The sequence below is a fragment of the Miniopterus natalensis genome, chromosome 2, assembly GCF_054644295.1.
Source record: "Miniopterus natalensis isolate mMinNat1 chromosome 2, mMinNat1.hap1, whole genome shotgun sequence".
NCBI classification, from domain to species: Eukaryota; Metazoa; Chordata; class Mammalia; order Chiroptera; family Miniopteridae; genus Miniopterus; species Miniopterus natalensis.
Window position 1 is genome coordinate 137,031,393 of NC_142082.1, and position 69,205 is coordinate 137,100,597.

General features: G+C 47.8%; 5 protein-coding genes across 6 annotated transcripts in view; 4 read left to right on the top strand and 1 right to left on the bottom strand.

Annotated features, from left to right (window-relative positions):
- The first annotated feature begins 4,449 nt into the window (after window positions 1–4,449).
- MYO1A (myosin IA) lies at window positions 4,450–23,847 on the top strand. The gene is made up of 27 exons (XM_016224421.2): window positions 4,450–4,717; window positions 4,821–4,936; window positions 5,181–5,275; window positions 5,481–5,585; window positions 5,802–5,848; window positions 5,979–6,042; window positions 6,244–6,342; window positions 8,247–8,350; window positions 8,477–8,624; window positions 9,106–9,224; window positions 9,304–9,390; window positions 10,699–10,764; window positions 10,921–11,025; window positions 13,095–13,157; window positions 13,338–13,538; window positions 13,709–13,935; window positions 14,293–14,493; window positions 14,669–14,765; window positions 15,243–15,392; window positions 15,491–15,559; window positions 15,994–16,068; window positions 19,363–19,497; window positions 22,054–22,160; window positions 22,550–22,682; window positions 22,798–22,950; window positions 23,122–23,249; window positions 23,548–23,847. The coding sequence occupies exons 1-27, from the start codon at window positions 4,604–4,606 to the stop codon at window positions 23,669–23,671; spliced, it is 3,132 nt and encodes a 1,043-aa protein (XP_016079907.2). The 5' UTR covers window positions 4,450–4,603; the 3' UTR covers window positions 23,672–23,847.
- A 5,752-nt stretch (window positions 23,848–29,599) lies between these two features.
- On the top strand, window positions 29,600–36,408 carry TAC3 (tachykinin precursor 3). 2 transcript variants are annotated; one of them, XM_016224427.2, is made up of 7 exons: window positions 29,600–29,774; window positions 30,330–30,441; window positions 33,155–33,251; window positions 33,449–33,478; window positions 33,593–33,646; window positions 34,036–34,110; window positions 36,188–36,408. In XM_016224427.2, exons 2-6 carry the CDS (start codon window positions 30,334–30,336, stop codon window positions 34,107–34,109), a joined length of 363 nt encoding a protein of 120 aa, XP_016079913.1. In that variant the 5' UTR covers window positions 29,600–29,774; window positions 30,330–30,333; the 3' UTR covers window position 34,110; window positions 36,188–36,408. The 2 variants fall into 2 exon arrangements, with proteins under 2 accessions (XP_016079913.1, XP_016079914.1); XM_016224428.2 differs by having other exon boundaries at window positions 33,158–33,251.
- Window positions 36,409–42,187: 5,779 nt separating this feature from the next.
- On the top strand, window positions 42,188–49,739 carry ZBTB39 (zinc finger and BTB domain containing 39). Its single transcript, XM_087814603.1, has 2 exons — window positions 42,188–42,224; window positions 43,693–49,739. The coding sequence occupies exon 2, from the start codon at window positions 43,737–43,739 to the stop codon at window positions 45,870–45,872; it is 2,136 nt and encodes a 711-aa protein (XP_087670729.1). The 5' UTR covers window positions 42,188–42,224; window positions 43,693–43,736; the 3' UTR covers window positions 45,873–49,739.
- A 1,278-nt stretch (window positions 49,740–51,017) lies between these two features.
- Window positions 51,018–53,299, bottom strand: ACKR5 (atypical chemokine receptor 5). The gene is made up of 2 exons (XM_016224544.2): window positions 52,027–53,299; window positions 51,018–51,256 (listed from the first exon to the last, which is right to left on the bottom strand). The coding sequence occupies exon 1, from the start codon at window positions 53,260–53,262 to the stop codon at window positions 52,063–52,065; it is 1,200 nt and encodes a 399-aa protein (XP_016080030.2). The 5' UTR covers window positions 53,263–53,299; the 3' UTR covers window positions 51,018–51,256; window positions 52,027–52,062.
- A 10,798-nt stretch (window positions 53,300–64,097) lies between these two features.
- The window catches only part of RDH16 (retinol dehydrogenase 16), a 7,927-nt gene continuing 2,819 nt past the window's right edge, over window positions 64,098–69,205 (top strand). The window contains exon 1 of the mRNA XM_087813887.1: window positions 64,098–64,410. Coding sequence (XP_087670013.1) covers window positions 64,098–64,410 — 313 coding nt within the window. The remainder of the gene's footprint in view (window positions 64,411–69,205) is intronic.

A 69,205-nucleotide genomic window follows, 5' to 3' on the forward strand; every position in this document is an offset into this window, starting at 1 on the left:
CATTTCTGATAAGCTCCCAGGTGATTCAGATGCTGCTGGTCTGTGGACCTCACTTTGAATAGCAAGAATGTAAAGCACTTACCTTGTTGCCTGGCACATAGTAAGAAGTTGATCAATGTTACTAATTGACACCGGATAATTTGTGAGTCAAGACGACCCTCTACCAGCAAATATCTTCACCATATCTGAAAACTGTGTTTTTATTGGGTAACATCTTTTAAAAAGTGAATATTTCTGGAGGACTAATAAATGTGAATTGGTTTAATCAGATTGCTGGCTTCCAAACTGTCAGAAATTAGCATTAAAGGATTTAGAAGTTTCTTTTTTTGCCAGCTTTACTGAAGTGTAGTTTAAAAAAAGAATTATTGATTTTTAGAGAGAGAGGAAGGGAGAGGGGGGGAGAGAGAAACATCAGTGTGAGAGCTGAACATCAGCTGCTTCCTCCACACCCCCTGCTGGGGATCAAGCCTGCAACCCAGGCATGTGCCCTGACTGGGAATTGAACCAGCAACCTTTTGGTACACAGGGTGATGCCCAACCAACTAAGCCACACTGGCCAGGGCTAGAGTATAATTTATATACAATAAAATTCACCATTTAAATTTTGCTGAGTTTTGACTAATGGGAAACAGTTGTGTAACCATTTTCACAATAATGATGTAGAGCATTTCCATCACCCCCAATAATTCCCTCATGCCCCTACACAGTCTGGAAAAGAAATTAAAAAATAAAAATATATTTGTCATTCCACTTATTTAAGCATTCATTGCTTGCTTCTTGCACATGCCCTGACTGGGGATTGAACCTACAACCCTGGTGTATTGGGATGACGCTCCAACCAACCACACTGCCTGGCCAGGGATAGACTAGAAATTTTAATGGGGAGGAAGAGGAAAGTGATTTTGGAATTAGAGTGGAGGAAGACCAATAAGTTCTAGTTGACTCAGTTTTGTCTGAGAAACGAGATCACAACCCCCCATGTGTCGTCCTCACCTCAAGAATGCTTTGATCTTAAAATCCTAGCTGATAGAGGTGTTTTATACCTTGTTAATTTAGAGTGACTCACTTGTCCCAGTTTGCCTAGAACTTTCCTAGTTTTAGCACTCAAATTTCCATGTCCAGAGAAATCTCAGGTCCCAGAGAAACCAGGATGGTTGGTCACCCTAACTTGTGATGTTTATGCCATTGTTTCTAAGCCTGAGGTTGCCATCACATTGTAAAGTCATTTCTCATGTGAGTACATAGGCACTCAATAAATGAGTGAATGGGTGGACACACCAGATAAACCCCAGTAGTAGGTGGCTGCAGATTCCTGGCCAGAACAGGAGACCTGGGTTCTGATTCCACCTCTGCCAAGTGTGATCCTGAGAAACTGGTTTCTTACTCTAGGTCTGTTCATCTGTGTCCACTGTAACACAGGAGACCTGTATCATTTCTGTCTCTGACACTGGTACTATACTACCTATATACGGGGTTATGTGCTGATGTCACTTCCACTCAGCTTTTTCTCTCTCTTCCTTGCCCTTCATATGTATGGTAATCAATAAATTATAAAAGGGCAGGTTGATAATGGACTGCTGATGGACCAGGCTTATGCAGAGTGCTTCTGTGAAGCAATAGTGTTTGGACCTTGAACCAAGCAGCTGTGTTTGCAAGTTGAAGAATCAAGTCTCTGTCTTCAGTTAAGTGTAATTCCCTGATTTGTTCTTTGGGAGGAAGAATGGTGGGCAGAGGGAGCCTGCTGTTTAGACATTTTTCTAGGTGGGTTGTGGGGGTACCCTGGAAAATAAGAATTTATAAGCTGCTTATCGATATTTCTGAAGGCAGATATTTCCTGCTGAGCTAGTGCCCAGGAAACATTATCTCAAGGTCTTATTCAGTATCCTAGCACAAGGATTAAAATGAGAAATACCAGGACTTGGGCTGGAACCTATGGCTGACTTAGGATCAGGAAGCTGCCTTCTGTTCCTGATTCTGCCACACATTGTCTGAGGAACTATGGGCATATTTGTAACCTCTCTGAGCCTCAGTGTTTGCCTCTCTCTTTTTTTTTTAATATGTCTTTATTGATTTCAGAGAGAGGAAGGAAGAGGGAGAGAGAGATAGAAACATCAATGACGAGAGAGTCATTATTGATTGGCTGTCTCCTGCATACCCCCGACAGGATTGAGCCCACAACTGGGGATCGAGCCCGCAACCTGGGGCATGTGCCCTGACCAGGAATCGAACCATGATCTGGATCCTAGGTTGATGCTCAACTGCTGAGCCATGCCCGGTTGAGCTAATTTTCTTTTTAATGGAGTATCTGCATTGCCTACCTCACAGGGTGGTGTGATTCAATGTGATAATACAGGTGGGAGTTCAATGAAACTGATGTCTACACAAATGTCAGGTGTTAGATTACTAACTTTGGTTTTTAGATCTGTGTGATGGGGTCTGATTCATGGGGGGAAGGAAGTGGAGAGGAATTTGGGTGTTTTGTCTGCTTAGTTCCTTAAGTAATGTAATTGATACCCCCTGACTCTCAATAAGACAGGAAGGGTAGGTTTGAGGGAGGTACTGATCCTTTGTTAGGAAGATGCTTAAGCCCCCCTTCTTCCTTGACAAATTCTTGACTTTTTGGAAAAGTTTGTCCTTGGCTATAAATTCCACTCCTGCTCTCATTTCCAAATTTTTGGGACAGCTAAGGCCAACCAGATACCCTTTCCTACCTAGGGGCCCTTTTTTGTGACTGTCTCCTTTCTGGGCTTCAGGCCTGTGAAGGGTTAAGCGAACCACACCCTCAGCAGGAACAGCCTCGGACTTTGTGCTGAGCAGCCATCTCTGGCTTCTGGTTTGACTGACACAAGGAGCCCTGGCTAGAGGAAGCAGCACAGAGGAAGGTCAGAAGAGTGAACACTGGCAAGAGGAGGGCAGCTTCTTTCCTGGCCTCTCTGACACCATGGACAGCTCCTATTAACAAAGGCACCTCTCCACCTTTGTGCCGGGCATCCTATGCCCCTTCCTGTTGAACTGGGATTTCACCCACCATTCTCCAGGAGACAGTGAAGTTACACCCTAGTTCCAGTGTTGGGTGAGTCTAGCCTTAACCTGTCACTGCTCCTCTTTTTACATCTTGGGGAACTCATCTGGGAGCTGCTTCCTTTTCCCCTTCCCTACCTCCAGCCATATTTCCACTTCCCTCAAATCCAAATTCAAAGAAGATGCCTTCTCCCAGCCCTGCTTCTGCTTCACACCCTTCCTTGCCAAGTTACTTAACCATGTAACTTTTTTTTTAAACCTGGAAAATGTGGGATAAAAATAGTATGTAGTTCATGGGGATATTGTAAGCATCGAAGGAATATATGTAAAGTGTTTAGAGCCCTACCTGGTCCATGGTAGCCGCTAGAGGCTGTTGTTACCGGTATTCCTATTGCTCCCTTTGTCGTGTCCTTCCAGGAAATGACAGTGCTTTCTTTTCCTGGAGCTTGGGGAAAGCAGAGTGAAGGGAGAAGGCAAACTGTGTCCCCTTCTTGCACCACTTTCCATTCCTGCTTCCTTCCCATCCCCCATGCAGGTTCAGCTGTGCAGGAGAGGAGGAGGTTATGGCTCTTTTATTCCTGTAGGGAGTGGCATTGACTATTGTACTAATAATTCTATCCGGTACCTGGCCCCTCCACCTGCTCAGTCCCACAGGAAAAACTGAGGAGGGCTGGGCTTCCTCCTTAGGGAGCACCTGCTATGTGCCTACTACATGGGGCCAAGGCTCCCTGTTTCTCCAACTCTGCTCCTCCTTGCTCATTTCCATCTGCTACTAAAAATCTGGGTGTGTCCCTCAGGGGCAAAGTCTAGGCCAGGTTATAGGAATTTTTATAAAAGCTGGAAATAGAAAAATAGGGACAGAAGTGTACACATATGCACAGGTCCTGAGCTTTGGGGAAACAAAGCTCACCTTGATTTTTGGGGGGCATTCCAATCTTTTATGGAGGAACTCCTGCCGCTGTCCTCAAACTCATAACCTTGTCTTGTCTCTATTTAAAAAATGAATCTCACTGTAGCAATGAGAGGAGAGGAGAGACCTTTGGAAGAACCTTTGAAATGGGCTTGGGTGGGTTGGGTGACTGAAATCAGGGCTGTGGGAGGTAAGGAGTTGAGAAGGAGAACTGGGGACAATGGTCAGGGAGTCTAGACCCTGGCCAGGGCCTTAGTGCAGGAGGGAGAGAACTTGTGATGCCTGGCTGTGGCACAAAGCTTTGCTTATCTTGTCCTCCCCAACCCTCTCTCTTTCGAGTACAATTGTGCTTCCCCAGCTGCTGTCTGTGGTGCCTTTCTTACCCTGCTATCTGTGGTCCCGTCCCATACCTGCCCTGTCCCCACCAACCCTGACCTGGGGAGCAGAGGATTCCCCCACCTCCTGCCTAGTTTTATGAGGCCACCCACAGTTATCATGGGCTAGTCCAGAGGCCTTTCCTAAGTCGGGGAGTCTCTCTAGGGCCGCGACTTGGGGGGAAGAAGGCTCTCTTAGGCCCTTCTGCTTTATTCCTCTCAAAACACTGGTTTCACAAGCTGAGCAGACATTAACAAACCACCCCCCTTACTCCCAGGATCAGTAGCCCCTCTGGACATGACCCTCCTGGAAGGTTCCGTAGGGGTGGAGGACCTTGTGCTCCTGGAACCCCTGGAGGAAGCGTCTTTGCTCAAGAACCTCCAGCTGCGCTATGAGAACAAAGAGGTTTATGTGAGTGCATATGGGTGTCCCTGACTGGGTGTGTGGCTAGAGAGTTCACAGGCTCCCACTCCCTCAACCCCCTCATTTCCTTCACCTTCTTCCCTGGCTCCAGACCTACATTGGGAGTGTGTTGGTTTCCGTGAATCCCTACCAACAGCTCCCTATCTACGGCCCAGAGGTCATTGCCAAATACCAGGACTGTACCTTCTATGAGCTGAAGCCCCATATGTGAGTAGAGGGACCAAGGGAAGGTGACAGATGTTCCTGCTGATGTTCCTAATTTCCTCTATCCTTTCTCCCGAAGGAGGTTCTCTAGCTGCCCTTTCCTCCCCTGGTCTTCTATAGGCCCCTTCCTAGGCCTGTCACTTGCCTCAGAATTAGAGGGTGAATGACTTTGGAGGCTGGGGATCAAGAGAAAGATGGTGTTTTGGACTGGCCCCACATTAGCCATTGCCCGCTTTCTTCCCCCAAGCTATGCGTTGGCAAACGTGGCGTACCAGTCCCTGAGGTTCCGGGACCGGGACCAGTGCATCCTCATCACAGGCGAGAGTGGAGCCGGGAAGACTGGTGAGGCACCTGGGGGGGTGGTGAAGCTGGGGACTCACCACTGGAACTACTCGCTGTCTCTTTCCAAGCCAGGCCTAGTCCCGCCCCTCCCCCCCCCCCCCCAAATATCCCTCTTGGTTTTTCTGACTCAAGGGTCTAAAGTGCTGGAATGAGGGAAGTTAAGGAGGGTGGTGTGGGGATCCACATGAGGGTTTCTCTTGCACAGAGGCCAGTAAGCTGGTGATGTCTTATGTGGCAGCTGTCTGTGGGCAAGGGGAGCAGGTGGACTCTGTGAAGGAGCAGCTGCTTCAGTCAAACCCAGTGCTGGAGGGTGAGAATGCCAGGCCCTGCCCTCTGTGCCCCCCACCCTGTCACCCCAGATTCATTTAGCCCTAGACCCTCTTCCCCATTGTTCCACAACCACTGTTCTCATTCAGCCTGAAAAATCTGAGATTGGTCCAATGGCTGGAAGGCTCCCTCCTTTCCCTTCTCTACAGTCCCTCTTCTCCCCTCAGCCACCTCACTGCCCCTCTCCTCATCTCTGCAGCTTTTGGCAATGCCAAGACCATTCGTAACAACAACTCCTCTCGCTTTGTGAGTGAACATCTCCCCGGTCTGGGAGGAGAGGGTGTGGGGGCTTGAGAGGGAGGAATGTGTCACAGACCCTTCCTGGACAGGCTGGTGCCAAGAGGAGCAAGCAAAGTCTCTCTCTCTTTCTCTGAAGGGGAAATACATGGATATTGAGTTTGACTTCAAGGGATCCCCCCTCGGTGGCGTCATCACAAACTGTACGTGTCTCCCATTCCACTTACCGCCTTCTTCCACCTGCCCCACAGTGTCCCTTTCTGCTAATCTGCTACTGTAGGTAGGAGGAATATTAAACTACCAGACTTCCCAACCACTAGGAACATCAGGGATGAGGGCAGAATTAGAAGGAAGCCGAGGCATCTCCCAGACCCTCAAGACATTATTTTCTAATTCTCTGCCAGATCTGCTTGAGAAATCCCGGGTGGTGAAGCAGCTCAAAGGAGAAAGGAACTTCCACATCTTCTATCAGCTACTGGCTGGAGCAGATGCGCAGCTGCTAAGTATGCACCTGCCCCTCCCTGCATTCCTCATCTGATCTCAACCACCACTGTTGGGAACAAATCCTGTGACCTGTGTTCTCTTCTTTTTCTGGGGTTCTATTGCTAGGAATAAGCTCTCTTGCCTCTTTACTGCTTGTATCCCTCTGTCCTGCCTGAGTTCCTTTTTCCCATGCTAGCTTAAAAAAATGGAACACTCATTTCCATCTACCATCCTTTCCTATCTTCAACTAAAGGGATGTTATTGATAGTTTAGGAAATTAAGCAGGATGTTGCAAGTGTTCAAGAACTTTCGCTGAGCTTTAGTTGAGGTGGTTCTGGGTCTACATCTACCTCACCCAGGATCCTGTCCTTGATTTCCTCTTCTTAGATAGTTCTGCGTAGGTTTCATTCATTCATCAAACGTCTCTTGAACACTTACTGTGATCGAACACTGTGCTAACCTCTAGGGATATAGTGTTGAGTAAGACATGAATCTTGTCCCTGAAGAACTTACAGTCTCCTAGGGATGGCAGATGTGTGAACAGATACACTGCAATACACTCCAGTAGGCCTGTGCAGATGGCCATAGGAGCAGAAGGCATGGGGCATGCTGCCTTGTCCTAGGGAAGAGCCCATCCCAGCTTGAATGCTGTACTGGCCTGAGGTGGCTCTGGGAGGGCATCACCACAGGGTCTGGTGAGACTGAAGGCCCTGCCAGAGTTTGCCTCCCAGTTCCCCTGCTAGCTGTGAGCACTGTGGGTATCTGGCCCCTGAGAACCTGTCCCTTTGGTTACTGATTAGTCTATGCTGGACTTGTGCCTATTTTCTTTCTCCCTCTGGGAGATCTCTATGGTTCAGGTGCCCCCACAGGTCTCATCCTCCCTCCTGGCTTAATAGTCTTGGTTGTGTTAAATTTGTCTGAATCATAGGCACTAGTGTTTTGTTCTGGCTGATTCTGTCACTCATTGGTTTAAATTGAGTCCAGGCGGGGCCTCCCTAGTGTCATTATCCCAGGGCCTTTCTGACTCATTCTCTGTTCAGATGTTCCTTTTTAGCAAGCTTTGGTTTCAAAATTGTGTCTTGGGAGAAGCTGCCATTAAATTCTAGTTTGAGAGATATCACTGAATCTCAGATCATTTGAATAATAGATAATTGATATCTCTAAAGCGCCACGGTTAACCCACTCCTTCCCATCTCAGTTAAATAGCTTTGACCATTCCCTTGATTCATTTATTAAACAGAAAAAAGTTCCTGCATGCCAGCCAGGTTTGGAGAATATGAGGTGACAAACACAGTCCCACACACAAGTTGTTCATTTGTGAGAGAGAGAAAAAACAAAACCCCGTGCATAATAGGGGCCGGGATAGAGATTCGCCACAGGGGAGCACAAGAGAGCCATTGGACTCAGCCTCTTAACACCAGAGAAAACCTTCCAGAAGAGGGATCGGGGTTGGGGAACATAGTACCTGCCACTCTCAGTGCTTAGTGAACAAATAAGAACAAATAATGGATGCACCAGCAAGGGTGAGAGGTTAGGGCTGGGGAGGGTGGGAGATATGTGCTCACCCTTTTTTCCTTACCTTCATCCTGCCAGAGCCACAGAGGCCAGAGAGTGTGGAGAGTTTGTTTGCTTTTATTGTTCAGAACCCTGACAGTGGGGAGAAGAGTAAAATGAAGCTTTTCTTTCATAAAAGTTAGGAGAAAACCCCAATAATTACAAATACCTAAACCCTGAATACCACTTAAAAATTTAGTCTATTATAGGAATTAATGATCCCAAAACAAAGGAGGCAAGGGAAGAAACTGAAAAATAGCTTCTTTGAATAAATGAGCAAACAACCTAGGGCTAGGGCTGTGAGGGTCAAGGCTGGAGGGCTCTAGAGAGCCCGTGTACTAATTCTCTTCCCTCACACTGGCCCTTTCAGAGGCCCTGAAGCTCGAGCGGGATATAAGTGGCTATGCCTATCTGAGCCGGGAAGTATCCAGAGTGGATGGCATGGATGACGCCTCCAACTTCAAGGCTGTGCAGGTGGGTGCCCAGGGTGGGGTAGGCTTGGGCTCTGAGGCTATCCCCTGAGCCTGGACTCTGGCTTTGAGAAGGGAGGCATTGGACTGGCACCACAGTTCAGCTTCTGATATCTGCTTTCTCCCTAAGAGTGCAATGACTGTGATTGGGTTCTCGGAGGAGGAAATCCGATGGGTGCTAGAGGTGACGGCGTTGGTGCTGAAGCTGGGGAATGTGGAGCTGTCAGATGAGTTCCAGGCCAATGGAACACCAGCAAGTGGCATCCGTGATGGGAGAGGTCTGCACCCTCTGCTGAAGTCCCCACCCAGCTTCCTGAATCTCCTGTTGTCCTTTCACCATCTCTAGCCTAATTAACTTCACTCTGATTTAGTCCCACTCAGCCCGCTCCTGAGTTCTTCCCCAAACACACTCATTGAGAACTCCCAGTAAGGCATATTGGAATGAGGTTTTGAAGCTTGATAGATGTCAGTTCTAAGACCTTCCTGAGTCTCAGCTGATTTTCGCAAAATGGAGACAATTACACCTATTTTAGGAGATTCTCATATTAATGTGGATAATGCATGAAAAGTTTCCAGATCTCCCTTTCCTCCCCCCAGCCCCCAGACCTTCTTCATGGCCATATTCTGAACTGGCTGCAAGGACTTCGCCAGCAAGGGCCAGGGACACCGGTCTCCTAGCAATTTCACTTACCAACCCTTCCTCCCTTCCCTGGGAGAAAGCCCTTTCCCAGGCCATGTTGTATTTTCTCATCACCCCAGGTGTTCAGGAGATTGAGAAAATGGTGGGTTTGAATGCAAAAGAACTAGAGAGAGCTTTGTGTTCAAGGACCATGGAAACTGCTAAAGAAAAGGTGGTCACTGCACTGAATGTCATTCAGGTGAGGGACCCTACGGAAGGGGCTGATTCTGAGTCTTTTCTGTGGCTGCCACACTAACCAGCTCGACCCTGCCCCGTAGGCTCAGTATGCTCGGGATGCTCTGGCTAAGAACATCTATAGCCGTCTCTTCAACTGGATAGTGAACCGAATCAATGAGAGTATCAAGGTGAGAGATCGCCCTCCTCCCCTGCCTGCCTCACTTCTCTTGCTCTGGTAGTCAGCCCCATACTTTGGGTTCTGAGATGAACAGAGTAAGGGCAATGAGGAGTAGTCTAGTTTCTTCTAACAGTGTGTGGTTGTGGAAACATCAGTTTTTTGGTTTGACTATCTGGATAGGCTACCTACCAGCTGTGAGGACTTTCAATTTTACAAAGATCCTGAGCCTCAGTTTCCTGATTTAGAAAATGGGACATTAATACCTACCTGCTTCTCAGGTTTAATGAGAGTCAGATAAAATTATGTACATGGCTACCATATAACCAACAATTTCATTCCTAGGTATATATCCAAGCAAATTGAAAACAGATATACATGAATGTTCAGAGAGGCATTATTCTTAATAGCCAAAAAGTGGAAACAACCCAGATGTCCATCAACTGCTGAGTGGCTAAATAAAATGTGGTATATTCATACAATGGGATATTAACTTGGCCATAAAAAGGAATAAAATAAACATGGATGAACCTTGCAAACATGTTGAGTGAAGGAAGCCAGACACAAAAGGCCACATTTTGAATGACTCCATTTATTTGAAATGTTCAGAATCGGCATGGGATGTTACCAGGGGCTGGGGGTGGGAGGGAGAGGGGAGTGGCAGCGACTGCTAATAGGAACAGGTATAAGCTTGCTTTTGTGGGGATGATGAAAATGTTCTGGAATTAGGGAGTGTTGACAGTTGTACACCTTCTGAATATACTTTAAAAACCCACTGAATTGTATACCTTTAAAGTGTAAATTTAATCAAATGTGAATTAGATCAAAATAGAGCTATTATTTAAAAATTATGTACATGAAAATACCATCAATTTAGAAACTATTACTGCAGGGCAGTGGGGTAAAATGGGATTTGAATCTAGGATTGGTAAATGCTTAGCCATTTTGAAATTTGATTTTTTCATTTGCAAAATGGGAATAATCATACCTTGGGTTATGATATGATTAATGAAGTAAGAACATAGAATTTTTGGTAAAATGCTCAACAAATTAAGAGATGGTTATTTTCCTGAGAGGATTTCAGTGTCTTTCTACCTTGTACCATGGGAGCGCCACCCTGGACCTTATTTGCATCTTCCTTTACCTCCTTCCCCCCCTTTGCTGGTCCTGTAGCCTATAGAAGAGGAAGGAGAGTAAAATCACAGTTACTTTCCAGCTTGGTCAGGCTCACCCGAGTTCTGTTTGCCCCTTGCTCCAATCAGCTCCATCACATCCACTGCAGAAGGGCCTGTCCTCATATTTATCTGTTCCTCCTCTTCAGGTGGGCACTGGGGAGAAGAAGGTGGTAATGGGGGTCCTGGATATCTATGGCTTTGAAATACTGGAGGTAAGACAACTTTGCCCAACTGCAGTATCCTGCTTCCCTAGGGTTAAGGAGGGATGGGCTCTACCCGGAATGTGAGAGAGGGGAGGTAGGGCCGAAAGGAAGGAAGCATCTTGGGCTGAGCTGGTCTTTCTCTTTAACCTGTTTACTTTCCATTAGGATAATAGCTTTGAGCAATTTGTGATCAACTACTGCAATGAGAAGCTACAGCAGGTGTTCATAGAGCTAACACTGAAAGAGGAGCAGGAGGAATATAAGAGAGAGGTAAACTAAGCCTTCTCCCCACTTTCCCTCAATTAAATGACTTCTAGGCACATGCCAGATCTTTCTTCATCCTTGATCACAGTTCCTCACCCTCCCACTCCAGGCCAGGCAAGGAAGGGGGCGGATTGATAGAATGGTGTGTGTGGTAGGGGAGACATGACAAGAGTGAAGTGACAGCTGTGCTTGGCCTATGGCATTCTGTGAGCCAGATTTAGAAGGGACGTTTCTCCTGGGCTTCGCACTCTACCACATCCCTTCCTGTGCTTTTCTCTCACTCCTCAGAATCCTGTGTCTCCTCCAGCCCTGGCTGATGTTGCCTTTCCCTCTTGTGGCACCCTGATCCTAGACTTTCTCACCGGAAGTGCCCCATGGCTCAGAATTTCCACACTCCTTACCCTGTTCAGCGAAAACCCCTGTTCTCTGTGGCGAAGTGTTAGAACAGCTCTCTGATTGAGCTAATTCCCTCCAAAGTGTGAATGGCTGAGTCTCACTCATCAAAATCCCCCCAGGGATGCTCCCTGTGAGCTCTCAGGAGTCTATTATGGCAGAACTTGAGGCACTGTGGTAACAATGTATGGAGAAGTTTTTTAAAGTATTTTGTATGTTTTTATTTTAAAATTTTATTTATTTATTTTTAGAGAGAGGAAGGGAGAGGGGAAAAGAGAGAGAGAGATTTGGTTGTTTCACTTATTTATGCTTTCACTGGTTGATTCTGGTATGTGCCCTGACTGGGGATCAAACCTGCAACCTTGGTGTATGGGGATGATGCTGTAACCTACTGAGCTACCAGGGCTTATTTAAAAATTTTAAATGATTAAATAGATAATACACTCCCATGCTTCAAAATTCAAAAAGCTTAAAAAGCTGTATAAAAAAGGCCTCTCTCCTACACATCCCCACCTTCCTCGACCTCCTTCCCATCTTTAGGCACCTGAAGTGGTCCTCTTTCCAGGGGTCTTTGATGTGTAATCAAATAAGTCTATAAATATATTTTCCCACAACATTTATTCATGTAGCAATGAATATACTCTCTTCTACACCTTGCTTTCATAAGTCAACAAGAGATCTTTCTGTATCAGTATATAAATATGCTTTTTTACAGCTACATAGGATTATAATAATGTCATAATTCATTTAATCAGTCAAGGAAGGCATTTTTGGAATGAAGTAGGAGGGCAACTTAATTCCACTCTGCATTCCCTGAAGACCTGTGAGGGAGGAGGGAGAGAGAGGCTTGTGTTCCCCAGTCATACCTGGGAATGGCCTAAATTGCAACCTCTGGCCCTTGGATGTGATCAGGAGCTATCCTGTCTGCAGGCCTGATGCCCAGCAAATCCCTAAAGCAGAGAAAGATTGTCTTTGGGTTTTCTGTACTATACTTGCTTTAAAAAAAAAACAAAAGTATATAGTCCCAAAGTATCATGTGGATCAGTGGTCTAGCTGTGGTCCTGGATTAGCATCCCCTGTGAACATGTTAGAATCCACATTCCCAGGCCCTGTCCCAGACCTGTTGAATCAGAAACTTGGAGAACAGGAGCAGAAATCTGTGCTTTAATAACCTGTTCAGGTAGCTGCGATGCACACTGAAGACTGAGAATCACTGGTGTAGGCCTTTGAAGATGTATCAAATTAGCTTTGTTATTTGATGATAAACTTACGTATGTGCTTTTGTTCTGTAGTTTGTTGCCAGAGTGGTGTGGCCCTTTGCTCTTCCATATACTCAAGGATCCTTCCGCGCCCCCAGAGTGGGGAAGAATTCTTCACCCAATCTTCACCCAGGAGCTTACACTTCCCTTTCTACCCCACAGCACCTACAGGGCTCTCTACATTGACTCCCCCTCACTGCTGCTCTGTGTCTTCCCATGTGCCTCTCTGCCCACACCACAAATTCTCCATCAACCTTGGAGGAATGGGGATGTAAATAGAAACCACACCAAGACCCCTCTGAACTATAGGGCTTTCTGCTGGTTCTTTGTGGAATGGGTGAAAGGGAGCCTGGGTCTGGTGGCGGTCTTTGGAGACTTGTCTTGGACCTGCTCCCTGTAATTTTTTACGTCTCCCTTTGCCAGGGCATACCGTGGAAAAAGGTGGACTACTTTGATAATGGTATTATCTGTAACCTCATCGAGCATGTGAGTTACCCTTCTTTTATCTTCTGGACCTCCCCTGAATATCCTTCCCCTGTCTTCTCATCCCCCTCCCCTCACCCCACTTGGTAAGGATGGTAAAAAGGGCAAAGGATGAGTGGGCAGAGGATGTGGACATCTTGGAGGACCAGGTCTAGGTTGGGCTGATATTGTTCCCCTGGCCAGAATCAGCAAGGTATCCTGGCAATGCTGGATGAGGAGTGCCTGCGGCCTGGGGTGGTCAGCGATTCCACCTTCCTAGCGAAGCTGAACCAGCTCTTCTCCAAGCATAGTCACTATGAGAGCAAAGTCACCCAGAACGCCCAGCGCCGGTATGACCACACCATGGGTCTCAGCTGCTTCCGCATCTGCCACTATGCGGGCAAGGTGATATGGACGGGCTGTAGGGTCAAGACTAGGGCCTGAGCACACGCTGAAGGCAATGGGAAAGGAATTGGGGGGAGATGAGGACTTGGAATACTTCACAATGAGACTGGGAGGGCCAAGTGCTGGGACAAGGTCATGGGCTATCCAGACCAATAGTTGTTCTTCTACAGGTGACATATAACGTGAACAGCTTCATTGATAAGAATAACGATCTACTGTTCCGGGACCTGTCCCAGGCCATGTGGAAGGCCAAGCACCCCCTCCTTCACTCCTTGTTCCCTGAGGGTGATCCGAAGCAGGCATCTCTCAAACGCCCCCCGACTGCTGGGGCCCAGTTTAAGAGTTCTGTGGCCATACTCATGAAGAACCTATATTCCAAGAACCCCAACTACATCAGGTGACATACTGGGCACACAGGGGAACATGCTCCGTGCGTGATAGCATGTGCATGGTTCATGCACTGTAGAATATGTCTGTGGGGTGGGGGGGGTCTCTGGAATAAGGATATCAGAGGCCCTTTCCTCATGGAAAACAGAACCAGATGAGTCACCGAGAGTCCTGTAGCGGGGAGAGCATCAGATTCGGGCAGGGGCCATACTATAGCGAATAAAACTGGAAAGGCCAGTGTGTCCACTTCCTCTGAAATTTTTCACTTAAGGGGAATGTGTGCAGAATTGGGGTGTAGAGACCAGGATGGGTCACACTGGCAAAGGTGATGTTCCTGAAGCCTGCACCTTGCCCTGCCTCCCACTAGGTGTATAAAGCCCAACGAGCATCAACAGCGAGGTCAGTTCTCCTGGGAGCTGGTGGCAACCCAGGCTCGGTACCTGGGGCTGCTGGAGAATGTGCGGGTGCGACGGGCTGGCTATGCCTTCCGCCAGGCCTACAGGTCCTTTCTGGAAAGGTACCGATTGCTGAGCCGGAGCACTTGGCCTCACTGGAATGGGGGAGACCGGTAAGACACAGTGGGGCATGAGGAAGGGCAGTGCAGGGAACATCTGTGGGGGAAGAGACTCTGAGGTCTTCTTGTTCAAGCTCTGAACTCCTCCCAGGGTGAAAGGGATTAGGGGAAAGGTGGAGAGGAGCCTCCCTGCGTTGCCTTCTGGCAGCTTTCCCCTTTGCTCTTGTAGGGAAGGGGTCGAGAAGATCATGGGGGAGCTGACCACCTGCACCTCAGAGGAGGCGACCTTTGGGAAGACAAAGATCTTCATTAAAAGCCCCAAGACTGTGAGTTGGAGCGTGTACTTTTACTTGGTGGAGGTGGAAGGTGAAAGAGTTGGAGAGCTCATCTGAATGAGAGGCTGGGTGGGGAAGGGAGCATGTATAACCTGGAATGGATAGTGGGCGAGGAGGTCTCCTCTCTGCAGGGACTGAATCCTTGGGTTCCTACCCTGTGTGAGAGCCCTGGGAGTCAGGTGTGCTGCATGGCCCGCTCTAAGTGCTTCCGCTTGAATAGGACTCCTTGCGGGCCTGGGTGATGTGCCACTCATGTTGGAGTTTCCAAATCCTTGCATAGTACATGCTACAGAGTTAGAGTTCAGTAGAAGCTTGTTAAATGAATTAATAAATAAATGAATGAACTAAGACAAAGGAATGATCAAATAAAACACTGGCTGGGAAGACTCTGATGCTGTGGGGTACAGGAAGAGAAAGCACTGCTCCCCTAGGACAGCTTCTCTGTTCTACCCTTTCACCTCTCCACAGCTTTTCTACCTGGAAGAGCAGAGGCGCCTTAAAATCCATCAGCTGGCCACACTCATACAGAAGATATACCGAGGCTGGCGCTGCCGTACCCACTACCAGCAGATGCGCAAGAGTCAGATCCTCATTTCCTCTTGGTTTCGGGGCAACATGGTATCATGTCCCATCCCCTCACTCTAATAGGAGAGTGGAAAGTGGGAGAGGTGGTTCAGGAGGTGGACTTTTTCTAACAGGCCTATTGTTTTCTACAGCAAAAGAAACGCTATGGAAAGATGAAGGCATCAGTATTGTTGATCCAGGCTTTTGTGAGAGGATGGAAGGTAATGGAAAAGGGGAGATGGGTTTCCTCCCCATGTGTGGTTCTCTACACACACGTGGTTCCTTCCACACATGATTCCTTCTGGATTGTCCCAGCTGCTGGGGGGAAGTAGCAGAAAGCAAGTCCTGCTTCAATCTTGGACATACCTCTGTGCAATCGCATGTCTGTGTCCGGGGGTTTCTGGGTCTGTTCCATGTATGTCTGGGAGTATGGCTGCGTGCTGGGAAGATTAGTTTATATAAGGGGCTCTGCCTTCGGCTTTGAGTGTCCTCATAGCCAACTTGTCTGACTTGACTCTCTCCAGCTAGTCTCAGCTCTTTATCTTACTCTGTTCTTTGTGTGGTTGCAAAAGAGTAGAATCTCTTCTAGGTTTTTCTTTTGTTTTCTGGGTCTAACTATCTTTACTTTGGCTCCTTCCTTGTATGTCTCTGCCAGGCCCGCAAGAATTATCGAAAATACTTCCGGTCAGGGGCTGCGCTCACCGTGGCAGGTTTCATCTACAAGAGCCTAGTAAGTGGTGGGTGTTGAGGGTGGGAGTGGGGGTTTGAGGATGGAAGGACAGGTTTGAAAGAGAAAGATGTGGGGTTTGAGAAGAGGTGACTCAAAGCTTTCCCCCAAAGAGCTTCCTTGATCTGCATGTCTTGGAGCCCAAGGACAGAATCAGAGCACATTTGGGGTTGAGTGGACACTGTAGGCAACCCTGTGGTAGGAAGGGGTCCCAGCACACCCAAGAAGAGACTGGGGCTGGATGGTTAACAATTGAATAGCTGAGCCTCATTGAAGACCAGAGTGAGGACACATAGGGTTAGTGAATCCAACCTTCCAATGTCCATTCCAGGGTGAAAGTGGATAGGAATTATATTTTCCTCCTGTCTCTTCTGAAACTATAGCAGGCAAATCTGAAATTAAGTATCAGGAAGAATCTTAATTCTGGAGGACTCAGGTCAGAGTGGGCAGGAAGAAGCCGGGACCAGGCCTGGACATTCAGATTATGGCAGTTTCCAGCATGAGGAAAACAGACAGAGAAGGGTGATAGATAGATAGTGATGGTGCTTCTGAGAAGTGTCAGAGGGAAACCAGATAGGGAGGGAGCAGCACCTCCAGTGAACTTGGGGAAAGGCCAGAGGGTAGGAGAAAGAACAGAGTCTTAGAGGATTGCGGAAAATTGGAGCTGCCCTTCACTGGTTTGATTTTTGACAATTATTAGGACTGTTACTAACTGTAATCATTCAGACACAAGACACATTCATTGGAGCTCTTCTTTATTGTCGGAGAGGGAGGAATGGGGGCTCTAGGCTTTTCCATTGCCTCCCTGATCATTCATGTTCCCTTCTCCCCCCTCCTTGGGAAAGCTCCATTTTCCTAGGCCTCCTCAGTGGCCAGGTTTCTCCTTAGCTGGCTCCACGGTGTCTGCCTTCTCTGGTTCCCTGCTCTCTTACAGCATAGCTGCATTCCTGAGACCTGAAAACTGGTTTTGCTCTTATCTTGTGACTTGCCCTCTTCCACCTTTTCTTTCTTTTTGTTCTTTTATTTTTTATTTATTTCTTTTTTCTTCTTCCACCTCTTTTTCCACCTGTATATTATCAGATATCTGCTGAATGTCACCTCAGGAGCTGTTGGGTTTCAATCAGGATTTCACTAAGTCCCACCTTCACTGAGTACAGTCCCGGCATCAGTGAGTACAGAAGAGTGCACTCAGGGAACCACTGGGACCGATTCCCCCAGTGTTTCTGACTAGTCTGTATTTTGCGATTGCCTTGATTATAACTGATATTAATACTAGTACTAATACCTACTATTTCTTGAACACTTAACTATGCACTAAGCCCTTTACATGCATTAACTCTAATGCTATCAACAACCCTAAGAGGTAGGCCATTTTGTAGGTAAAAACTAAGGCCCAGAGAGGCTGAATAACTTGCTAGGAGTCCCACAGTGGGTAAATGGTAGAGCTAGGATACAAACTTTTTGGCTCCAGAGTTTTAACCACTGCCTAAAACTGCCTACCCACCTCCCAATAGAGGCCTGGGCAACCCAGGCATACACGGCCCTGGATGGACCTGGGGATAGGAGGGCTGCATAGGGAAAGGCAGAACTTTCTTAACCTAAAAAAATAAAAAATGAAAAGAAAACCCTCAGAGGCTCCACATCAATTGGAACATGGGGGATTGTGGGAGATGCTTAGGAATATTTATTGAGTTAAATCAAACCAGACCAAGGACCAGAGACTCCAGGGTGATGAGACCAAGTCTGCTAGGTCTTTGTAGTGGGAGATGCAAAGAGCTTGGATAGTCCTAGACCAATATACTGTGTGTGTTGTGCTTTTTTTCTATTTTAATTTTTTAAACCTAATGTCTTAGAAAAAAGTTTTCATTAAAATCCCAAAAATTTGAAGTGCTCAAGATCAAGTCATTTTCTGTATCTTCAATAATTCTTTCCCATAAATGAAAAGGGTGCTGAGTGCTCCCTGAAATATAGAGGCTCACAAGTCCTGGTTCTAGATTGGGGGAAACCAGACAGTCAGATGCTATGGGTGAAACTTGACTGGATCCTGAACAAGAAAAATAAAAACATAGATGAAAAGAACATTTTTAGAAGTTTATAAAGGACATTAGGAGAAATTTGAGTATGCATTGCTGCTGGATGAGCCTGTGTCCTTACCACAGCCAACAAGGCCCTTCAGGATCTGTCCTTGACCAACTGTCTCTCTGATCTTCTCTCCTCTTACTCAATTTAGTTCAGTCACACTGGCTTTCTTTCTGTTTCTGGAATATACTACTACTCATTCCTGTCTAGGGCCTGCTTTTTGCATCAAAGTATATATAATGAACTGGCATTGCATTATATATATTTATTTGCTTGTGGGAGGCCTCTCTCCCCACCCCCAGTAGAATGTAACCTCAGTGAGAATAAAGACTTTGCTCACTCTGTTCACTGCTGTGTCCTTATACCTAGAACAGTGCCAGGCACAGAGCAGGCACTCAATACATGTTGAATGGTGAAAACACTCAAGACCTGGGGGACTAACTCCCAAAGACTCACTGTCTAGAGAGAGAGATTTCCTTGCAAGTAACGGTAGTATATAAACAGAAGTATAGACAAATGCTAGGGGCTCCAAAGAAAGGAGAGGCCCCTCTGAGCCAGGGAGTTGGGAGGCTTTGAATGGCATCTGAAAGGATGGGTGAATCTGGGCTGGCAGTGTTGAACTGAGAGCGGCATGAGCTGAGGCACAACGTGGTAGTGCATGGGCTGGGCAAAGGGCGTGATGAGGAGTTCTGTCTGGTTGGTGTGCCAGGGTAATCCAGGGGATCCTAGGACGAGGTGGGGCTCTAAGTAAAAAAAGACTTTGAATGCCTGGCTGAGATGTTGGGCTTGACTGATCAGAGAGGAGGGGAGGTTTGGTACCTTTCCACTAACTAGCGCAGACAGCAGCAGCCAGCGATAGGCAACTGAGCTGAGAGAATAGGAACCTACAGGAGCCAAATATTGAGGCCAGTTTTCATATTGGTTCCTCTCACCTCACTTCCCTGGGTAGCAGGTCTCTGCTTGGAACTAATCCTTTTCTCCCTTCAAACTCCCATCATGCTCTTTTGCCCAGCCTCAGGGCTACAAGTCATGCTGAAAGAGATCCAGGAGATGACACCCTTCGGTGTCCTCAGCTCCAGTCTTCTCATCTCCATTCATTGTTTCTCACTCTAGGTGGCCTTCCTCTGTTTAAGTGGCAGGATCTGGGTGTGAGTTTGCCTGTGTGGGGGGGTCTGCCTTCTCATCATTGCACTCTCAATTCCCCTGCTTCCAACCTAGGCACAGAAATTCCTACTGGGGCTAAAGAACAATTTGCCTTCTACCAATATCTTGGACAAAAACTGGCCAGCTGCCCCTTACAAGTACTTCAACACAGCTAATCGGGAGCTGCAGCAGCTCTTCCACCAATGGAAGGTGAGTAGGACCCACTCCTCTCAGTTGTCTTTTTTATCTCCTCCTTCTGATTTTCCTCTTCTTCCTCCCTCTTCTACTCTTTTTCTCTTTAAAAAAAAATTGTGGTAGTCCTGGCCGGTGTGGCTCAGTTGGTTGAGCGTCTTTCCATGCACCGAAGGGTTGCTGGTTTGATTCCCTGTCTGGGCACATGCCCAGGTGCCGCGGTCCAGCCACGGCAGGAGTCAGGGGTTCCAAAGGTGGGCAAGGCGTCAGCCCTGGGAGACAGTAGACTACACGACTTGGAGGTGGTGTGACACTGTTCCACTTTATTGATATTTTACACAATCTTTTATACTTTCTTTTTTGGCTACGATTACATTTTTTCGGTTAGCAAGCAAGAAATATTCATAGGTTAAACAATACAAGTTTCGATTTCATTGGAATGGAACAATCTTGACTTTTATTTCTTAGGACATAGGACAGGAAAAATCAGTGACCTATAAAGTGATAGACGTGGCTTTGTCTGCAGCAGCAATATATTGGCTTGTGAGACAGATATCTTATATAATATCTACCTGGAGTTCCTACTGACCTTTCTTGTGGTTATATTTTAACTACGGACCTATTCATAAGCTATTATATTCTTTTTGCCATTTTCTTCTAAGAAAAGAGTACCTTTTGCCCTGGCTATTGATTAACTGCTTAAGAATGTTTTTCTTTTGTTCCTTAGAACGTAAACACCAAGGGGGACCTTGCCTTGCCAATTGTTCCATGAAAGTCAAACTACTGTAGGGAACATGTACTCCATTTACATTAACTATTCTCATACCATCATCGTTGGAAACACTAATTTTGCAATCACAGGCGGGGGTACTTGAGTATAGGCTGCCTGTATGAGCTCAGCTTTCCCTAATCTTCCATAAATTCCTTACTGGGGGCGTCAGGGGGAGTTTTCCTAGCTACTTCTAATAACAATTTATTAAAACACCTGGCACATGTGGTAGTGGCTGGACTTGGGGAAATCGGGATTTCTTCAGAAGTGAGAACATCGTTTACCATTCCCAGGTTAGTCAGTAATCTTATGGCCCCAAATCCCCCTCCGAGGAGGAGGAGAACTATTCCCATTAATCCAGTTATTCCCACCCATATGCCATGTCGTCTTCCCAGAAGACGCCTTCCTTGAAGCTTCCTCTCCACATCCGGACCTTGTCAGACGACATGGCACCCAGGTTTCCAGCTCTATCCCTGGTCAGGGCTCATGAGGGAGGCAGCCAATCGATGTTTCTCTCTCACATCAATGTTTTTTTTCTCTTTCTCTCTCTCTACTTCTTCCTTCTTCTCTCTCTAAAATCAATAAAAAATATTAAAAAAAATAAAAATAAATTGTAGTAAAACATACATAAGAAAACACACCGTTTTAATAATTTTGAAGTATACCTTTTGGTGGCATTTGAGCACATTCACATTGTTGTGCAATCATCACCACCACCCATCTCCATACCTTTTTCATCTTTCCAAACTGAACCTCTGTACCCAGGTAGCAATAACTCCCCGTTCCCCCCTCCCACCGCCTACTTTCTGTCTCTAGGACTTTGACTAGAGTCATACAATGCTTAACGAAGCAGCTATGTTTGAGAAGTGCATCGTTAGGCGACTGTGTGGTGCGAACATCAGAGTGCACTCCACGCAAACCTGCATGGTATATACTGCTGCTCACCAAGGCCGGATGGTACAGCCTCTTGCTTCCAGCCTACAAGGCCGTACAGCGCATTACTGTACAAAAAACAGGAGATGAAGTCAAGCACGTGAGAAAATGATGCAATCAAGAGGTGTGATAAACACGAGATATATGAGGCTGCTGCTGGTGTAACGTGACATACTGTATAGCAAAGTTTTTTAAAATATAAGCTGAATGCTCTGTAAAATAGTGATTAAAATTATAGTATAGTAAATACATAAACCAGTTACATGGTCATTTATTACCATTATCAAGCATTATGTACATAGTTGTATGTGCTACCCTTTTATATGACTGTCAGTGCAGTAGGCTTGTTCATACCAGCATCACCACAAACACATGAGTAATGCATGTGCTACAACATTACCACGGCTACAGTGTCACAAGGTGATAGGAATTTTTCAGTTCCATGGTACACGCAGTACGTTGTTGACTGAAATGTTGTTATGTGGCGCATAACTGTACTTTAGGTACCTCATATAAGTGGAATCATACAATATCTGTCCTTTTTGTGTCTGAGTTATTTCACTTAGCACAGTATTCTTCTCTTCAGGAAATACTTATTCAGCTGTCTGGGACTAGGCCTTCTGCTGTGTGCTGGGCATACTGCCCTCATTGGACTTGTATTTGATTGTTTCCACCCCCTCCCCCAGCATCGCTCAGTGCCCATCCTCCCCCGATGCCTCTCCAGCCCCTGCCCTCTCTGAAGTACCTGTCCTTTTCCCTCTGTCTCTCTTCTTCAGCCCCTCGCCTTCCACATCTCAGTGTTCTCTCTACTTCCCTTCCCAGCCCTGCCCTCTTCCTCCATGATCATAGCTTCTGCTCCAACCCACTCACAGTGCAAGAAATTCCGGGATCAGCTGTCCCCAAAGCAGATAGAGATCCTGAGGGAGAAGCTCTGTGCCAGCGAACTGTTCAAGGGCAAGAAGGCTGCATACCCCCAGAGGTGAGAGCCTCTCAGACCCTGCACAATTTCATCGAGAGCAAAGAGAATATTCCCCAGGTGGTATGGAGCAGTGGGTCTCAAACTTTAGTGTGCATCAGAATCACCGCAAGCTTGATAAAACCCAGATGGCTGCATTCCTACCCCCTCAGATTTTCTGATTCAGCAGGTCTGGGGTGGGTCTCAAGAATTTACCTTTCCAACAGGTTTAACCCCCGGGGATACTGATATTGGTCCTGGACCATGCTGCGAGAACCGAGATAGAGAGTGTGGTGGAGGGCTGGGACAGGGCACTGGAGGACTAAGATGGGGACTCAGTGGGGGGAGGTGCAGGGCTTCGGGGTCAGTGGTACGGACTTTGTCTGCACTGCATACTTCTTGTGTGTCCTCAGTGTTCCCATTCCATTCCGCGGTGACTACATTGGGCTGCAAGGGAACCCCAAACTGCAAAAGCTGACGAGCAGGGAGGAAGGGCCTGTTCTGATGGCAGAGACTGTGAGGAAGGTCAATCGTGGTAATGGCAAGGTGAAGGCCAGCATCCTGAACGCCTCCCCCACAGCCTGATCCAGAGCCTAGGATGGTAGCTGGAAGGGTGAGGGTTGATCCCATCTTTCATTACCCTTTCCTGTTCTGTCCCTAGACTTCCTCTCGAATTCTGCTCCTGACCAAGAGGCATGTGATTCTCACAGATGCCAAGAAGTCCCAGGCCAAAACGGTCATTGGGCTGGAAAGTGTGGCCGGGGTGTCGGTCACCAGCTTCAAGGATGGGCTGTTTTGCTTGCATCTGAGTGAGGTATCAGAGCTGGTTGGGGGCAGGGCTTCCCACTGGAGAAGGTAGTGGGCATCACAGGCCTGTAGGTGATGGGGACCAAACCTCTTACTCTGGGCCTTTGATGTCTCTCAGGCTGCTCCTGAGGAAAAGAAAATGAATCCCTTCCCTGCTTTTTTTTTCTCCCTTCCTAAGATATCATCAGTGGGTTCCAAGGGGGACTTCCTGTTGGTCAGTGAGCATGTGGTTGAACTGCTGACCAAAATGTACCGAGCTGTGCTGGATACCACACAGAAGAAGCTTCCAATCACCATTTCTGAGCAGTAAGGCCATGAGCTGGGGCTGAGGGACAATTGGGGCAGATGATGGAGCTGTTGGTCATTGTGACCCAGAGAACTTGTGCAGTCAGAGAGTGAAGCATACTGGGTCAGGGTAGGGCTTGGAGGATCTTCTTAGTCTCTCCACCCAAATTCTCTGGAGTCTTGAGTCTTCCTACCAGGGTGGGGGGTGGAGGGAGTGGGGGATGTATTTGCCTCAAGAAGGGGAGGGGAAACCATCATGAAAATATGGGTGTAGGGGATGAGGGCACTAGCTTTGCCTTTTTGTCTGTTCCCCCTCCAGGTTCTCAGTGAGGTTCAAGGAGAACAATGTGGCTGTCAAGGTCATCCAGGGGCCTCGGGGTGATGGGAATGGCAAGCTGAGCTGCAAAAAGAAGGGGAGTCATAGCCTGGAAGTGACTGTATAGTGAGGAGGTGGGGGCCTAATGTGGAAATGCCAATTTCTTAGACCAGCACCAGCCCCACCCACCCTTGTGGGAGGATCTCATCTCCATCCCTGTGATCGTGGGGTGGTGCTTGAAGACTGAAGAACCCTTGAAGAGGAACTTTCTTTTCCCAAACCATCCCAGTCCTTTCTCCAAACCCTCCCACCCTCAGCCTCTGCCCACTAATAAAACAAGTGACTTCCCGAGGTTTGGTCAGTGTGGGTGAGTCACTGTTCCCATCTTCTCACCAGCTTGTACTTAGACCCCCTCCCCCTCCCCACTCCCTTTCCCCGCCCTCAGGCTCCTTGGAGCCCACTAACGCAGATAATAAGAATGGAAAAGAAGGGAAATTGTCTCTGGGTCCTTGACCGGCTGAGCTCTGGGGTGGGGGGGTTGGAGAGCCTGGGGCAGGGGCAGGGCAGTCAGGGATGGGACTGAGGTCGCAGGTGGCCAATGGACTGATTCATTAAGTATGTCCCTGGAGGGAAGAAGTGAGGATCCCTGTTTTGGCGAAAACTGGGAACCTTTGGAGATTCAGCCTGAAAAGAGGCCCAAGGATGAAGGGCTCATGTAAGCTGAGGTGAGCTGGGGAATGCAGGGACCCAGGAGCTCCAGCACCCCCTCCATCCCCAAGCTCAGCACTGGGCTCATCATACCTGCCCCACCCTGGCACCCCCTTCCTTTCCAAAGACCAGAAATACCAGGCTGCTGCCAACAGTTGTCTTGCTAATCACTATCTGCAGCTGGGGCCTGCAGCTGGTGGCATTTGACAGGGAGGCTCCCCCACCCGGATTCTCCCATCCTTATGACTGACCCCGCTCCTCTTGTCTTCATTTATTTTCCCTGTGTCATCGTCCTTATTTTTGTCTCGGTTTCTAACTGTCTCATACCATCTCATTGTCCCCGTTTCTGTGGGCTCTGACTAATATTAATATCTAATCTTTTGTACAGTGCTTTAAATACTCCCCCCCACACACACTGTGTATTTCCTCATAGACTGTCTAGTCTCAGCCTCTCCCACCCCAATGTCTACCTTTAGGGAAGAAACAGCTCCTATATTTGCTATAAAATTTAGATCTGTGCTCTGTGAGTATGCAAACGGCTGTCTGTGTTTCTTGTCTCTGGATGTCTCCCCTTCCTTTCACAGTCTCTACCTTTCCTGCCTCTTCCCTGCTCCACCCCTGAGCTCACTGCGCCTTGAGGCTGGGGTCTCCCTCCACCCCTCTCCCATCCATCTGCAGGCTGCTCACGGCCCCAGGTAATGATGCTGCGGAAGACCTGATTAACTTCTCTTCTTGCCTGCAGATTAATCCTGCTGTCTGAGCACAAGCTCTGACACAACCTGCACTGAGCTGAGACAGGACCTAGGGTAAGGGGCTGGAGTTGCTGTGGGGGGCTGTGTCCTGAACGGGGGTACCTCAGGCTCTGGCCGGTCTTCTGCCACCCCACCGGCTCCTTCCATCCTTGACTTCTCAGAATCAGACCGAGGAGATCCCCTCTGACTGAGAGGGGGTGGTGACCAGAGCCTGACCTCCCCTCCTCTCCACCTCATCTCCTGCTCCCAGGGCTCAAATTGTCACTTTTCCAGTGAAGTGTCTGGTCATTTTCAGAGGCAATTTTAGGAGAATATGCAGCTGCTGCTCTCTACCCTTCTTTTCCTTTCCCAGGGCTAAAGGCACTGTCAGCTCTCTGGGCTGGAGATGGTGGGAGTAGGGAGTGGGCAGGGGGCAGGGTCCCTGCCCTCCCTCCTGTCTTTCCCTATCATATGGATGGACGGTAGTTTGAGGAAGGGTAGGGGATCCTCTCCTTTACTCTCCATCTCTCTCTCCCTTTCCTCTTTTCTGTCTCTGCCTTTCTTTATTTTTGGAGCCCAGGAGTGTGTTTTCCTCTTCTGAAGCCTATAGGGGCTCAGTTTCCCCACCATGTTATAGGGCTTGAATTGGCACCATCATGATGGGAGAAGCTGGAGTTCTGCTGCCCTGAACCTACCCCACTCAGCCAGTCCAGCTTTCTCAGTCTAGGTTGTTTCATCCTCTGAGGGGCACTAACTATCCTGGAGTCCCTTGACCCCCACAAGGAACCATTCCAGCATCTCACAGCTCACACCAGCTCTAGCTCAGCCCTTCTGGCTCCGCCATTTCCTCCCAGGCTGTGATGGGCTCTCTGTGTTCCTTGCTCTGTGGGCTGTCTTCCAGCTGTCTCCTGGCTGCAGGACCTGGCAGGATGTGGAAGCTGCCATTCTTCCATTCTTTACTGGTATCTCCAGCCAGTGTCACTTATGGCTTTGGCCCCTCCTCCCCACCCTGAAGCACCCCTCCGGGATGTTGCACCCAGGTTGTGCACGTGGTAGACATATGCAGGTCATTTGTGTGCACAAGCATGTGCTGAGCTGGCCTCCACCTCTACCCCCTGGGAACAGCCAACTAACGTGTCTCATCTCAGCTCAACCATACACTCCTTTTCCTGGCCTCACCCTCAACCCTCCCCAGCAGCAAAGCAGAGAACTGCAGAGGGAGGATCTGCTCAGGACCCTGCCCTCTAGGCCAGTGACAGCATCTGAGATGTGGCTCAAATAAAGAGTAGGTATTCAAAGGAAAAAATACCTAGGTGCTCTATAGCAGCACCACTCACTTTACATGTTATTTGCATATGATTTGTGAGCAAAATGAAGCCTGGCCTGCCCCAGCCATCTGCGGAAAGAATGAAGAAACAAAATGGAGTCACCATAGCCAGGCTAACGAAATTACTTAAGTCAGAATGTGCTAAAACATGAGGAATTGATTTTATTTTAACTAGCCTGAGAACTTAAACTTTTCAGTGGTGCATCAGTGCTTGGAGATATAAAAAATTACTATAGACGGCCCTCTGAGGAGCTTGGGAAAGAATGTCCGCATGTCCAGACCACCTGATAGCCATTATCTAGACCATTGCACACCTGGAGGGTTACCATCTCGGACCAGTCCACAGGCTGAGAATGCAGGACTGATTCTTCTCAAGAATGTAGTTTTTACTATAAGACCTCTCAACTTTCTTCAGCACACTCAGTATTAACCTGGAAGTGCTTTGTTGTTGTTGTTTTCCAGTTTGCAAATCTTGAATAAAACTCTGTCATTTAATTCTGGTGAAACCTGATTCATTTTTGCTTGGTGGACATCTCCAAAACCTCCCTCCTTCATGACCTCTGACTTAGTTTAGAAGCAGCTCTCTCAAATCCTTGCTAATCCAAGAGATCAAAGGGTGATCAGTTCTCTCTGCCATTCCCTTGCTCCCCCCACCCTTGGCTCCTGCCATACTCTGTGAGATGCCACATCATCAAAGGACATTATTCATGGTGGACCTTTGCTGAAGTCCTGCTTCCCTGGTGCCAGGGCTTGGGGGCAGGGATGGATGGATTGGTGGGGGGAGGGAAGCTGATGATAGATGGGACCCAGAAGGTTTTAGTCTTCAGCCTTCAGTCTAACATTCCTCCTGCATTCCCTACTCCCTCCAGCCTGCTTAGCTTGGACCTTCTCCAGAGTGGTTGGAGGGAAGAGGTGGGAGATGGCTGGGTCCACTGAGAGCAGCCCCTGAGCTTCCCAAAGACATGAGCTAGTCATGCCATTTACATGTAAAAAGCCTCCCACATCTATCCCCCATCCCACCAAAGGCCCCCAAACCTGGGTCCTGGCCCTGTCATTAGGGGGATAATGGGAAGCTTTTGATGCAGACCCATAAGCCTTTCACATAATAAAGTGGCCTTGAGACCCAGCTGCTGCCCTCACTCAGGGGTGAGCATGGCTGGGGTGCTGTGACTCCTTTAGTATGACCCAAGACCCAGGGAGGGTGGGTGCTGGGAGTGGGGAGTGAGGAGTCACACATTTCAGGACCCTGACTGCACTGCAGAGGCTCTCTGGAGGATCCACGTTGTGGGTTGCAATGTGGGAAGCTGGGCTCAGGCTTTCTTTTTTGTTCTATAAATAAATTTTTATTGAGCACCTATTGTATGCCAAACACTATAGAGCTAGGGATCCAGTAACAAACAACAGCCAAAAGTCCTTGCCCTTATGATGCTGACATTCTGGTGGGGGTAGGGTAGACAGACTCTGAGTAAAATATTTAGCATGTTGGATGTAGTAAGTGCATGAAGAAAAGAAACAGGCACGGGATATGGAATATGAAAGAATAGTAATTTTATTTTATTTTATTTTAAAAAATATATCTTTATTGATTTCAGAGAGAGAACAGGAGAGGGAGAGAGAGAGACAGAAACATCAATGATGAGAGAATCATTGATCGAGCCCACAACCCGGGCATGTGCCCTGACCGGGAATTGAACCCCAATCGCCTGGATCCCAGGTCGATGCTCAACTGCTGAGCCACACCCGGCCGGGCGATAATAATTTTAAATGGGGTGATTGGGGAAGGTGCTGGTGAGCAGGAGGCTTTGTAGTAAATGCACAACAGAGTTTTGGTTCTCTCCCCAGTCTCAAGATGTAGAAGAGTGCAAGGTCCCAAATCTCCAAGTCTCTTGGAGAGGCAGACGGGTCACCACTTCCTCTGAGAGAGTTAGCTATTCCCTTGCTGGTCAAAGCTCATACCAGGGAAAGCTTAGAGTGACAAAACCTGAGTCTGAGACTGTTCTCCAGTAGCTGTATGCCCTGGAGCATGTGACTGAAATTTCTGAGCCTCAATCTCCTCACCTGAAAAATGGGAATATTTCCTACTCACATGGTGGTGGTGGTGAAACTCAAATGAATTGCTCTGTGCCAACCTTGCAAACATTTAAACCCTGCTCTCATTATATGTTGAAGTGATGAATCGCTCTGAAGCGGCTTTCACTTTGCCGCTCCCCTAATCTCTATCAGCAGCATCTTTTCTCTCTGGGTCTCCTTTCCGATTCTGACTCTGACTCTGACTCTCCCTTGGGGCTCTCCCTTGGGTGTGAGATGAACAGCATAAGCCTCCTCAACAGTGTGGGCCATGAACAAGAGGTTTGAAAGGTCATGGGACAAAGTGCCTGAGCATCGAGGAGACAGATGAGAGTAGGGGGAAAAGTTAACTGAGAGGAAAAAAGAAGCAATTAAGAGACCAATGCTGGGTTTGGGGTGAGGGTAGGGGAACAGTTTAGCTGTAGTGTTTGGTTTTTCCTCTCTGAGATTAGGAGGGCTAGAAGTCAGAACTCTAGAAGGATGCAACTAAGTCAGGCTGGTTCGGGAATCAAGAAGGAGTGGGGTAGGGAGGCTGAGGGGAGAGGCATTAGCACTGGGGAGGTGGTGGATGGAGCCAGACACTGACGAGGCCTCTGCATTCAATAGCAGGGAGAAGTACTGACCCTCAGTTGATCTGAGGACCAAGGTGATAGGTCCACCCCAGCTGAGAGGAGAACAGAGGGTGAAATGGGGACTGGAGGGGATGCCAGGATTGCCTCCCCATCCTCAGGGGCCCCGACCTGGCAGTCCTGGTTGCCTTGGTGGTGGGAGGGCTGGAGAAGCACCCCCTGGTTCTGCTCTGGCCTGGCAGGCTAAGCTGAAGGTTTAAAGGGCAAGGGCTGGTGAGTGAACAAGGAGGAGAAAGAGGCCCAGGGACCACGCCTATGGAGCTGGACCCGGCACGCAAATTTTGTGATAAACCACACACAAGTTATTCCTTAGCGTGCCCAGCTAGGGGCTGCTGGAAAGTGGGCAGCTAGATAACCCCAGCACACTGATGGGTTCATGGTGTGTGTGTGTGTGTGTGTGTGTGTGTGTGTGTGTGTGTGTGTGTGTGTGTGTGCACACTGATGGGTTCATGGTGTGTGTGTGTGTGTGTGTGTGTGTGTGTGTGTGTCTGCAGCCTATATCCTCCTTCCCACCAGCCTCTCCCCTCCCTCCAGCCATCCAGGGATTGGTGATTCTCAGCCCCTCCCCCAGCTCCCCCAGACCCTCCCAGAGCCTTTATCTGGGAGCCAGCCAGAGATCCTGCCACATTCCCAGATCCCCTCCGCTCCCCGCTTCTCTCTTCACAGCACACCAGCAGCACCAGCGTTTGTGGGAAGCGGGGCAGCGATCCCGGCCAGCTCCCTGATTCTACTAGACCATCCGGCTGTAGGCTCAAAGCTGCTCCACAGGTAGGCTCGGACGGGAGAACGTTGACTGAAGCTGGCACCAAAAGACAGGGGCCAGAGTCAGGAGGAATAAAGGAAGTGGCAGCCTTTGATCTGGGAGCAGGGTCCTGGGAAGTGAGCAGAAAGCAGAAAGCAGAAAGAAAGGGGTCGAGAGCTAGTGATGTTTGGAGCCTGTGGGTACGGACTGATTGTTCTGTACTAGAAAGTTTTTGTCTAAGCCTAGGGGTTGCCTAGTGCTGGAAACTAGTGTCCAGGATCCCTCCTCAAGCAGACTAAGGCCGTGCATGTCCTATAAATCTGTCCTCTGTTGCACCATTGCTCATTGCTGCCAGGTGCACACCCTGGGGAGATATGTCTGATGGGGGAGCAGGGAAAGCAAGCCCAGTGGACCTCCCCCTGCTCAGAGATACTCTCCACAGACCAGGGCTTGGACAGGAGAGTTGGGGGCTTGGGAGGTAGGGTCAAGCCAGGCTGCTGGTCATGAATATGTCCTGAGTTTGCCCTTATATTGTGCCCTCTTTCTCCCTGCCTTCCCTTCCTGTCTCTTTGCTCTTTTAGCACCATGCAGAGAGCCCTGCTGTTGGCAGCTATCCTGGCCCTCAGCCTGGCCCTTGGGGGCGTCTGTGAGGAGTCACAGGAGCAGGTGGTGCCCGGTAGGGACCACAGGGAGGTAAGGCTCCCCTCCAGGCGGCCAGTCTTGGCAGAGTACTGGGCAGCATCATGGGGCAGGGTGAGGGTGTGGCTGGTGGGTTGGGAGTTACCTGGGTTGTCCGTCAGAGGGCTGGATTTCCCTGCCTCTCTGGTCAGCTCATGTTCTCTGGGGTATGCCTGTAAGGATCTCTGTCCCTCTGCACGAGTTTGACACCTTGTGTGTAAGAGGTGCCCTACCAATATGATTGACTGGTGACTTGGTGATTAGATGGTACTTCGAGGGGTAGGCCAGGTTGGTCTAAAGTTCTCCATGGTCCAGCTCAGGTTCAGGTCCTGTCCCTTTGTGGGGAGGTGTGGGTGGAGATTCTATCTACTCCCTGGATGGTATGAAACACAGACTTTCTCCCCCAAATGGTCATTTGTGTGCTATTTTGCCTATCAGTTATGTGTATTATTTTGTTTTCAAAATTAAAATAAACTCCCTTATCCTCTGCTCACCCACCCCCGGTAACCTCAGGTGCTCCTAAGATCCCAACCCTTTCCTTTCTCCTCTCCCTTGACCCCCTCTAGGCTCTGCTTAGTCAGGATAGAAAAATGGTAAGAGAAACAAACACAAAACAAGTTAAGCCCTGATTTCCAAAGTTCTTCTAAGAAAAGGAATAGGACTTGTCAGGGTAGGGCTACAGGGGGGGATCAAGGAAGAAGTCTTTATGAGGTTTTGAAATGATAGCAATTACATTGGTAGGAATGCTTTTAAGATGATTATAGGTGGAACTTATTACAAATTCAGCATGTGAAGTCTAACTGCCTTTCCAGCTCAAATCTGTTTAGCATCTCATTGCAGGAAGTGGGCAGAGCATTTGAACAATCTGGAGAAAGCGGCTGCTTGGGAAGCTGGGCACTAGGCAGAGAGAGATCACCAGCCTTCATCCAGCTGGTGAGGTGTAGCAGGCATGACAGACTGGCAGCCTTGCAGGTGGCAGGGGTTGTACCAGATTCAAAAGACAAGAACCAGTTCTAAAACCACATAGGGAGGGCCACATATGGGCTGGACACTATTCAGAGCCCAAGTCCCAACTTGAGATAGTCAGGATATCTGGGTATATTCCTCTGAGACAAACTTGCTTTGAGACCTTGCCCCTCTTGGTCAATGAAAAAGAGAGGGATTGCTGTCCTATCCCTTCTCCTTGAAGGTCTGTGAGAACAAGGGAGATTCAAAGTGAGAATCTCCAAACATGATCATTGTTGTCGTCTCTGCAGCTGCAGTAAACTGGGGGTGTGGTGTGTACCCACTGACCACCTGCTGTGCGCCCACTGACCACCTGCTGTGCCCCAGCTGCTAAAAAATAAACCACCAAGACAATTAGCCCCTGCTTGGCAGCAGGGTCAGAATCTGGGGTTCATCTGTGGGATGGAGGAGAAGTGGTGTCACTCTGAACAGGCTGCCTTCCTGGAATTCTGAGTCTAGGGTAGAAGGGGGGGGGGGGAGAAAACCAGAGGCAGAAAAGAGAGCGAGAGGCAGCAGGAAACACAAGGAGAGAAACATCCACAGACATAGCACAGAGTGGGGGGATTTCAGGGTCACAGACCTGCCCCAGCTTCCAATCATCACCCACCCCCAGGACCGAGTCCTGTCTGTAGCTCCATCATGGAGCACAGATCAGAGGACACTTGCTCTGTCTGATGGGCCTTTCCTGTGAGTGGAGGGAATTCATGGCTCACTCAGTGGGGCAACCACATCCTTGGGCAAGCTAGTTCCTGATGTGCCAGGGAGCAACGAACTGAAGACCCTTCTCACTGAGAGGTGGTAGGAGCTGGGAGAGGGCCTCGTGGGCTGAAAGGGGCCCTTGAGCTTGGAGATAGCATGGCTAACTGTCTCAGTTTTGCTCAGACCACCTCAACTTGAGTAGTGAAAGCCCTACATCCTGGAAAGGCCCTTAGTCTTGGGCAAACAGGGACAGGAGGTCAGTCTGCAGGGATGCCCAATGTTTTCTTTACCAGGGCTTCTCAAATCCTGCTATGCATGTGAATCCTGGGGCGGTGGGTGAGGGGGCTGGTTAAAATGCAGATTCTGTCGCAGCACAGTCTGGGGCAGGACTGAGATTATGCATTTCTAACAAGTTCCCAGGGGGTTGCTGCTGGCCCACAGACCACAGATGCTGAGAGCCCACTTCCGTTCCATCGTGAATCAGAGGAAATCCTGAAGGAAATAAGATGTCAGGTTCAGCTGTGATAGACTCAAGAAAAGGCTGTTTCACCCTGGCCGGCATGGCTCAGTGGTTAGAGCACTGGCCTGCACACTGGAGCAAGGGTCGTAGGTTCAGTTCTCAGCAAGGGCACGCACCTGGGTTGCAGGTTTGATCCCTGCCCCTGATCAGGGCATGTGTGGGAGGCAACCAATCGATGTAAGAGTGCGTTTCTCTCACATGGACATTTCTCTCTCTTTCTCCCCCTCCCTCCTGCCTTCCACTCCCGGTCAGGGCACATGCCCGGGTTGCGGGCTCAATCAGTGACTCTCTCATCATTGATGTTTCAACTATCTCTTCCTCTCCCTTCCTCTCTCTGAAGTCAATAAAGATATATTTAATAAATAAATAAATAAATCAGTGGAAAAATATCCTCACTTCTCAGGTAAGGATTAAAAAAAGAGAAAAGGTTGTTTCTTGTGGGAAAAGAGTGAGTGGATTGGCTGTGAGCCTCCTGCCTCAGCCCTCTTTGTTTCTCTGCCCTAGAAGGTCCCAGATATCAACCAGTTGCTCAAGACACTCTCTGAGACCGGATATTTCTCTGTGGATGATTTGCTCAAATTTTTGGGCAAGGCTAACAACGGTAGGGAGCAGCCCTAGGGAGAGGGATGTGTGGGGGCAGGATTCCCAAGATTAAATTGGCCTGGGCGAGCCCTTCAAGTGGGAAGGAGACTGGAGATGGTTTAGTGAATAATCCCGAGAGTTGTGATCTGGACCACCCCCTAACGGTCACTTTCCATATTCCACTCCCCAGTTATACACTTGTTCTTGTTTTCACAGCTGCTGAGAAACTGCCACTTTTCCAGAAACGTGAGTAGCCTCTTTTCCCTCCCTCTCTCTGCCAACCACTTGCCCAGAGCTCCATGGGCGTGGGGCCCAGGGACTGATGGTCATGGGGGGACAATGTTGGCCCTTTTCCTGTAGGTGACATGCATGACTTCTTCGTGGGACTTATGGGCAAGAGGAACATCCAGCCAGGTAAGAGTGTGTGGAGGCACAGTGGAAAGGTTTAGAGGACTGACCACGACATGCAGAAGTCAAAAGCCTTATATTTGCCCTCAGAGGGAAAGACAAGACTTGTGTTAGCTACAGTGAGGGTTCCTCGGCCCTTTCTATCCAATCAGCTTGGATCCGTGGTGCAGGGTTCCCTGGGAGACCGTCATGAGATGATCCTGCTGTAGCTTGGGGGTGGGGTGGGGTTGGTCAGGGAGGCTTTGTTCCCTCCCCATCTCCCAAACCAAGCACATTTCTTCTTCCCAACTCTGTCTTCTAATACTACCCTTCACAGCCAGCCCTTTGTTGTTGGGTCAGGGTGAAGGTCACATTCAGAAAAATCCCTCCTAATTACACTGTTTACTTTACCCCAGACACTCCTATTGATGTAAAACAACAGAACGTTCCCAGCTTCGGCAGCCCCAAGTATCCCCGCAATGTGGAATGAGGTAAGGAGAGCTGGTTAGGGAGAGGAGAGGGACTGGGTGTGTGTAGGTTGCCAGAGAAGCATTTCCTCTGATGCTACAGGCATGAATGCTCATAAGTTTGCCCTAAAATACACTGCCAGTGCCCAGCACACTGTCAAACACACTAACACTTAGAGGTATGTGACACCCCCCCCCCACACACACACACAGCCAGGCCCTTTTTTCCATCTCATCTCTGTCCCCTGGTGCTTCTCTGATGGGCAACTTCTGTCATTTGGATGCTGTTCTCTCCTGATCTGTGCAAAAGATGGAGATCATCATCTGATAATCACAGGTACCACATCCAGCTCACAGGTGAAGTGTTTGCCTCCCAAGCAGGCTGAACCATTCAGATTATTCAGAATCTCCACTTACTGGGTCGAGTGTGTAGTTCTCCACAAGAATGATCTAGGAAGAAATGCAACGAACTACTGGAATCTCATGGGGGGGGGAGGTCCGGTAGCTGGAAACTGTACCTTAGTCACTCTGTGTAGTGTAATGGATAAGAGCTCGGCCTGAGTTCGAATCCTGCCCTGCCACTCACTAGCTGTGTTTCTTGGCTAAATCACCTAACCCCCTGTGCCTCACTTTCCCCACCTGAAAAATGAGGGTGATAATAGGATGCTGCAGAGCTGTGGATTTGAGGATTGAGTATAGGTAAAGTGTTCAGAACAGAGTCGGGCATAGCCCTCTGTGTCGGCTTTGTTATGATTATTGCATCTGGGAGGTGCGGGGACCATCCTAGTGCTTCCCCTGACTGGCTCTGGTCTGTCTGCCTAGAACAGTCTGGGCTGATCCTGGGCCTGAGTGAGCTGAGGATCTCGCACTTGGTATGCAAGTGTGAGTCCCCCAGGGAAGTGTCTAGTCAAAACACAGAACCTTCCAGCTAGGCACCCTCTTTCCACACGCGGCAATAGCAGCTCAACTGATGCGCTGGCTTCCAAAGAAAGAGGTGGTGGGGGAGAGAAGAAGAGGGATTCAGAAGCCTCAGTTATCAGAGAGAGACTGTTGCCCCCCTCCCTGTGTCCCTATTACCCACACTCATTGGTCTCAAGGGAGACCCAAAGCCCAGGAGCTGAGTCTTGATTAAACTCCCTGTGCATGACTCCCTGGACCCAGAGATGAGGTCTGGCCCCCCCATTCAGTGTTGGGTGAGAGGGCGCAAAGAGCCATAATAATCGTAACTCGCTGATTACATGGTACTTGCCGTATCATTTTGCTCTCATTAGATGGTTATTTCAATCCTGCCGACCGCCAGATAATTACACGGGCAACTATATCTAGATGACATACTCTTCCCCAGCGTTATGCATCAGCCATAAAGATAATTACAGTGCAATTTTGCCATAGTATTTTATACAAATAGCAGAAACAAGTGCATTGTGGAAATCTACTTTTACTGCTTGCTGGTGAAGCGAGGCTCTTTCAGAGGGACTAGGCCCATAATTGCAGTCTTCATAACCTCGCCACTGATGGAGCCTTCTCAGCCTGTTAGGTGCCAGGAAGAATAGGACATAACGTTCCCGGGGGCTGGCATTTAAAGGAGATTAGATGAGATGAATCAACAAAGATCATTGCATCATCTTATTTCATTCATGCGAAACTGCTGAAAAAGGAAGTGATCCCTGGGCCTGTCCTTGCTGGGGAGGGGGGTGGGTCTGGAAAGAGGAGGAGGGACTGGGTGAGTCTGGGGGAGCATTAGCACCAGGGTGCATTGGATGGGGCTGTGTGTATGCCTGGCTCATGGGGATGCTAGGATAATACAAACCTCGTTTTTGTCGCTACATTTTTTGTATGGGCCCCACAGACCATGAGCACAGGTGTTTATAAGTAGCTCAGAAATACGCAGCTGGGAAGGTGCAGGCGCCTGCGGCCAGGAGAGCTCCGTCTCTGGTTAAGGGCTGAGGGACAGCTGTGCCTAAGACTTCTGTTCTCTCTCCTTGTCCCTTACGGATGCCCGCCCCCTTCTCCTGCTTCCCCCGCGGGTAGTTGGTGGGAGTTTTACAGGACAGAAGATGTGATTTCATTTTTTTTTTTGTCCTCAACACTCCATTTCTAGACTCCTGGGCAGCATCACGAAGACACCCTGATGTGCTCTCCGTATCCCCAGGTGCATGCACCCCTATTTCCCTTTCTCTTCCCAGCCTTGTTATGTTCCTGTGCTTAGGCTTCTCCCCGCCCCCTCCACCCAGCACTGATGTAGAAAGTGCATAGTGAGCACCCCCAGTTCCAGCCGGCATGGACTAGATCCCCCTGGTTTCCTCAATAAAGGATTTTTACATATGACCTAGAGTGATGTATTTTTTGGTTTGGTGGCTGGGTGGTTTTTTCTTCCTTAACTCTTCCAGCTACATCATACATACGTACAAACATGATATGCACAAATAAATATGTCATATATAAATGGAAGTATCTTTATTTTATACACATCAGTTTTCCCAACAGTGCCTTACTCAGTGCTTCATACAATTAGTATCAGAAGTACTAATTAGTACTAATTAGTATTAGTATCATTTAGTGATTAAAAGAATAGATAAATGAATTTGGAAGGTGGTTTCTACCACTCAAAGAATTTCACACACTAGCTACAGATAAAGAAAAAACCCAGATATTCTGAAGGGCTTATCTGTATTTCTAGGATGAACCTGGGAGATATTAATCTCTGAATTTGACTCCACTTAGAGGAGGGAGGTGGGGATCAAGGCTGTGCAAAGACCCAGCCACAGAGGAGGATGCATCTCTAACACTGTATTATTATTCTGTCCCCAAATGTCAAACATGGGTCCTGCAACAGGTGGTGAGGACGAGATGGTGACCCATATGCAGAGTTTACAGTCTAGCAGGGCCATGGACATGCAAACAACTCTTGATCCTGTTAGGATAGAGCATAAATGGGGGAGTTACTGGAGCAGCTGAGGAAGAAGGGGAAGATATTTTCAGTGTTAACTGGCTACCTTAGTTATTATACAGGGAAACATTTATTTCAGACTCTTTTATAATGCTACTGTAACCAGCCTATAACTCTAGTAGCTCAAAGTATATGTGAGGCACTTAAATGAGGTGTGTGAGGGTGTCTTTTAGTTTAATTTTTTTAAAGGTTTATATTACCCAAGTTCACACTTTTTAAAAAAATTATTTTTTTAGCCCAGCCGGGTGTGGCTCAGCAGTTGAGCGTCGACCTAGGATCCAGGAGATTAGGTTCGATTCCCAGTCAGGGCACATGCCCGGGTTGCAGGCTCGATCCCCAGTTGGGGGCGTGCAGGAGGCAACCGATCAATGACTCTCTCTCTCAACCTTGATGTTTCTATCTCTTCCTCTTCCTCTCCCTGCCTCTCTCTGAAATCAATAAAGATAAAATAAAAATTTTTTTAAATTATTTTTTTAATGATTTCAGAGAGAGGCAAGGAGAGGGAGAGAGACAGAAACCTCGATGATGAGAGAGTCATTGATTGGCTGCCTCCTGCACGCCCCCTACTGGGGATTGAGCCTGAAACCCAGGCATATGCCCCGACCAGAATCAAACCGTGACCTTCTGGTTCACATATCAATGCTCAACCACTGAACCACGCTGGCTGGGTGGGTGTCTTTTATTAATCTGATGTGCTATCTATCACAGCCCACTGGTCCCAAGGGGGTTCCTGTACCCTAGTGGAACAGCCTGGAAAATCCTCAGCCTCCCTATTTTAGACTGGAGCAGGGAACTTGGCCACGCCCCTGAACTACCCTGATACATGTCACCATTCAACTCTCCCAAGGTAACATAAAGAGAGGGCCATGGAGCCAGAGGCCACTCCCTGCAGTTCCTTCACCCCAGTGAAAGTTCTCTCTCCAAGAACCTGGCCGAGGCAACTTTGGACCCATAGCTGTACCGTAGGACTGGGGAGGAGGAAGAGCTCACCTCAGTATCTTTGGTGTCAGGTTTATTGCTAGAGGTCAAATGATGTCCTCACCACAGATCCTCAAGCCTTTCTTCGGCGAGTCCTCTTGTTGGCTTTTCAAAATTATCTATCTAGAGGGTTTAATTTTTGCAGCCTGGGGAATTTATGTGGGTCATGAAAGCTTTAAGAGTTGGTTCTGCTCACACTTGGGAGTCTGATGCTTGTGCCGAGATGACAAGTGGAGCATAAATGCAGAAAGGCCGCTCTCTGCTGGGACTGAGAAAAACTGCAGAACTCGGGATTCCAGGAAAAATGGAGACACATTTAAAACCAAATAACTGTTTTGTACTTGGAGAATGCTGCACGAAGGAATCCTGGCCCTCCTCTTCCTATAGTAAAGAGGTTGATGCCTAAGGACACCTGATAAACAAGACCTTGACCAAATTCGTGGCCCTTCTCCGTTTAGCTCTGTATATCTGTGCTATTGTGGTTGCATGGTGATTTACTTTAAAAAGGCTTCAGTGCTAAAGGTTCTGGACCCAATTCCAACGTTTGTGGGGGGTAGGTTTTCCTACACCAACAAGCCATGCTCTGACACTGTCTACCCAGAGATGACATCAGATTCCACGGGTTGAGAACTTATTCTGACAAGACTGCCCCCCACCCACAACATCAGAGGCCAATCTAGGCCCAGGTTGTTACCATGCTCCTGACCCATCAGCTACAGATTGGAAGTGCCCATGACCTACGCCCTGGGTTAAATTAATTTGCTAGAGAAACTCACAGAGCTCAGGAAACCCATTTACTCACTAGGTACCCAGTTTATTATAAAAGGATATAACTCAGGAATAGCCAGATGGAAGAGATGCATAGGGCATGGGGAAAGGGGCTCAGAGCTCCTATGCTCTCTCTGAGTGCACAGCTCTCCTCTCCTTGAATCTCCAAGTGTTCACCAACCCAGGAGCTCTCTGAACTTTAGTTTTTTTCTGGAGGCTGTATTACATAGGGTTGATGCAAGACATGTCCAAACCTGTAAGAATTTTTATGACCCAAACTGACAACAATTGCTGGGAAGCAAAATCTCAATGGATTGAGAAATGCTCCAAAGAATGGCAGTTTTGCATCTTATTTTGTACATTACAATCAAAGGAGGAGGCATAAGGAGGGTTACATGAAATTTGCTGATGATAGATAGGGGAGGCGAGAGAAAGCAAAGCGGGGAAATCTCTGACACTGGATACAAACTAAAATGATAAGACAAAGAAAACAAAGCAGAGAAATCTCTGACACTGATACAAAAATGAAGGGACAAATACTTCTTTTACATTGGAGGGTACAGAATAGTTAATAAGTAACATTTACAGCACATAGGGATTGTATGCAGGAGAACAAAGTAACAGTGCGGGGCTCTGTGGTCTCCTTTTCTAGTGGGAGGCTGTGCCCTGAGGGATCTGGAAAAAGGGGATTACTCTGACACTCCAAAGGTATGTTATCATAGATGCAAAAAAGACGTAGGTTCAGTTAAGGCAAAGATTGACCTTTGTTAAGAAATATACTGGCTTAGGACATGACTACCCTCCATGACTTACTTTTAGCTAGCAAGTTTTAATTTCAGACCATCCTATGTGGTTACTTTAGGCCTCTGAGTTTGTAAGGCCCACCACGCAGGCCCCCCGAGCTTGTCAGGTTTAGTATGTGACCCCTTTTCGTCCACAGTAGGCATTGAGGAATAGTGAAGAAATGAAATAAAGTCACTATAGTTAAGCTGCTAAATTACTAAAATAAAATAGGTTGAGGCATGAAGAAATGATTCTATCCTTATTTTAACTAGCCCGGGAACTTAAATTTTGAACTTCCAGTCCTTTAACAATGCCTGGATATACACCAAACCTCCAAATAAGTCTCTGATTACCCCAGGAAAGACTAAGGATAGAATACTCATGTATCCAGGCCACCTGACCTCTAAGGATTACCATCTTGAAGCAATCCAGAGGCTAAGAATATCAGACTGATTCTTCTCAAGGATGTGCTTTTCACTATAAGAACTCTTAGCTTTTCTTTCTTCTTCAGAACACTCTGGGTATTGCCTAGTTGTGTTTCCGTGTGCAAACCCTAAGACCCTCGAATAAATCTTTATCATTTATTTCTAGCCAAAGCCTTCAGACTTTTTCTGAGTTCACTTGACAGTATGATTGATTAAATCATTGACCATTGGTGATTGATTCAATCTTCAGTTCCTGCTCTCCCCTTCCTGGAAGTCAGGGGGTTGGGACTGAAAATTTCAACCTTCTAATCATAAGGTTGATTATCCTGGCAATCAGCCCACATCCTTGGGTTCCATCCAAAAGTCACTCATTAAAATACCAAAAGACATATTTATGGCTCTCAATGGATTAGGAAATTCCAAGGTTTTTAGGAAGGCTGGACCAGGGCTGAAGACCAAATATATACATGCATACCTTGGAGATACTGCGGGTTTGGTTTCAGACCACTGCAATAAAGTAAATATTGCAATAAAGTGGGTTACATAATTTTTTTGGTTTCCCAGTGCACATAAAAGTTATGTTTACACTATATGTAGTCTATTAAATGTGCAATAGCATTATGTCTAAAAAAGCAATGTACATAACTTAATTTAAAAATATTTTATTGCCAAAAAATGCTAATCATCATTTGAGCCTGTTGGAAAAATGGTTCTGATAGATTTGCTTGATACAAGGTTGCCACAGCTAAAAAACAAAATTCAACCAAGTAAATTTAAAGATCAAATTGGCTTTATTCAACAATTCATGAATTAGGTAGCCAATCCAATGTACCAAACAGAAAGGAGCTCAGAAGGGCTGTAGAAAAGGAAACAATTTAAAAGCAGAAAGGGGGTGGGACAAGTAAGTGATTTAGCAAAGAGTGGAGTGTTTTTAGGCAAGGCCACCTTCCTCGGGGGGCTGGTAGGGGCCTACCAGGCAGATTACCTCACTCGTACTGACCAGGAAATTCCAGACTGACTGGTTAAGATTACATTCCTGGGAGAGGCTGAAACTGCAATTAGGTTAGGTATTAAGTCTTGGTTTGTTAATGTGCATTTAGCACTAGGAACTCCATTTGGAGCCTGTTGTCTCTTTTTTTTTAACAGATGGTTAAAGGCTCTTGCAAGTCTTGCAGCCTAATGTCTCAGAGTCATGCTGGAGGTTTGGAGTCTATTGGTTGTGTGCTCCACTTCAGAGGTACTGGTGGCTTCAGCCAGCTATAGGGATTGGGCCTGCGGTTGAAACAGGTATCAGGCTCCAGCTGACCCTTTCACAGAGCTAATCGGTACTGCCTGCCCCCAAACTACAAGAACAGGTTACATGGTGGCTTTTGCATCTCCTTGCTAATAAACATTGCATGTTTGGCAGCATTTAGTAGAATGTTTGCTTTTATTATAATCTACCACCAGTTAGTGAGATTGTGGAAAAGGGGACACAAAATAACTGATGATTGCTGAACAGCCAAACTGACTTAGCTCAGTTGGCATCGTCCTGTGTGTCCCCCTCTTCCCATTCATCCACCCAGGAATTACCGAACCCTACCATGTGCCTGCGTGGGGGTTTGTCCCTGGCCTCCTTCTATCACCCGGCAGCGGTGAAGTGAGATAGGAGGGAGGCTGAAACAGAAGGGTCCCGGAGCCTGAGGCGTTCCTACGCAGTGAGGAGGGAGAGCCGTCGGGCAGGGGAGGCGATAAGAGCTTCGAGTTGGCATAGGGTTTCTCAGCTTCTCCCAGTCCCAGCTGGAGGAGGGAGTGGTCCTAGACCTGGTGGATCAGCGCTGCGGAGAAGCTCAAACTGAGGTGGGGTGGCTGGAAACGCCCCCACAGCCGCTACCGCCGGGCCCCGCCGGCTGTCCCAGGGCCTCCAGAGGGTGGAGGCGGCTCCGGGCGGGGGTCCCGGGGCGCGCGGGAGCTCGCTCCAGGCTCCGAGGCTTTGCGCCCCCCTCGCCTCGCTTCGGGTCCCGCCGTGGGGGGGCGCTGCGGCCGAGCGGCGGGGGGCGCTGCCTCCTCCGGGACGGCGGGGGGCGCTGCGGGCCGGGCAGCGGGGGCGGCCCGGGCCGGCGCGGCGAGCAGCGCGGCGGATGGAGAGTCTGGCCGCGGCCGGCGGCGCCGCCTCCTCGTCTGGCCGGGCACGGCGGGCCGGGGCCTTTGTGTGAGGCGGCGGCGGCGATGGTGCTGGGGCCCCGCGGAGCCGGGTAAGCGCGGCCGGGCGGAGGGCTGCTCCTGGCTGAGGCCCGACCCCGGTCCCGGCCTTCCTCGCTCTCGGCGGGCTCCCTCCTGCCAGCTCCCCTCGGCGGGACCCGTCTTCCCGGGCCGCGCGCCTGCCCTGGCCCCGCTGCCCATCCCTGGCCTCCGGCGGCCCTGCGCCCCGCGCGCCCCCGCCCCTCCCGGAGCCACCCGGGGAGTCGCGGCTCTTTGGGGAGGGACCGAGGTGCGCGGTGCTCCCCAGACGGAATGCCCCAGCCCGATCCAGCGCCCCTCCTCTCGGATTCGACCTCCAGAGGGAAGGCTGCGGCGCCACGGGGTTGTTGGGGTGCCTTCTCGGAAGTTGGGAATCTGCCCCCCTCCCACCCCACTCGGGCTTCCCAGCGCCCCGACCTGCTGACCGTTGATGTGTGGCCACCAGGGCCCGGGAGATGCTTGGCTGGCACCCAAACAATGCTCAGAAGCATCCTGGGCCCCAGCAAAAGTTGTGAGCCAGTAGAAGGTGGTGCGGTGGAGAAGGGGGCTGTTGTGCAGGACAGGAGTGGAACCGAAGAATGCGCCTAGTCCTCTCTCCTTAGGCATGCAGGAAGATGGGGAAGAGGCGGCCCTGAGCAAGCCTTTTAGGAGTCTTACCTATACAGTTAGATGTCTTCTTATGGCAACAAATAAATCTCTTAGTTCTGGTCAACATAAGTATAAGTCCTGGAAAGAGGGGTAGAAAGAAATAAAGCATATTTAAGTAATATTAAACGCCACAGTTGTCTTCCACTTTACTTTACTCTTTTGAGTTTTAAAGTATTTTAACTTCACAGTTTCCAGAGAATGTGATAGGGTAGGATCTGAAGGGCTCTGGGTTATGGAGACGGGAGAGTAGGCAGGTAGTGCAGGTAGGTACAGGAATGAGCAAGAGGTTTATTTAAGGGCTAAAAGGACACAGCAATGTCAGAAAACTAAAAGGTGGAGGGAGCATTTTTATATTTTCCTCAGCAGTCAAAGGAGCTTTGCTAACTGTTCAGATATGTATGACATCTGACAGGGTAAGGGATGAGAATATACTCAATGAGATAGGAAAGCTTATATTTAGAGGAAATTAGGAAATTAATATGAGAAAGATTTGAGCCAGTTGCTCTGGAAATGCAGTATAAGATTGTGTCTCAGATGATACCTCTGGCCTGGATCTAAGGCCTACAGCCTCTCTTACTGACCCTTAAAGACCAAGCTGTCAGGTTTGTTTCAGTGGCTCAGGCTTTTGTCATAACAACTCTGTATTTGGGTATATTCAGGGAGAGAGGTCATTGTTCTGTCATTTTTGCTGTCCTTGTTCTCAGCAGATTGGAGCAGCTCTTCATGTCTATTCACTGGGGCTTAGAAACACTCAGACTGGCAGTGGGTTTCCTGCAGAGTGCCTCACTTGCAGGGATGTGTTTGCCATCCATCTTTTCCCTTTGCTGTTCACAGATTAACCGTGCTGATAAGGAAGCAACTTCATAGGAGCTGCTAAGATGGGCATGAGGATCAAACTGCAAAGCACCAACCACCCCAACAACCTGCTGAAGGAACTCAACAAGTGCCGGCTCTCGGAGACCATGTGCGATGTCACCATTGTGGTGGGGAGCCGCTCCTTCCCAGCCCACAAAGCTGTGTTGGCCTGTGCAGCTGGCTACTTCCAGAACCTCTTCCTGAATGCTGGGCTTGATGCCGCCAGGACCTATGTTGTGGACTTTATCACCCCTGCCAACTTTGAGAAGATTCTGAGCTTTGTCTACACATCAGAGCTCTTCACAGACCTGATCAATGTTGGGGTTATCTACGAGGTAGCTGAGCGTCTGGGTATGGAGGACCTCCTCCAGGCCTGTCACTCCACCTTTCCTGACCTGGAGAGCACTGCTGTGGCCAAGCCTCTGACCAACACCAGTGAGAGCCACTCTGGAACCCTGAGCTGTAGCTCAGCAGAACCTGCCCATCCCCTTGGAGAACTCCGGGGTGCTGGGGAGCACTTTGGTCCTGATAGAAACTATGTCTTACCTAGTGATGCTGGAGGAAGCTATAAAGATGAAGAGAGAAATGTTACCAGTGACTCTAACCATAGCCTGCCTCTGCCACAGCAGCCACTGCCGCCAAAGACAGAAGACCATGATAATCCTGCTCCTTTCACATCTGTACCTAATGTGGTGACCCAGCCAATCCTAGGCACTGTCAGCATGGGCATCCAAACCAGCACGAGCTCCTGCCAGCCATACAAACTTCAGAGCAATGGAGACTTCAGTAAAAACAGCTTCTTTTCCCCTGACAATGCAATAGACGTTACCACTGGGAACAACTCCTGTCTGAGCAATAGTGACCACTCCAAAGATCCAGGCTTTGAGCAGATGGATGACCTCCAGCTGGAGGACCTAGGGGATGATGACTTGCAGTTTGAAGACCCCACTGAGGAGATAGGCACAGCTGAGGAGGTGATTGAGTTGAGTGACGACAGTGAGGATGAACTGACTTTTGGAGAGAATGACAACCGAGAGAATAAGGCCATGCCCTGCCAGGTGTGCAAGAAAGTTCTAGAGCCCAACATTCAACTGATCCGACAGCATGCTCGGGACCACGTGGACCTGCTGACAGGCAACTGCAAGGTATGTGAGACCCACTTCCAGGACCGAAACTCCCGGGTGACCCATGTTCTGTCTCATATCGGTATTTTCCTCTTCTCCTGCGACATGTGTGAAACTAAGTTCTTTACCCAGTGGCAGCTTACCCTCCACCGACGGGATGGAATATTTGAGAACAATATCATTGTCCACCCCAATGACCCGCTGCCTGGGAAGCTGGGTTTGTTTTCAGGGGCAGCCTCTGCAGAGTTGAAATGTACTGCCTGTGGGAAGGCATTGGCCAAAGATTTCCACGTGGTCCGGGGCCATATCTTAGACCATCTAAACTTGAAGGGCCAGGCCTGCAGTGTCTGTGACCAGCGCCACCTCAATCTCTGCAGCCTCATGTGGCACATGCTCTCACATCTTGGCATTTCAGTCTTCTCCTGCTCTGTCTGTGCAAACAGCTTTGTGGACTGGCATCTCCTAGAGAAGCACATGGCTGTGCACCAAAGCCTGGAAGACACCCTCTTCCGCTGCCACTTGTGTAGCCAGAGTTTCAAGTCGGAGGCTGCCTATCGCTACCACGTCAGCCAGCACAAATGCAACAGTGGCCTTGACCCACGGCCTGGCTTTGGGCTACAGCACCCAGCTCTCCAGAAGCGGAAGCTGCCAGCAGAGGAGTTCCTGAGTGAGGAGCTGGCTCTACAGGGCCAACCTGGGAATAGCAAGTATAGCTGCAAAGTCTGTGGCAAAAGATTTGCCCACACAAGCGAGTTCAACTACCACAGGCGGATCCATACAGGCGAGAAGCCGTACCAGTGTAAGGTGTGCCACAAGTTCTTCCGAGGCCGTTCAACCATCAAGTGCCACCTGAAGACGCACTCAGGGGCCCTCATGTACCGCTGCACGGTCTGTGGCCACTACAGCTCCACCCTGAACCTCATGAGCAAGCATGTGGGCGTGCATAAAGGCAGCCTTCCGCCCGACTTCACCATTGAGCAGACCTTCATGTACATTATCCATTCCAAAGAGGCAGAAAAGAACCCGGACAGCTGACTGGGTCCCAGCAGAGCCAAGGGGAGCTCCCAAGTGGCAGCCAGGACACTGATTTTCTAATGGCTGTTTGTCCCACCCCAGCTGAAGTTACAATTTTGCCTTGTTAGGAATTCTGTTCTGTCTTGTGTTTAAAGAAGAAAATAGAAGAAATAGCACATGAGCTGTTACTGTTTTTGAGAAGCAATGGCCCTATCATGTTTACCTCCTTACCTGTTCTTGCCCATGAAGGGCTAAGTTTTTGATTCTTTTGAGGCTGGTCTTGGGATCTCGTCAGGCAGTTGATGTCAACTAGATCCCCTTCCCCAGCCTCTCGAGTTTTATGCTGCTAAGAATCCAACCAACAGCCTCACTGAATAGAGGAGGGGGAGAGAGGTTTTCACTGTGGGTATTAACTGCCAGACCTCCAACTGGGACAACCAAGTATGAGAAAGATTTTGGCATTGTGATCATTTTTAAAAGACTAGTTAGCAGAGCAGCTCACCTCAGGTTCCAGTCTCAGCCCTCAACAGGGAAAAGGCAACAGAGATAGAGGTGCCTGCTTGTCCCATGGTTCTAATCTGCTGATTAGACAGTTAAATCTTTTGGAAGCTAGATCCAAACTGGGGACTAAACTTTCTATTTAGATCAGAAAGCTTTGGGATGAATCCTTGCCAGCCAAAAGAGGTCCTGCGATGCCATTAGAAGTGGCAGCCTGGATGGACCAGAAGGGAGGTTTCTCTTTTCTCCTCAATTCCAAAGAAACATGATTTTATGGAGTGATGGCCCAGGACATCAGACCTTCCCTGTGGGGCAAAGAGATCAGGGAGCCATTTGATATATCAGTCATCTGTTATCTGGCCACCTCCATCAACCTTGAATTTTCTGTTGGAGAGGTGGGGATGTCTCTGACAGCAGCAGCCTTGCCTTAATTTATATCCTGTCTCCCACCTAGAAGTGTGTTTGACCTGTAGTAGAGATGAGAGGACCCCATGAGGTGGAATGGTGGACTGGGAGTCTTCAGCATTAAAGGGACTGAGTAACTGGTGGTGTGTAGTGGGATGCCTCTCTGTCTGTCCCAGTTGGGTAACCTGTTTTGTGCAACTGGGCAGGAGCCTTGGCAGCTGACTTTTGACCTGCTGGAATTTTTCCTGATCTGTCTCTGCGTTGCCACTAGGGGGCGCTATTGGCTGCCAGCTAGTTCAGGCCCTTCCTAGATGGCTGGGAAACATTTCTGCCCAGCCCATGGGACTTTGTTCTTAGTTGGCTTTTGAGGAAGGTCTTGCCCAAAGAAGGCTTGAATGAGAGGGCCCTTGATCTCACGTACTCATTGGCTCACCTCAGTAACTCATACTACCTCACCTGCTCTGGGAGTCCCTGGCTTGGGCCCTGACACTGTCCCTGGTGGGACTCAGCAGCACCCCGGGCTATTTCACATGCAAGTGGTTTTAATGAACTCAAAGCTTTTTTGGACGTTAATATTTATTTATTTTTATTTTTGTATGCATATTACCCAGCATCTCTTTTGGATAAGAGACTTCAGGAAAATAAGTTTCTTCCCAGCAAGGAGCCATGTTCCAGGGGAGAATCCTAGCCAAAGATTTGGAAAATAGGCTAGAACTGGGAAAACATGTCAAGCCTTTAAACAGGCATATTCTTTTCTTTCTCCCCAGGTAGGCTCTTGCCGAATAAACCCAGGGAACCCTTTAGGCAGTGGATGTAAGTTCTAGAAATTGAGGGCTTGTTAAATTCCTAGGCCTTTCCTCCTCCTTCCATCCTGTGATGGAGTAGATTGGGGACTGGGCCAAGGGGACCAAATCACATGAAGGACCTTTTTGCACATTTTCTCATCCCTCCTAAACTCGGAAAGCTGTATTAAGACATATAGGCAAACCAAAGCTTCATCTTTGGTGTACCTGTGGCCTCTCTCCCCAGCCCTAAACTTACAAAGCCTCCGAGTTGGAGTGCATGGCTCTCTGGTGGGATGACCACTACATGAAGGGACTTGTGTACCGGGCCACCTTTCACCATCCAAACCCAGTTCGTTACATCTTCCCTCGGGACGTTCTTGTCAGGAAAGCAGTCCTGAGACTTTTCATCTGTGGCTGGCTTCTCCCTTTTCCACACTGACCATTAGAAATTTAAGAAGGAAGATGTGTAAAAGACTACCATCAAGTGTCTGCTAAGCTTTTCAAGGCTGAGCGATCCCTCCCAGACTGTGGGTGAGGGCTGGTTTTTGAGAGAGGTAGTACTAGACCCAGCCCGGTATCTGAGAATGTATCAGTACGCTGGAAAAACCCTTTTCCTTAACAGAGGGCACATGGATGCTGGGTAGTCTGTATACTTAACCTGAAACTGTGAAATATTCCCTCTTTGCCAGTAAACCAAAAAGCAAATCCTTGAAACTTTGTCCCTGAAACACTAAACAAAAAACTGCACCCTCTGATCTTCCTGAGGCCAAGTGGTTGATCAGGGTGGCCGGGTTGTTTGCAGTCAGACATGTAGCAGGGTCAATAGCTCATGAGGCCATTGACCAAACCCTGTTCCCCCACGTGTCCCCTGTATTCACACCTGACCCCTCCCTCTGTTTGGAGTCATTTTTGCTGCCTCTGCCTCTAGCTCACTCATTTCTGAACTGTTTTACTTGAAACACTGTAGTGTGGTAAAGGGCACTCCAGGATACCTAGTGGAAGGTATTAATTTTATTTTTAGTTTTTTATTTTTTCAACCTTCTATTCGTTTGGTTTTGTTGACCCTCTGCCCTGGAACTGTTGAGTACTGTCTCCTGCTGTATTGTCCCGAGGTTCTGTGTGACCCTTGAATGTCTTTTCTCCTGCCTTTCCCTCCTTTTCCTTGTTCTGTACCCCAGACCGGCCACATACTTGGCAGAGTCCTTTGTTTAAAAATTATTAAGAATTTCAAGATGGCAGTTGTAGAATATTAAACCAAGCATGAGGTTATTCTCAACCTGTTTCCTAGGGGAAGAGGATGACACTTGTAAGGCACACTGGGATAAAGAGCAGAGGCTGCTTGTGGCCAGAGGAAGCGATCGCTATCCCGGCTCTTCTGTGCCCCACTGCCTCACTGGGAAGCTCTGCTGTACCCTCATTTTGGGTCCTAAATTTTAGGACGCCATGGAGTCTATAGTTCATGGCTAGTTGGGAAGAAAGGAGGTGGGGGTGGGGCTCTGTCCTTGGTGACCTCTAAGAACCAGAATATGGGTAAAAGTTCTTTTTGACTTCTGATCTACCAGCCCCCTTTGTCCAAGCCTTTGGGCTTAAATACCTTTTTCCCAGTTGGGTTTTGCTACTGATGATTTTTCTTCCTCTTCTGGCCTCCTGCTGTGCCCTATTTTCCCAGACTGCTCCACTGTGGAAGTGAATTTAAATCCTTTTATAGATGGACACTGATTTTATTGGCATGGGAGTAGGCTGTATGGAGAAGTTTGTGCCCATCTGGGAGTCACTACACGTCCCTTTTCCTAAATCCTGCACTGAATGAGAGTCAGGAAGTAGGGCCCACAGCATTCATTTCAGTGTGGTTACTCATCAGGTTGACATCAGGATGAAAATCAAACTGTTTGGATTTCAATGTTTCTCTAACACTCTTCCCTTGTCCAGTCCACCCTCCCCTCCCACCTCTCTACTAGCTAACATCTCTTATGAAACGGAGAAGAGTTGTTGATGTCTAACTCCTTCCATTAAATTAATAAGTACTGACCTCCTAATATTTAAGTGTTTACTATCTATTGCTGTAAAGTTTTGTATATTTTGTAAACTTTTTCCCCCCAAATAGTAGATGTCTAAAATCGTTGTACATCTGATTCTTTTATATTCCATTGTTCGGCACAAAGTGTGGTTTTTATTTAGAATAAAAAAAGGAAATTGGAAATGGGAGTTCTTTTCCTTTTACTGTGATCATGCTCATCCCTTGAGTCCGGAATACCTGGGCGGTCGCTGTTCAGTAGCAGTATTCCGCTCAGCAGAATTCTTTTAGGCAGCACTTTTCCCTTCCCTACAGCTGGAATTCCCCAGGCTTAACTTATTGACCTGTTCTTAGTGGGAAATTAAGTCAATGACCCAACATTTTCAGGGGGAGCATCCCTGAGGGGATCTTCTGTTGGCCCAGAGAGTGAAGTGAAACTGCTAATGTCTAGTTGGACTTGAACATTGGCCACAAATTGTGTTACCAGTGCCATATAATTCACTGTGACATGGTATGTTGGAGTGGAGAGAGGCAGATCAGAGAGGAGGCAGAAGTTTGGCATCATTTTCTGAGGTTGATAACAAATGTACCTCCACAGAGGAGACAGACCTCTGGAGGTTAGGGTGAGATGTGGTCCGTTTGGTCTCAGAGCACAGGGCCTGGCCCCCATCACTGCTCAGTAAATGCCGAGCTAAGCAGCCTTGCTGCAGTCAGTGCAGCCAGTTCTCTCTCCTTCCAAGGCCCTAAGGAAGTATGCTGCCAGGGTGATAACTGGTTGCCAGAGTGAAATCCATGAGAAGAGCACAGTCTTGGGGAAGTGGACTCTGAGGTAACTGGGATGTGACAGAGATGTAAAATTGGGTTTCCTTTAGGAAACTTCTGGAGCCCGAGTCAGGGGAGGCAATACTAGGGTCATCAGATGTTGGCTTGGTTTTTACATGGACATAAGGGAGAAAAGTCTTTTTAATGTATTTTCTGCATTGTTATGTTAAGCCCTTACTGCTGCCCCAGGTTAAACCTGGACTCTTGGTTGAAAAAGCTTTCAGCTTTGTGCCACTGAGCAGTTGTTTGTAGCTTAAGACTCTTTGAGGTTTGGGCCCAGTGAACAGAGGGATTATAGATGCAGATTGGCCCCCATGCTCCTCACAAACAGGCACCTTTGGAGCACATGTTTAATGCATCTGGTGAATGCAGTTTCAAATTTCTAAAAACAGAGGAGACAGTGCTCCAGTTCAGTGACTTACTCCAAGTTAAACATTCCAGACACACTGAGCACTGAGCAGGGCGGAGGCTCTCAGTGGTTACCTCCCCGCGGCCCTTCAGTCTCCAAAGGCAGGATTGAGAGACCAAGGACTTGAAACTGGTGGACTTGAACCTGTTCTTAGGCTTTTACTTAGGTCAGAGTTGTTCATGGACATGGTCCTAGTTTCCCAGAGATAGTAACAATATCTCTAGAACAGTGTTACTAGAAGTAAGATGCTGGATAGATAAATTATGAAAAGACTAGGTCAGGGAGAAAGAAGTGTAAGGATGAGAACTGACAGAAGAATACCAGAACCTTGTCCTGTGACAGAAGTGGAAAATTCCCACTTCCCTGTCCTCTGCAGGGAACCGAGGAGGAAGGACAGCATCTGTCAGTGCCTGCTACTGACTGTTGCCAGGTCTGCTCCCAGAATGGATGTCCCTTGATGTTTTTCTATGATCTGTGGAGAAAGGGAGGGACAGGGGTGGATTTCCAATAGCATCTCATCAAGATCTGAAATGTCCTAAATTTAAAGCTGGGAGGAGATGGGCTGTGAGGAGCAGTGACTCCGGGGCAGCTCCTCTGCTCTGTTGGGAGAGGAGCAGGATGGACTAGCAAGGGGGAGAATATCAGCAAGGATTTGGAGAGTTTCCTGGGTGGTGGAAGGGGGTAGAGAACCATCCTGCCAACCCAGCTGCTGGATGCCTGCTCAGATCCAGGCTTCACCCCGTCCCTGCTTCCCCACCCCCTCCATTTATCACAGCACTGAGGATACAGTGCTAGGAAACTTCCTGCTGAGACCTTCTGGTCCTTTGGCCTCTGGCCTCTTGTCCCCACAGCCTGCACAGTGTGCTGGGAGATCAACAAACACAAAAGGAAAGTTTTGTGAGGAGCTCACTGTGCAGAGTTCACTCTTTCCGGCCAGGGTGATTTCTGCAATGAGTGTAGTTTCTGCTGAGCATCTCTTTAGCCTTGGCTCCTTCCCCAGTCACAGCTGCAAGTGAAGACTTTTTAGACATCCAGAGTCATGGCTGCCTCTATGATTTATTTCACCCCTTTTCCTGTGTATCTGCCCTAGACACAAGGACTGAGACAAATAGTACAACACCAAGAACCTGGTCTTTATCCCTCCCTGCCCTTCTCCCTCTCCCCAGCTCAAGATACAAGATAGACTCAAAATTGACCATGAGTGCTTTGACCCTTTCCCCTGCTCCCTCTCAAAGCTCTCACCTACACCTCCAGCGTTCTACTTCACCAAAATCTACCTCAGCTGGCTACAAGAGATTGAGGAGCCGGGATGGGTGAGGTATTTGGTGCCTGGAAGTTCAGGCCGGGGTGGTGATGGGGGCCTGCTGCAGTGGGCTGGGTGCCCTCCTTGGTGATGATGATGGAATGCTGCGTGGAGGAGGAAGAAGAGGCACGTCTCCCCGCCCCGGCTTGGACCTTGGGAAGGTAATGGACCACAGCACTCAGCAGCCGGCCCCGGAAGCTCGGGCTGAGAAAGTTGTAAAGGATGGGGTTGACCACGCAGTGGAGCATGGAGAAGCAGTCGATGACGTCATAGAAGAAGTAGAGCAGGTGGGCCAGGTAGCAGTGGAGGGAGATGTGGGTCTCGTGCAGTGAGAGCAGCAGCAGGGTGACATGGTAGGGCAGCCAGCAGATGACGAAGACAGCTATATAGGCACACACCAGCAGGCAGTGGCGCCGGCTCTCGGGCCGCCCTGCCCGCCAAAGCCGGCAGGCTGTCAGCACGTTGAAGGCCGTGATGAGAGGGAAGGGCAGCAGGAAGCCCAGGACGGTGGTGGACAGGGTCACCAACAGGGCCCACGTGTTGTAGGTTTCAAAAGGGGCCATGAAGAGGCACATGGGCTCGGAGCTCTCCACCAGCTGCATGTGGACCACCTCGGGCAGCGGGATGACGGCTGAGAGCACCCAGACACCCGCGCACACTGCCCGCCGCACCCTGTGCTGGTGGCGCTGCCAGGAGGGGGAGGCGCTGGTGAGGGTGACATAGCGGTCGATGCTGAGGCACACCAGGAAGAAGATGCTGCTGTACATGTTGGCGAAGTAGAAGTAGTGGGTGAAGCGGCAGGAGAAGCTGCCCCAGAGCCAGGTGTAGTCCAGCGTGACCTCCAGCATCCACACGGGCAGAGACAGGACGACGCCCAGGTCCGCGATGGCCATGTTGAGGATGTAGAGGCTCAGCAGCCCCGCCCGGCCCGCGCCGCGCCAGGTCACGCAGATCACCAGGAGGTTCTCCACCAGCCCCACCACGAAGATGGCCAGGTAGAGGACGAACAGGGCCACACGCTTGGTGTTCTCGCTGAGCTCAATGCGGCACTCGGGCAGAGTGTGGTTGAAGAAGTAGAGCAGTTCAGTCCAGTTGTGGATCTCTCCAAGGTCCCCGGCAGGCCGTGCAGTGACCCCCTTGGAGGGGCCGGGCTCCATGCTGGCCGTGACTGACATTAGGGCCAGCAAATGCCTAGTGGGGAGAAGAGAGGGTTGGAAGGGAAAGGAGACTTGGAAAACAGCCTTGTGTCCCCCAGGTAGCAGGTCACTGGGGCCAGGAGGCTTTGAGGAAAGATTCTGGGTCTGAAGAGGCAAGGAAGGGAAGGTGAGCATTCAAACTGTGAGTAAATAGTACACAACTTGTCGGCTTTGACCCAAGAGCAGAGATACTTTGTCAAGGGGCCTCAGCAGTGGGAGAGACTAGACCTGTTTGTGCCCAAGCAGATTTCTTCCCAGCCTGGCCAAGTCCTACCCTTCTCCAGCCTCAGGTGGGCTGGCTCTGACCTCCACTTGCCTCCTGGACACCTTGGCCCTTTCACACTGGCCTTCCTCAAGAGGCTCTTGCTCTGTTTGTCATTTAGGCTGTGGATGTAGGGAACACAGACACACACACACACACACACACGTGCACACCACTCTAACTCACCCCCGGGAACATCTGTGGATCATGTAGGAAAGGCAGTTGTCTCAAAGCCCCATTCCCTTCTGCCCTGAAAGAGGGTGAAACTCACCTGAGTCTCCTTAGGTAACCTCTGGTCCCAGAGGCCCAGGGAGTCTGGAATGTTGGGGAGCTGCAGGGAGGCTGGAGGGACTGTGGCCTTCTGGCTGGCAGCTGGCGTTGCTTTGGGCTTCAGGGCCGCCCTTCTCATCCGGGAAGCAGTATCACTGGCTGAGGCTCTGTGGGAGAGGATCTGGGTTTTTCCTGCCTTCCCCCAATCCAGTTAGAGGAGAAATCACAGCAAAAGACCCAGTGTGCCAGTGGTGGGGAGGAGTCAGGCTGCAAGCTTTAAAATCCAGACTCCTCATTCACTAGCTCTGGGAGTTTACCTCTTAAAGCCTGGGTTTTCTCCTCTGTAAAATGGGACAAGAGTATCTACTATTAAGGGTGTTGTGTGAGAATTAAATGAGCCACCAAGGCGAAGTGCTTAGCACAGGGCTGGAACTGTATTTAATGCTTTACATACGTATGTGTTTTCCACTCTCTAAATCAGCTTGCAATCTCACTCTCCCATGTCTGTCTTCATTTCTACTAAAGCAGAACTGGATAGGGCTGGGAAGGCCCAAATAAATCTGAAAAGCATTCAGACTCTTCATCGATTGGCCCTTTCCCCACTGACTCATGCCCGCTCCCTGCCATTCTCCCCAGAACTTCGTCTGGAGATCTGAGTTGAGAATCTGGATAGAGAGGAAAGACTGGATGTGGGTTGGTGAGGGGCAGCGCTGAGCTTCAGGTAGACTCCTGGATGGAGAGGAGGAGAATGAACAGCATACTTTCCCCCAGGGCGTCATAGTTCATGTGTGTGTGGGGGGGGGGGTGAGAGAGAGATTGAAAGTCACTCAGTTTCTCTCTCCCTCCAGCCCATAGGGTAAGTCTCCCAGCATGGATTGTGTTGTGAAACATCTTTCTTTTTTTAAAATTTATCTTTATTGTTGAAAGTATTACAGATGTCCCCTTTTATCCTCACACTGTTCCCCCCCTCCCGAATCTATCCCCTCCCCGCTTGTCAAACATCCTGTGTCAGCAGAGCTTCATGCTTCTCAGAGCTCTTTCGCCTCAGTTCATCACTGGATCCCTGGGGCACCCCTGTGGGGAGGAAGGATGGGCCTCTTTATCCTCTGTGAGGCCCAGGGAGGTTGCCCCTCTTACACAAGCCACACTGCACAGATGGCAGAGCCACCTGGAGGCGAAATTCCTATAACAATATCAACTATTTTAAAGCATGCAGTTTGGTGGCATTTAGTACACACATTTTATTGTGCAGCCACCACCTCTATCTAGTTTCAAAACATTTTCATCACCACAAAAGAAAACCCCATATCCATCAAGCACTCGCTCCCGGTCGCCCTCGTCCCCTAGTCCTTGGCAGCCACCATTCTGCTTTCTGACTCTGTGGATTTACCTACTATGGATATTCAATATAAGTGGAATCATGCCATGCGTGACGTTTATGTCTTTTTTTCCCACTTAGCATAATGTTTTTGAGGTTCATCCACATTGTAGCATGTATCAGCACTTCACTCCTTTTTGTGGCTGAGTAACAGTCCATGGCATGGATATAGCACATTTTGTTTATCCATTTAGGGAGGGGATTTTTAAAAAGTTTGTTAATTAGATTTTTATTAATGTCATTAAACATAACACCAAATTTGACATTTTAACTGTATTAAGTGTAGAGTTCAGTAGCATTAAGTACATTCACGTTGTTGTGTAACCATCGCCATCCATGGGAATATATATACATTTTTTTAATCCTTACCCAAGAATATGTTTTTTTGTTGATTTTTTAGAGAGAAAGGAAGGGAGAGAGAGAAACATTGATGGGAGAGAGAAGCATCATCAATCGATTGTCTACTGAACGTGCCCCACCCGAGATCTAACCTGAAACCTAGGTATGTGTCATGACCAGGAATCAAACCCGAAACTTTTTTGGTGCACGTTAACTATGCTTCAACCAACCGAGCAACCCGGTCAGGGCGGGAAGGGATATTTTTAATTTTGCAGTTTTTTAAAATTTATTGTTATTGTTGAAAATATTACAGATGTCCCCCTTTTTCCTCCATTGATCGCCCCTGCCCCACACCCACCCCACCCCCCGGCCTTCCCCATACCAATGCTTGTGTTCATAGGTTATACTATAAGCATATAAATTCTTTGATTAGTCTCTCCCTACCTACTACCCACACACCCACACCGCCTTCCCTCTGAGATTTGTCAGTCTGTTCCATGCTTCTATGTCTCTGGATCTATTTTGTTCATCAGTTTATTTTGTTCATTAGATTCCACATATGAGTGAGATCATGTGGTACTTGTCTTTCTCTGACTGGCTTATTTCGCTTAGCATAATATCTCCAATTCCATCCAGGCTGTCCCAAAGGGTAAGAGATCTTTCTTTTTTATAGCTGCGTAGTATTCCAAGGTGTAAATGTACCACAGCACTTTTATCCACTCATCTACTGGTGGGCACTCGGGCTGTTTCCAGATCTTAGCTATTGTAAATTGCGCTGCTATGAACATAGAGGTTCTCAGAAAGAACTTATGCATCCCCTAAAGCCTCCTTTAGAAAAACTGTTTCTCTGCTCACAAGACTTTTGACACTAAGTGTGTAGGGTTTTTCCCCCCATTCCAACCAATTTTCCAACTCTCCGAACACCAACACCGTATCCTATAATTTAATTCAATTCGTTCAGAATTGAATTAAATTACTACCTGGAGTTAGTGTCAGACTCCACAGGTGTAAGGGCTCAGTCCCACAAGACTGTCCTCATTTAAGATGCCAGTCACAAGCAATTGATCCCCAGGGCACCCACACTTCTGTCCAACATGGCTACAAAGTTAAGGGTTCTCAAAACTCCCTCTCAGTTCCAATAATTTCCTGGAATGGCTCACAAAGCTCAGGGAAACATTTACTAGCTATTATAAAGGATGCATATGAACAGCCAGATAAAGAGGGGAGTACATAGGGTGAGGTTGGGAAGGGTCCTGAGCTTCTGTCCCCGTGGAGCTGGGGTGAACCATGCTCCTGGCATGTGGATATGTTCACCAGCACAGAAGATCTCTGAACATCAGAGTTTAGGGTTTTTTATGGAGTATTCCTCATAGGCATGATTGATTATTAAGTTAATCCCCAGCCCACTCTCTCCGTGTAGGATGGGGAGTGAGTCTGAAAGTTCCAATCTTCTAATCAAGGTTTGTTCTTTCTGGTGACCAGCCCCCATCCTGAAGTTGTCCAGAAGTCCACCAACAGTCACCTCACTATACGAAGAGATGCTCCTATAACCCAGGAGCTGGGAACAGAGATCAAGAAATCTGTCATGCCCGGCCAGTGTGGCTCAGTGGTTGAGCATTGATCTATGAACCAGGAGGTCATGGTTTGATTCCTGGTTGGGGCACATGCTGGGGTTGCAGGCTTGATCTCCAGTGGGGGGAGTGCAGGAGGCAGAGATTAATGATTCTCTCTCATCATTGATGTTTCTGTCTCTCTCTTCCTCTCCCTTCCTCTCTCTGAAATCAAAACACACACACACACACACATATATTTAAGAGTTGATCACATTTTAAAATATTTGTCATGATGGGCTATGGTGATATAAAATGTGGTTTGCTTCGACTTTTCAGACAGTTCTACTCTCTCTCCCTTTCTTTAGGATCTCAGTTTCTAACCTATGAATATCTTTTTTCAGTAAGGAGCCTTATGAGAAATTTTGCTTCCTTCTCCATGCTTTTGACCCATACAGATGGAGACTCCACTAGATCAAGGCCTCCTAGTTCTGATCTCTGTTCTCTTCCCACGAACCAGACATTTCGACTTATGGCCTTTTCCATTCCTCTCCAAGAATGCATTTTAGTGGCTCATGTCCCCTGTGTCTCTGAATCATCCACTCCAGGGCCTTTTCCCTCAGGTATGGCAACATCACCCCCTGCAGCCTCACCTCCACCTGCTCCCCAGCCCCCACTCCCTCACATCACCCAGTGTGTATGTGCAGCCAGAGGAAGTGATGGTGGTCCCTTCTGGCAGAGGCACAGAGGGAAATCTGCTCCCTCAGGAAGAAATAAGTGATAGCTCGGCAGTTTTCATATGGGTGTTTATCTTTGGAGGGAGGAGGTGGGCAGTTGGAAAGAGACTGGAAGGAAGGGAAAGAGGGAGGGGCAGGAGCCCAGGCTCCTTGCCAATCTGGGCAAAAGGAGTGGGGGGCAAGCGGCTTTGCTTGAAGCAACAGGAGCAGCAACAGTGAAACAATTCCTGGAAATTTATTCTTTCTTCTGCCTCCTCCCACCCTCCCCCTTTTGTTTTTCAAAAAATGTAGACCAGACATTGTAATCAACAATCAGAAAGGAAGGAAGGTACCAGAGAGGAGTTATTGGAAGTCACAGATAAAGGCAGGCAACTTCCCAGGGTCGGTTAGGGGCCAAGGGCTTGTGCCTGAACCCTAGAGGAAGGGGCAAGGCAGGCTGTCCCAGGAATCACCCCCCAAATTTTGTGGCCTTTGTGGCCTAGGACCCTACTTTGTGTGGCACGTACAGGTGGATTGTGAACAAGTCAAGGCTGAGGAGTTTGACAACAATTGCATGCTCATCCCCAGCCTGAGCTTCCAGAAGGTCACTGAGTGCAGAAGCCAAATCTGGCCGCAGAAGTTGCTTTGCCCATTGACCATGGCCTCCCCCTGCCAGGGAAGGTAGGCTTGTCTGCTCAGAAGCACCAGATAAGGGGCTCCCCAAAGAAGGATATGGCCCAGTGACCCTGTCCTTGGCTCAGCTCAGCTCTTTCCTGCTCACTCATGCTTCACTGAGACACAGTGGAGGTAACACTAGTTTGGGGACTAGACTTGGCTCCGACACCTTTTTCCACCACTTAGTAGCTGTGCAATTTCAGGCAAGTCACTTTACCTTTCTGGGTCTCAATATATGTAAAGTGAGGATAACTGATGCTTCCTTCAGAGTGTTATTTTATGGGATACATGAGATAAAATATATAAAGTGCTTGGCATAAGCATGGACCTTTTCTGCTTCTCGGGGGTGAGGAAGAAGAGATCCTTATTGTGGAACTGATCTTGAGATACCTCTCCCGAGTCCCATCACCACTAGCCTTTTTCTCTGAAATGGATCAACACCAGCTTCCTCTTTTATTTAGCTGTTTGGCATTGTGTTTCTTATGTAGAAGGTCAAAAACATCCCCAAATGCCACTATGAATTACCACAGAAGAGATGTAGTAACAGCTAACATCTATTGGATACTCACCGTTTGCCAGGCACAATTACAAGGTGTTTCTCATGTATCACCTCATGTAATCCTCATAACAATGAGGTGGGTATTGTGGTAAGCAAGGAAACGGAGGCACAGAGAGTTTAGACTATTTGCCTGAGTCATACTGCTAGTAGTTCAGTAAACCCTTATTACAGTGATTCTTGACCTGGCTTCCTGGCACGTAGTGGCTTTAGGTGGTCTGTGAGCTCCCAGAAAAGTACTCTATATACAAAATCTTGTCTGTTGAGTCATTTTTATGGGGCTTAGAATCTTCCTTAGATTTTCAAAGGGGTCTATGGTGTCTAAAAGGTTAAAAATGACCACCCTAGAAGAGGCTCTCATGGACAGGGGCATGTGCTTCTGGAGGGGTGACTCAACACTTGGGATTCTGTGAAATTTCTTGAGTGAGGGAGAAGTCTCCTCGTGAAGTCTGAGAGAAACATGGGATGATTTAGGGAGGGGTTTGAGAAAGGGATGGTGAATTGTCTTTGCTTACTAGCTCTCATCCTTTCACAAAATGAAGGACAACTGCTTCCTCTCCATGATTTCTGACAGAGAGAGAGAGAGAGAGAGGGAGAGAGAGGGAGAGAGGGAATGTGCAAGGTTAGTCTAAGGACAAGGAAACTTGGAGAGACTAACAGAGATTGGCAGGGCCCTAGATACCATTTCCCCAGGGAAACTGACAGCCTCCCAATATGCCTCAGCTCTTCCCCCCTCCTTAGGTTTCCTATCCTCATTGTTCCTCCCTCAGATTCCCCCAACTTCTGATCCCAGCACCTGCCCTGGGTCTCTGCAGATGCTGACAGTCCCTTACTGATTCCAGATTTATTCAGTTTTGACTAACTTTTGTTGAGCATCTAATGTGTGCTGGACATAAATTCCCCTTGAATTCTCCAGTACTTCCTAAGGCCCTGACTTGCTAAGGTTTTACCGTTTTGATGACAACATATGGATTCTTAGACTTGAGAGTTGGAGTTGACAGGACTTGCTGAACTCATCTTGATTCATTATAAAGATGAGGGGAATGGAGGCTTTGGGGAATCTCATATTGTCGGACAATGTAAGAAATGCAGGTGAAAATAGAAAATGGAGCAGGATGTTCCAGTGTCATCTACCTCAACATTCATGTATCTTTTAGATGCTAGGCACTGTCAGGTGCTGGAAACACAAACATGATGAGACTCAGTCCCTTCCCTCCAGAGGCTTCGAGTCAATGTTCTAGTGTTCAGCACACTCAGGCACAGTTCCTGTTGCTTCATTAAAATGAAACCATTGCTCCAGATTTAACCTGGACCTTCTGGATTTCTGTCATTTCTCTTTCCCCAAAACAATGATCATTGAGCCATTTTGTAGCCCTTGGGGAAGGTGTTCAAGGAGTTTGGGGCCACCTCCAGGAGTCCTCTCCAGAAGGTCAGGGAGCTGTGGACTGGTTAGGTCTCTGATCTCTGAATGCACTTCCAGAAGGACACAAACCACTGATGCTTATTGCAAGGCTCCACCAGGGCTCCAACTGAAAGGCATTGCCACAATGGAAGGAGAACTGCATTGACATAGAGGTCCAAAGTAACCCAGCCTCAAAGTCCCTTGGAGCCTCCGCCATCCTCATTGCCCTCCCCGGCCTTTTTTCCTGAGAAGGGGGTATGGTCCATTCCCGTGGATGTGAGCAGGGCCTAGGCTCCATTGAGTTAATGCCGCAGGGGAGCCATGAGGAAGCTGCCCCACTCCTAGCTTCATTCCACTTGCCAGTCTACCTCCTCATCCCTGCTCCTGCTGCCCTGAGGTCTGTGGTTGGCAAATCTTTGTGTCTTTGGGACTGTGTCTTTGAATCTTGCAGAGAGATTTCCATGAAGTTGGGTGAACTGTGGGTCCAGGGGAGTGGGGGAAGAGGGCCTTCTGTGCAAGGCAGAGGAGAGGGTGGCATTAACTGGGGCTCAGGGTGAAGTCTGTGCCTGCAGGTGGGGAGGGGCAGCCTTGGGCCTCCCTGAAAGCCTGGCCTTGGACTTCTCAGAGCTCTTGCAGGAACAAAGTTCAGTATTGATACAGGTTATATCAAGGTCAGTGATCTGAGGTCAGCTACAAACCTGTTCTCCCTGTTTCCCCCCACCTGGGATTTCAGGCCTCTTTTACCCAACAAAAGTGTCCCCAGAGATTAGCCATATTTTATACTTTTGTCTTTTATCTAATGTGGTATTTTTCTCTCTTCCCTTCCATTCTTCATTATCTCTCTGTCTGTGTCTCTCTCTTTCCTTCATTGGTAGTTGTTGACTGCTCACTAAGGAAACTGTCCAGAAATATGAAAATGTGGATAAATATTTACAATATCTGCAAGGACAGCACTGATGTGGGAAAACTCAAACATGGCTCTCTGTGATCTGCACTGTGGACTCACTAGATTTCCTTAACATTGGTCCTGCCTCATGAAATCTGGGTGATTGTCCTCATCTACCAGGCAGGGGGCTGGGCACTAGGAATAAATCAGGAGGAAGGCATACTCTCTGTCACCAACAGCTTACAGGGACAGCACTGCCCCAAACCTTGCAGACAGCATGTAGCTATCTGTTCTACCTTCTCCCCATGCCACTTCCTCATACTGTCCTTACTCGGTTGGAAGGTGAATTAGACCCACAGCTGTATCCTCATTGCAAGGTCTCAGCACAGCCTTCTTCTCTCCCCTCTGTGTGCCCAGGTCTCTGGGGCCTGGTGAATAACGCTGGCATCTCTGTGCCCATGGCACCCAATGAGTGGCTGACCAAACAGGACTTCATAAAGATGCTCAATGTGAACCTGTTGGGGGTGATCGAGGTGACCCTGAGTCTGCTGTCCCTGGTGAGGAAGGTGAGGGACCCCATGGTCAACACCTCCAGTGTCTTGGGCCTGTTGAGTATTTGGAGGTGGGGCTACTGCATTTCCAAATACGGTATTGAGGCCTTCTCAGACAACCCTAGGTATTAGATTGGACAGAGGCCTTCCCTTGGTTCTTCTGTTCCTGTTCTTCTGGGGGAGCCTTTTCCAAGGGGTTGATTTCACACTGCCTCAGAGGCTCTTCTTTCCAGACATTCATTTAGAACCATCCTTTTTTTTAAATCCTTGACCAACGATATGTTTTTATTAATTTGGAGATGGGGGGCAAGAGGGGGAGAGAGAGAGAAACGTTGATTGGTTGCTTCTTATACACGCCCTGACTGGGGATAGAACCTGAAACTTTTTGGTGTATAGGATGACACTCCAACCAACTAAGCCACCTAGCCAGGGCCGGAAGCACCTTTTTTTGCTGTTCTAGATATTGGATGGACCCCACCCAATAAAGTTTGAATCATCCTATTCCTGCCCACAGTCAGAAAGCACCTGAGGCAGAATGGGAACCAATACTATTCAGCTGTGCAGCCCATTCATGTACATAACTGCTGGGATAATTGGGTTCTGGAGCCCTGTTGGCAGTGAAGCCCCAGGGAAACACTTTATTCAGAGGAGCTTCTTCATCACCTTAGCAGTAGAGACTCCATTGGCTACAGGGCTGAGGATGGCTGTGATGTGGGGGAGCTGAGACCACAGGCAGAGAGATGCTCCTTAGAGGACAGATAGCCTGGTGGTTGACCTGGATGGAAGAGAAGAGGGAGGGGATTTAGGAGTATGGGAAACATAAAAGGAGCACAGCCTGGCGCCACCAGCTGTCACCCATCAGCCTCAGATGCCAACTCAGCAGATCTTGGCTGGAAGAGGGTGTCCTCAATAGGGACCCTGAGAAAGAACACCAAAACCAGTTATTGATTTGTCTTAAAAACATAGATTTCCACTGATTATATTTGCCTTAAAGTAAAAGTTGAAAACTTGATTGAGGCCCAGTTAGTGAAACTGTGGCCTTTGGGAGCAGTGGGGCGTGGGTAGATGAGAGGAAGAGTCAGGTGCTTTAATGGTGGTTAATGGATGGGTAGAATGACCTGAGTAGGGATTTGAAGAGGGTAGTGACATCACTTCCTTCCTCCCAGAGAGGTGAGGGGCTAATGTCTCTTTTCCAGGATGTGTCAAGAAATCTGGAGTCACAGGATAAGATATAAGGATGGACAAACAAGTCCTGAGGCACTGGCAGGACCCAGCGCTTCTCTGGATGCATGAGGTCTCTTCTCCACCTGCCCTCAACCTGGGTGGACAGACGCAGGGGTGAAGAGAAAGCCAACAGCCTGCCCCATCAGCCTCACGTGCCATCTGTAGAGTATCTGTCCCCTCCTGTAGATTCCTGTGATCCCTCCATCTTCTGTCACTCCCCCAGGTTCGCATGCCCAGATCCCATCCTAAACTTCTCTAGTGGAAGGGAGTAGAATCACCTCTGGACCCCAGTCTTCCATTTTCTGAAACCTTTATTGAGCACCCACTGTGTACCGGTTAGGAATTCCTTTAATTTCTCAGGCTTACCGAGGCCCCAGCTCTCTGTCTCCACTGTTCTGCCAATGTTTTGAGTATGGACTCAACAGAGTGGGCATTTGCACACAGTGAAATATATTCTGGACTGAGTACAAATTGGAGTTGGGAAGTACTTGCTAGGTGTCTTAGTTTTCTTCTTTTAGTTTGAAACCATGGATATGGTGCTTTCAGTGCTACCTTATGTTATAGAACAATATCACTGTTCTATGTGATATAAAGAGTGAGGTGGGATGTTGCAGGGCCATTCATTCTCAAACCTGTAGTGAGAGCTTGGTGTGAGACTTAAGACTGCTGAAGATACAGAGATGATCGGGAGGATCCTCAAGGATCACTGCATTCTTCTGGTGTCAGCTAACTCAGGTCAGCTCATGTCTCTCACTCAAATGCCAAGCAAGAACCTCATGCTTCATCTGAAGTCCAGATTTGCATAACGTTCTTTACACACACATAGCCAAACCAAACAAACTGAAATAAAATAATCACTGACTCATGTAATACTTTTGCCCTTATGGGTGTGTATTCAGAAGGTTTGGACACACCCATGCCATCCTGTGTCTTTTTAAGTATTATGACTGAACATTGACTACATTCTCGTTTCACCCTTTCCTGCCGCCTGTCCCCTGCAAAGCCATGTGGCTGTACCTGGCAGTCCTCGTGGGCCTGTATTACCTTCTGCGCTGGTACCGGGAGAGACAGGTAGTGAGCCACCTCCGAGACAAGTATGTCTTCATCACGGGCTGTGACTCTGGCTTTGGGAACCAGTTGGCCAGGCAGCTGGACCTACGAGGCTTGAGAGTGTTGGCTGCATGCCTGACAGAGAAGGGAGCCAAGCAGCTGAAGGCCAAGACATCAGATAGGCTGGAGACCATCATCCTGGATGTCACCAAGACAGAGAACATTGCTGCAGCCACCCACTGGATAAAGGAGCGCACAGGGGACAGAGGTAACCCACAGATTTCTCAAGTCTGTTTCTTCTCTCTTTGTGAATAGAGGACTCTTTGCTACATGGGGAAGATTCCCAATGTGTTTTCTAGGACTTGAAATCATACTAGCTTTCTTTACCTCACCCAGCTTACCAGCTGAGCCACTTCTCTTTCTACTGTCCCCAACCCCACTCTGTAGTTTGGGGACAGTTTGTGCTGATGAGAACTCATCCTTGCAGAATTCCTGTCTAAGGTTCTAGATTTCTAGATGCTGAGTGCCCTGGGGAGATCAGGGCCCACTTTCTGGAGGAGAGCTGGAAAAGGGGCACTAGCCTGAGGCTTAAATGGGTGGCTGGGGGGTAGCACTGGAGCCCTGGCTCCTTTTCTTTCCTATTCAACACATTAACACATTCTTGTTGGTGACACATAATCATCTCACCAGGGAGTTAATATTACCCAATTTCAGGCGACAACCCAGATTTTAGGAGTGTTAGAAAGGAAGATCAGAAATCTAATGCTTGTCCTTACCTGAGGATCTTTTTTCCATTGCTTTTCAGAGGAAGTGGAATGGAGAGGGAGAGAAACATTAATGTGAGAGAGCCAAATGATTGGTTGCCTCCTGAACACTCCACGACCAGGGGCTGGGGATGCAGCCTACAACAGAGGCAAGTGGCCTGGGGCGAAATCAAACTCCAGACCCTTCAGTCTGTAGGCTAACGCTCTAACCACTGGCTAGGACGTCTCTCTCTCTCTTTCTTTTACTACAATTGTGCCTGTCATGTTAAGGGGAAAGAAAGCACACACACACCGATTTCATTTATCTAAGTAGAAATGTAAAACATAGTCAATGTGGAAAATACAGAAAGCACAGGGATAGAGAAAGCTCATCCACAATCTCACAACCTAGAGATAAGTGCTGTTAACATTTTGACATCAAGGGTATTATATTTTGCCCATAGTTTGTATTCTATTCTTTGCATTAATAGAAGATGAACAATTATACAACATAATGAAATTTCTTCAAAAACATTAATTAAAATTTTTTTTAATTTTTCAATTACAGTTGACATTTAATATTATATTAATTTCAGGTGTACAGCATAGTGGTTAGCCATTTACATGACTTATGAAGTGATCTCCCAATAAATTTAGTACCCACCTAGTACCATATGTAGTTATTACAATATTATTGACCTATTCTCCATGCTGAACTTTGCTCTCCGTGACTATTTTGTAAATGCCATTTCTACTTCTTAATCCTTTCAACTCTTTTACCCAAGCTCCCACTCCCCTCCCACCTGGCAACCATCCAGCAGTTTATTTTCTGTATCTATGAGTTAGTTTCTGTTTTGCTTGTTCATTTAGATTCCACATATAAGTGAAATCATATGGTATTTGTCTTATCTGACTTATTCCCCTCTAGGTCCATCCATGTTGCTAAAATGGTAAGATTTTATTCTTTTATATGGCTGAGTAAGATTTTGTTGTATATATGTACTACTTCTTTATCCAGTCGTCTACTGATGGACACTTAGGTTGCTCTCATACCTTGGCTACTGTAAATAATGCTGCAATGAACATAAGGATGCATACATCTTTTCAAATTAGTGGTTTGGATTTCTTTGGAGAAATATCTATCAGTGGGATATGGTCATATGGTAGTTCTATTTTTAATTTTTTGAGGAAACTCCATACTGTTTTTCATAGTGGGTACACCAAGTTGCAATCTCACCAACCTTGCACAATGGTTCCCTTTTCTCCACTTCCTCACCAACATTTGTTGTTTGTTGATTTTTTATAGCCATTCTGATGGATGTGAGGTGATATTTCATTGTGGTTTTACTTTGCATTTTTCTGATCATTAGTGATGTTGACCATATTTTCATATGTCTATTAGCCACCTGTATATCCTCTTTGGATAAATATCTATCAGATTCTCTGCTCATTTTTAACCAGATTGTTTGTCTTTTTGGTGTTAAGATGTAGGAATTCCTTATATATTTTGGATATTAACCCCTTACTGGATATGTCATTGGTATCTTCTCCCATTCAGTAGGTTGTCCTTTTGTTCTGTTGATGGTTTCTTTTGCTGTGTAAAACCTTTTTAATTTGATGTGCCATTTGTTTACTTTTTTCTTTTGTTTCCCTTGTCTGAGGAGACATATCCAAAAAATATTGCAAAGAACAATGTCAAAGAGTTTACTGTCTATGTTTTTCTTCTAGGAGCTTTATGGTTTTGAGTCTTACATATAAGTTTTTAATTAATTTTGAGTTTATTCTTGTATTGGGTGTAAGTAAGTGGTGTAGTTTCATTTGTTAGCACGTGTCTGTTCAGATTTCCCAACACCACTTATTGAAGAGACTGTTTTTATCCCTTTGCATATTTTTGCCTCCTTTGTCATAGATTAATTGACCAGGTAAGTGTGTGTTTAAATCTGGGCTCTCTATTCTGTTCCATTGATCTATGTGTTTGTTTTTATGTCATTACCATGTGTTGTTGGTTTTTTATTGAATTTGTTGGGGTGATATTGGTTAATAAAATTATATAAATTTCAAGTATACAATTCTGCAATACATCATTTGTATATTGTATTGTGTGTTTACCACCCCAAGTCAAGTCTCCTTCCATCACCAATTATCCCCTCTTTACCCTCTTTTACCTCCCTCAGTCTCCCTTCCCTCTGGCAATCATCATACTGTTATCTGTGTCCATGAGTCTTTCTTTTTTTTCTTTGCTTAATCTCTTCACCCATCTCACCCAACCTTCAGTCCCCTTTCTTCTGACAGCTACCTTGCTCTTTTGATTACTATAGCCTTGTAGTAATGTTTGATATGAGATAGCATGATACTTCCAAATTTGTTATTCTTTCTCAAGATTGCTTTGGCTAGTCAGGGTCTTTTGTGGTTCCATATAAATTTTAGGATTATTATTTCCAGTTCTGTGAAAAATGCCAGTGGTATTTTGATAGGGATTGCATTGAATTTATAGATTGATTTTAGTAGTATGGACATTTTTTTTTTATCCTCACCGGAGGATACTTTTTCCATTGCTTTTCAGAGAGAGTGGAAGGTGGGGGGGGGGCGACGAGAGAGAGAGAAACATCAATTGGTTGTCTCCAGCACATGCCCCAACGGGGGGCTGGGGATCGAGCCTGCAACCAAGGTATATGCCCTTGGCTGGAATCTAACCCAGGACCCTTCAGTCCATGGGCCAACACTCACCACTGAGCCAAACTGACTAGGGAAGTATGGACATTTTAACAAGGTTACTTCTTTCTATCCATCAGCATAGTACATGCTTCTATTTATTTGTATCTTCTTCAATGTCTTTCTTCAACGTCCTATTGTTTTCTGAGTACAGGTCTTTGACCTCTTTGGTTAAATTTATTCATAGGTTTGTTTGTTTTTTAATGAGATTTTAAATGGGATTGCTTTCTTAATTTCACTTTCTTATGGGTCGTTATTGGCATATAAAAATGCAACTGAGCCAAGCCGGTGTGACTCAGTGGTCGAGCATCATCCTGTGCACCAAGAGGTTGCTGGTTCGATTCCCTGTTGGGGCACATGCTTGGGTTGCAGGCTTGATCCCCAGTATGGGGCATGCAGGAGGCAGCCAATCAATGTTTCTCTCATCAGTGTTTTTTATCTCTTTCTCCCTCTCCTTTTCTCTCTCTAAAAGCAATAAAAGCATATTTTTAAAAAACGCAACCAGGCCCTGGCCGGGTGGCTCAGTTGGATGGAGTGTCGTTCCATACACCAAAAGGTTGCCAGGTTAATTCCCTGTCAGGGCACATACCTAGGTTGTGGGTTAGATCCCCGGTCGGGATGCATACGGGAGGTAACTGATAGATGTTTCTCTCACACATTTATGCTTTTCTCTCTCTCTTTCTCCTTTCTTCTTTCTCAAATCAATAAACATACCCTCAGGTGAGGATTTAAAAAAATGTTTTCATGCAACTGATTTCTGAATATTAGTTTTTTATCACGCTACTTTTACTGAATTCATTTATCAGTTCTAATAGTTTGTTTGTGGACTCTTTGAAGTTTTATCTGTATAATATCATCTCCTATGTACCCTTTCCAATTGGATGCCTTTTTATTTCTTTTCTTGTCTGATTGCTGTGGCTAGGACTTCCAAAACTGTGTTGAAGAGAAGTGGTGAAAAAGATCATCCTTGTCTTGTTTCTGATTTTAAGGAAAACAAAAACCTTCATTTTTAATAATAGAGAATATTCTTTCTTTCTGAGTAACATTATTTACAATAGCAGTATCTTATGGTATGATATAAAATTGTTTCCTATTTTTTATTCATCATAGTCAACATAAATGATATCTTGGGAAACTTTTTTTTTTTTACCCAAGTCTCTATAACTATGTGCATTGATTCAGTTCTTAGAAGGAATATATGTGGTGTGAGAATGTGACTCCTATAAGGGCAGGGTGTATCTGAGCAAGCCAGAGACTCAGCTCTTGGGGTCAGTATTTCCAGATTCCCACTGCCAGCCCTTGCCCTGTGTCCTCCTAATCCCTGCTCCTGTTGCCCTGACGGTGGTGGTTGGTAAATTTTTCCATCCTCAGGACTATCATTGCTCTTGCAGAGAGGTTTCCATGAAGCTGGGTAAATGGTCATCCAGGGGGTGGGAGGAGAGTGGCTTACTGTGTAGGTGGGAGGAAAGGGTGGTATTGTCTGGGGCTGAGAGTGAAGTCCATGCTTGAGTGAGGGAGAGGCAGCCTTGGGTCTCCCTCGAAGCCTGCCCTTGGAATTCTCAGAGCTTCCTGCAGGATCATTGTTCCATATTACCACAGTGTGTGTCC

Coding starts and splice junctions, on each gene's coding strand:
- MYO1A (XM_016224421.2), top strand. CDS start 4,604: ATGACCCTCCTGGAAGGTTCCGTAGGGGTGGAGGACCTTGTGCTCCTG. Junction 8,351..8,476: donor CCAACTTCAAGGCTGTGCAG/GTGGGTGCCCAG, acceptor TTTCTCCCTAAG/AGTGCAATGACTGTGATTGG. Junction 9,391..10,698: donor GAATCAATGAGAGTATCAAG/GTGAGAGATCGC, acceptor CCTCCTCTTCAG/GTGGGCACTGGGGAGAAGAA.
- TAC3 (XM_016224427.2), top strand. CDS start 30,334: ATGCAGAGAGCCCTGCTGTTGGCAGCTATCCTGGCCCTCAGCCTGGCC. Junction 30,442..33,154: donor CCGGTAGGGACCACAGGGAG/GTAAGGCTCCCC, acceptor TCTCTGCCCTAG/AAGGTCCCAGATATCAACCA. Junction 33,252..33,448: donor TTTGGGCAAGGCTAACAACG/GTAGGGAGCAGC, acceptor TTGTTTTCACAG/CTGCTGAGAAACTGCCACTT.
- ZBTB39 (XM_087814603.1), top strand. CDS start 43,737: ATGGGCATGAGGATCAAACTGCAAAGCACCAACCACCCCAACAACCTG.
- ACKR5 (XM_016224544.2), bottom strand. CDS start 53,262: ATGTCAGTCACGGCCAGCATGGAGCCCGGCCCCTCCAAGGGGGTCACT.